We start from the raw sequence: 72,089 nt of genomic DNA, 5'->3' as shown, positions 1-72,089 counted from the left end.
GCATGTCTTGTCCCTTGATTTAGTGATAGGGATTGGACCCCTTTGGTTTGTTGGTTTGCATTACACTTAACATCAAAATGTGCACACTTGGTCACTTGGACCATCACGCATGGAAATGCGCGATTGATGGTCCGAGAACCAAGGAGTATGTCCCTTTGAGTCACAAACATGATAAGGGACATGATTAGTGCATATATGCCTTGAATTGTGCTGCCATGCTCTGCCTTGCCCTCTGTTGCTGTCAATTGCAGATACTGCAGGAACACTCTGCCGACCAGCAGTGCCAAGTGCCGACCGGCACTCCTATCTCTACCGATGGCTTCACCAATGGCCGGTAGCTATATATCACTGCCGGTGGTAATCCCACTCGGCCGGTGATGTCTTCCAGTATCCAGAGAAGCAATCTAGAGGTTTTGGCAGCCTCCAAAGGAGTAAAAGAAGGAAAACAGAGGCAGCCTATGCATGGTGGTGTATTTCCGAGCAGGATCGAGCATGCATTGCATCGAGCTCTTCCCCCGGGGCGGTTTATCTGTTTTCCTAGCTTAATTAGTTTGTTAGCTGATTAAGAAATTTGTAATATTTAATTAGCTTGCGTAGTTAATTAATTTGTATTATTTATTTGGTCCCTCCGAGCGAGGGCAAATCTGTAATAAGTGTGCGTGAGTGTGTGTATGTCTTCCAACCTCACGTCTTTCTTCCCTTTTATTTACCGGCTTATGATGGTAGATTAGGGCACGTTTAAATTAGCATACCTTATGTAATGCATGCGTGCATTCATCCATTTGTTCTACATGCACCGGGCTCGGCGCATCATTCTAACCACATCTGTATTTCAAATTCCAAACTGAATACATGTTGGTTGTGCATTTTCACATGCCATGTTTAGGTTAGCCGAGCCTATCTAATTGCATCTCGTATGTGCTGCATTAGTCAATTCAACATGAACTAGGACACGCATGTTTGCTAACTAGTTTATTGTTTTGGCACGGAGTACAATGTAAGTATTTATGTTTTAGCATCTCGCATGCATGTGAATACTATCATGACAGTATGCTTACCATGTGGCTAGATGCTTATATGAGATAAACTGTTTGGATGCCTGCGGGTGAAGGTTGGATTGCTTGAGTTGGAAAAACTCGTTGAAATCCGTGTTTTAGCCTACTCGCGAGTAGCAAATTCCAAAGCGCTTTTCAAAACAAACGGATATGCAATGCTTGTTTCCAAATTAGGCAATCTAGTCTATACTTGTTTGCTGTGCGCATAACATAGTAATTCTAGGCTAATAAATGGAATAAGAACACATAAAGTTTTCAAAAATGGATATCACGGTTAGTAGAGGCCGATCTTTAGATCGGGCGAGAGGGGGTGCTCATAGCTGACCTTCCCCAATCGTACCCTAGCTCCCGAGCCGAGACAACTCCTGTGATGACGGACATGTGGCCTTCGGCACCGAGTCAGGGTTTCCTAAATTCCCCATAAAAAATATTTAGGTGGCGACTCTGTATCTGGCAAAGCAGTCCATGTTTGGCACTTCTTTTCAAAAATCTGTTTCTCAAAACGATTTGCCAGATTTGGACTCTTTGGTTCAGATTAAGAACCGCAAACAAAGATCGAGTTCGAACTGTGGTGAGGGCCCCACGCGGGCGCGTCTACAGTTTCTGGCGACTCCGCTGGGGATTTAGAGAGCTTGACTCGAACTTGTGATATCCTGTTTTGATTTCATTTATGTGTTTCTTTGCATTGCATGTGCATTGGTGCGCCTAGGACACCGTGTTTGCCATCTGCCATTCCTGAACGGTTTGCCGGAGGCTTGTCTTGTCAAGGCATGACCATAAGGCTGACCGGTTATGGGCTCTGACAGTATGGGAACGCAAACCCCGGTTTTACCGGGGCACCCTTTTCGACCATTCGACCTAGTGCATATTCGGATCCATAGTGACCATTCCAAGTTAAGACAGGTTGCTTACCCAATTGTAGGTTGTTTGAAACTGCTGTGTGCATAATGAAACCCTAGCTCCTGACAAAATAGGACAGGGAAACCCTACCCCTCTATAGGGGTGTTTTGGATCTCTTTACTTGCTATGTGCTTTAGAGTGTATCTCTACAGGAACGTACATACCAGTTTGCAAGTCTGGGTATCAGGCCTATAGGCATCAGCATCAGTATTTGGGGAATCAGTTTTACCCGAGGGTATCAGTTTACAGTCAGATATTTGGGAAACAGTGATCAGTGTTGAGTACATTCATCCTAGTATGCTCAAATCCGTTCCAGTGAAATTGTGCTGAGATGCTGTCTATTTTCTTTTTTGCTAGGTAGTCCTGGAACTATAGCTTCAGAAGGCTCCGATATCCCCGAGGTACATTGGACTAGTGTTGATAGACTTTGTTAGGTCAGAAATTCAATTCAAGGGCAACCAGTTTTCTTTCGCTGAGGCAAGGCAAAGAAAGGCCAGTCAGGGCTCACCGGTTCATCTGATCCGTCAGTCGCCAGTCACATCACCTTTGTTCAGACTCAGCAGACCATGATGGCCCAGGGTTCGGAAGAATTTGTGGCTGTGATAGCAGCGTTAAATCAGGGAACTACCATGCAGGCTGAGACCAGTATTGAAATGCAGCATCCATCTGGGGCATCTGCCTCACATCCAGCTTTGGGACCCCAGCCAAACTTTGACCCACTTCCGCCAGTTGAAGAGTTGTAGTGTCCGAATCCTCGAGAAAGGTTGACTCAAGCTCAGGTGCTCAGACCCCTGGTGCAGCCTAATGAGAGGCTTGATTCCCTTGATGTTAATGAGCTCAATCCGACTGCAGTGAAGATTGCGAACCTTGAGAAGCAATTCAAAAAGGCACAGGGCCTTAACTCCATTCCCGACATTGAGGATGGGCACACCGAGGCTGCCGTACGGCTCCCAGACAGATTCAAAATGCCATATATTGACCGTTTCGACGGGTCTGGAGATCCAATGGTACATATCTGACTTTTCTTGGATGTCTTAAAGCCGATGGGACTGACTAAGCCACAGAAACTCTCTCTGTATGGAAGAACCCTATCGAGTGTAGCAGCCACTTGGTATGCTAAGTTGGAAGATAAAGTGAAGCAAGACTGGGAACAATTGGCTGAGGCCTTTGTTGATCAGTATTCCTACAATACCCAAGTTGAAATGACCATGCAAGAGCTTGAAACAACCCACCAGAACCCAACAGAGCCTTTTGTGGAATTTGTAGCAAGGTGGAGGGCAAAGGCAGCACAGATGATAGATTTCCCTTCTGAGAGGGATCAAGTGCAAATGATGGTGCGAAACCTCGAGCATGATATGTTGCAAAAGTTAACAGTCGCTCCACTATTCACTTTCAAAAGTTTGCATGAACAGGGAGTTCAGGTCGAGAATGCGGTCAACAATGGGATCATTCCCAGAACAAGTGAACCGACAAGGAGGGCGATTGCAGGGAGTACCAATACTGGTAGTAGCGTCATTCCCAAACCCACCGAGATCAATGCAGTCGACACAGCCAACCCTTTTGCCAAACCAAGCCTACAAACAGCCGGCCCAGCCCGAGCTCAGGGCAGAACTTTCACTCCCCTCTATATGAGCCTGACTAGCGCACTAAAAGCCTTGATGGAAAGAGGGCATCTCAAACCCCTCGATCCTCAACCTCTGCCTGACCCACTTCCAGCCAGACATAATCCCTCCAAGTACTATATGTACCATCAGCAGCGCGGTCATGGCACCGACCGTTGCTACCGCCTTCGTCATGAGGTCCAAAATCTTATCGACAGCCGGACGATAGCTCCACCTTCAGCCCCCGATGACCAAGTACCTCATCCACATCTTAACCTAATCCACACACTGGCCGTCCCTTACGACCCCAGCGTATACATCACCCCAGTCCATCTACCCAAGCCTAATGTGTTTATCCCAGAGAGCTTGGACTTATGCATGATGGGTGCATCTGAACCCCAATCATCTCAAACCCATGAACCCACTACTTCTGAGTTGATGAGGATGATCGAAGATCTTTAGAGAACTATGGAAGATCTGGCCTTTGGGGTTTTGGCCCCATCATCAACCACATCACGTACCAGGGAGTTCATATCTAAAGGCTCCCTAACTTTGGGATGGGTTGCATTGGAAGAAGGCCAATCTCTTGACAAAGTGGAAGCGACTGGTAAGAACAAGGTAGGGGCAGGCAATGGTCCCCATGAACACCTTCGGTGGGATATTGAGGCTTTGAAAGATGAGGGACTGAACAAAGAGCAAGTCCTCGCCGTTGTCACAAAAACTGTGGATGACACTTTTGCCACTCAGAATGAGAGCAGTCTGAATCAAGGGGCAAGCTGGGAGAAGGGCCGCTGTACCAGGAATGTTCCCTTCAGCCCTAATCCCGTGCTCGGAAGAGATCAGCAAACCCAGTCAACGCCTGCCAATCCCTTTGCTGGTGCATCCAGCAAAACTCCACAAACCTCAAAATACCCACCTCGAGGCCAGAGGGTGTTCGCACCACTGTACATGTCTCTATCAGCGGCCTTTAGGTTCCTGATTAGAGAGGGGGATTTGAAACCCTTGGAGCCGCGACCACTGCCAGATAGACTTCCTCACTCCCATGATCCGACCAAGTACTGTGCCTTTCATCAGCAAGTCGGCCATGTCACTGATGGTTGTTTCCGTCTTCGCCACAAAATACAAGATCTGATTGACAATAAGGTCATCGTCGCACCAACTCAACAAAGTCTATCATTATTGGATCAGTGAACCTGGGGGATAATGCGGTACGATCGGGGGATGAACCACCTGCGGGCGACACTCAGTTTACTTCAGATGTGGCGTTTGACACGCACAGTTTTGAGCAATGTGCGAACACTAGTTTTGTACTTTTTGACTTGGGTATTGGGTCAGTTTTGTTGTTTTGTATATGGTCAGTCTTTTTGTACTAAGTCGGTCAGGTCTGTCTTGTTGTATCGAGTCAGTCCTGTTTTGTTAGAGTCAGGTGATTCCGGGGTGTTACCTCGGGCAACACTATTTTGTTTTGTGTTTGTCTTTTCGCTTTCTTTTGAGTCTGTTTCTGCCATGGAGCCAGTGTAGACACCCCATTTTTGACCGTCCTCAAGACTTGGACGTCACCGTTTGAACACTCGGTGATTATCCATGTTTGTGTTCGTTTGGAGTTCCCAGAGGTCTTGGCCCGCGCGCCTTGCCTCAGGATCCCCGAACTCGACCGTTAAGTGTCTGGTTTTGCACCAAACACTTACATCTTGCCTTTGAGAGGCAGGGTAGGGCTTGTAGACCATCCCCACCCACCACCGGCATTGGCTAGAGGCCACCGGCTGGTTTTTGTGGCCATCGGCAATATAGTTTGCCGGCCGGCACTCTTTGTTGCCGGTCAGCACTATTTGTTGCCGACCAGCACTCTTTTTGGCCAAGATGGCATTTTTGGCCGGCCGATTACTGTTCATCTGCTTTTGCAGATATTTTAGGACAGCTGTCTTACTTTTGCTCCCCTCCATACACGTGTATGGAGGGATCTCCCTCTTGTAAAGCTTGTCTTGTAAGCTTTACAAGACAATATAGAGAGGAGCTCTCTCTAAGGCAAAAAAGGGGAGACAAGGTTAGAGACTTAGGATATTTTGAGAGCAAGAACAGCCATTGTTAGGGTTTGAGTTCTAGGGTTTGAGTTAGATACATTTTCTATCTCTCTTTCCCTCTCTTTTGTTCACTAGGTGCTTTGTGTCTTACTATTGCACACAAACACCTAGTGTTTCACCTTCCCCTTGGAGCTGAGGTTCTAAAGAGTTTGTTTTGAAGTTTTGGTGTTGGATTCAAGCTCAAGGAGGCCATTGGAGCACCATTTGTGAAGGGGTCTTCAAGGGTGAGATTCTAGTCCTTTTTTTCCCCATTTTTTCTTTGATTTTATACCTATCTTAGAGCTATTTTTGTGATTATTGTATAACATAAAAAAGTTCTGTTTTTAGACCCTCTTTATTGTTTATTAAGAGTGTTTTGTTGTTTGAGGATTGTTGACCACTCTTAGGCCTTGAAAGGCCTCATTTTGAGCCATTTTGTGCTAGCTCCGGGATTTTGGTGTTGGGGTCTCTTCACCACTGAAATCTTGAGGGATTTCAGTGGTGAAGATGATGCCTTAAAGTCCCAAGAAGGAGAGGGCCACCCCCTCTCCTTGTTGTCCTTGAAAAGGGCATGTTTTGGCCTCTTAAGGAAGCCTATGCTTGAGTGTGTGTTGAGCATATTTAGGTTGTTTTTCATGCTTATATATCCATAATATAACATGATTTCAAGTTGGTTTTTGTACTCCATGCATGCTTAGCATAGTTGCCATGTAATGCCTTATTTATGCCTTAACATGTCTTAGGTTGTTAGCCTTTGTTGGAGCATGTTTTTGGCTTAGTCTTGTGAAGATTATGTGCTTATCTTGACATGTTTTAGCTCTGTCCATAGTCGTTTGGGTTGATCTTTGCATGCTTGACATAGCTCCTTTGTATTTGGGCTTGTTGGCCTTGAGTATGTGCATGTGTAGCATGATATTTTTGCATTGTTTTGGTAATTTGGGGTCACTTTATATGTTATTTCAGTCCCATTTCCATGCTTGCTTGATTGCCTTGCATGCATCTTTAATGCCTCATAAGCATGTGTTGCATGCCCCATGTTTTGGCTATTGTGTATGCCTTTGTATTTGAGCCACTTAGATGCCATCTAAGGAGTCCTTTGGCCTTGTTTTAACATGCTAAAAATCTGTTTTTAGTTGTTTAATGCATGCCATGTTTGGTCTTGCTAAGTGTAGTTCAATCCCCCATTGGTTTGCTTTGAACACTTGGACTATTTGTTGCATGTTTTGGCTTGATTTTGTTGCTTGGTTTGGAACCATCCTAACATGATTTCAATACTTATGTTGCATGCTAATTATTTCATGTTTCCTCCTTTCAAGTGTGCTTGAATGTTGTTTGTTTTGTGCTTAACTGTTGGCCTTAACATGTGTATGTGTGCATATGTGTTTAGCCTCTACTTTTGGACACTTTGGCCACTGTTTTAGGCCTTATTAGAGCTGCCTAATTCATGTATAAGACCATCTTTCCATCTATTTGCATTGCCATATGTATGCTTGCATGATTGCATAAGTCCATTGCCATGCCATGTTGCATCCTTAGCTTGTATGCCTAAGTTGCATTACATCTTGCATGCATTCCTTGTCCCTTGACTTGGGTGATAGGGATTGGGAGTTTTGTTTGATTGGTTTGCATACATTTGAAATCAAAATGGCATACTTGGTTCTTTGGGCCATCATGCATGGAAATGCGTGATTGGTGGTCCGAGAACCGAGGCACATGTCCCTTTGAGTCTCAAACATGATAAGGGACATGATTATTGCATACATGCCTTGAATAGTGCTTCCATGCTTTGCCTTGCCCTCTGTTGCTGTCAGTTGCAGGTTCTGCAGGAACACTCTGCCGACCGGCAATGTAAGGTGCCGGCCGGCAACAAATTCTCTGCCGACGGATTCATTTGGTGCCGATGGTCATACAACACTGCCGGTGGAAATTTCACTTGGCCGGTGATGATCCCCTCTGTCCAAGAGAGCATCCCTGAGGTTTTGACAGCCTCCAGAGGAGTGAAGGAAGGAAAACAGAGGCAGCCCAAGCATGGTGGCGCGCTTCCCGAGGCATTTTCCTGTTTTAATTAATTTATTTAATTCATTAAATTAATTTGTAATATTAATTAGCTTGCGTAGTTAATTAATTTGTAATATTTATTTGGTCCCTCCGAGTGAGGGCAAATCTGTAATAAGCGTGTGTGGGTGTGTGCATGTCTTCCAACCCCCACTTCTTTCTTCCCTTTTATTTACCTGCTTACGATGGTAGATTAGGGCACGTTTAATTTAGCATACCTTATGCTATGCATGTGTGCATTCATGCATTTGTATTGCATGCATTAGGCTCGGTACATCATGCTAACTACATATGTATTTCAAATTCCAAACTGAATATGTGATAATTGTGCATTTTCACATGACATGTCTAGGTTAGCCGAGCCTATCTTAGCGACATTTTGTATGCGATGCATTAGGCACTTAACATGAACTTGGATCATGCATGTTTGCTAACAAGTTCTTTATTTTGGCATGGAGTACTATGTAAGTATTTTAATGCTTTAGCATGTCACATGTGTGTGAATGCTACCATGACAGTATGTTTACCATGTGGCTAGATGCTTATGTGTTAAACTGTTTGAATGCCTGTGGGTGGAGGTTGGATTGTTTGAGTTGGAAAGACTCGTTGAAATCCGAATTTTAGCCTACTTGTGAGTAGCAAATTCCAAAGCATTTTCAAACCGAACGGATATGCAATGTTTATTTCCAAATTAGGCAATCTAGTCTATACTTGTTTGCTGCGCGCATAACATAGTAATTCTAGGCTAATAAATGGGATAAGAACACATAACGTTTTCAAAATCGGATATCACGGTTAGTAGAGGCCGGTCTTCGGACCGGGCGAAAGGGGGTGCTCATAGCTGACCTTCCCCGATCGTACCTAAGCTCCCGAGCCGAGACAACTCCGGTGATGACGGACGTGTGGCCTTCGGCACCGAGTCAGGGTTTCCTAAATTTCTCCATTTTAAAATATTTAGGTGGCGACTCTGTATCTGGCAAAGCAGTCCATGTTTGGCACTACTTTTTCAAAAATCAGTTTCTCAAAACGATTTGCCAGATTTGGACTCTTTGGTTCAGATTAAGAACCGTGACACAAGTCGAGTCCGAACTGTAGTAACCCCAAATGAACAGAACGGGACTCATCCTCCCGGGGCGTTCGGGGGACGTCTACAGCCAGTTACACCAATAGTTATGAATGAAACACCAGTGGTTTTTCATGCTTTTGTGCTTACTTCTGCCTTGTGTCAGTTGTACCAGAAAGTCGAATGGAACGACAGTGCATCTCACCTGCTTCTCTGTGCTTTTAAGTCATTGCGTTGACCTAAGTTTTTCAAAACCTTTTGAACATTGTGATGAAAACGAAGAGGAAGGACTTCCTCGGGTTTTGTAAAAATTTGATCAATTGAGAGAAAGAGAGGCATGCTAAGCCTTTAATGATCGAGATCATGCTTGTTAATGTGAGTACTGAGAAGGATCCTGGCTTGATCCAGATTGGTCTCACACTGTCTTCAGCGCGAGCGACTAGTCGCTTTCTTAAAAGATTTCAAAAAAAAATGTTTTGCGCGATCCTGCGAAGACCTGTGTGGAATCACTTTTGAGATTGTGCAGCCTAGGATCACTCTCAGCCTCGAGACTCGACCCCTCATTTTCAAGCCTTGAACTTGGATTCAGAAGGTTCAACGATCAACCACAATGTGATGCCTGTGTGGCCTGATTTGAAGCAACCCATGAATTAGGGGCAGGGAAGTCAGATCAAGAAGATCAGATGTCATCAAAAGAAGCTTGCAAAACTAGATCAGAAGCACCCCTCGAACTAGGGGCAAAAGATGCCCGATTGTGCTCGAAGAGCCGAAGATGGATCATTCCACAAATCAATGAAGATCAGCAAGAATGCCAAATCCCAGAGGGAGGAAAGAGAAAGTATTGCTAAAGAAAAACTGAGTTCCGATCTACAACAATAGGGGCAAATCCAGCCCCCATGGGATGGACTCCTGCATTGTCAGCGAACAACAGTCACTCTCCTAGATTCAGACGGATTCGAGATCTCAGAACCATTTGATATGGACAAAGCTACACTTTTACCCTTGAGAGGCTCGCTGGGTCAAAAACCCAGAAAGGCGACCCAAGCAAAAGTTAGAGCAAGAAAAAAAGGAAAAGAATAAAAAAAAAAAAAGAAGAACAAAAATGCGAAGAACAAAAAAGAAATGAAGAAAAGATGAAAAAAAAGAAAAGGAAAAAAAAGAAAGAAAAGAAAAGATGAAAAAAAAAATGAAAAGAATTGAAAAGAAAAGAAAAACAGAGCTCGCAAGGTTGAAAACCAGGAAGGGCGGCCTTGGCAAAAGTTAGAGCGCAAAAGGAGAGGTTAAATACCCGAGTGTACCTTAACCCCGAACTACGTAAGGTTTGATTCCCATCTTTGGGATACATAGGCAACTTCATTCCGAAGTCCAGCCGTAAAACACTCCAAGATCAACTGTGTCCATGTAATGGTTTTGATCATCTTTGCCTTCTCTGTATCCGAGAGTTCGGTTGTCATCGTCACTCTGAGGACTGATTGCAATGCGCTGCGATGCTATCTAAACAAGGGGCAACTTTCCGTTGCCATACAGTGTGCCGCGGTGCCATTCAAACAAGGGGCAACATTCCGTTGCCGTGCAGCTCTTTTCGAGCAAGGGGCAATTTTCCTTCGGATCTGAAGTTGCGCACCTCAAGAGTAGGTTTCGTGCTTGTTGAGCATTGGCCGTTCGCAAAAATAGTTTTTGAGAATTTTTACTGAGGTTGACTATTCTCTCGAAAATTATTCCATTTTTCCAAAAAACTGGACTATTTCTTGGACCCAAAAAAGGAAAATTTTCAGTGCTCATAGCCTGACTTGCATGATTTTCAAATCAAAAATCGAACAAGTATGTTAATCTAACTCTCATATTGGTCAAAATTGTTTTAGTAGAAAACCAAAACAAAAAATGGTCAAAATAATGAACTAGGGGCACAGTTGAGTCAGGCGTTCTGTCTTTCCCCCGTCATCGATGTACTTGCCAGAAGAGCGCTCTACCCGCCAGAAGAAATAGCCGTGAGCTAACGGTGTTGAGCATGAACCCACACCTTTCTATTTATCCATCAATCACCCCAGGGAGGAATGAAAAATGAGAGAATGAAGAATAGAGAGGTGTAAGTTGAGAGAAAAGTGAGAATAGGGTTTTGAGAGAAAATCCGAGCTTGAGGGCCGAGTGATGTGAGAATCACAAATGAGAAAGGGTGGGAAACAATACCCGGGGAAACAGGCTCCATGTGCACATTTGAGTCTTGTGTTTTATTTTTTCTGTCTCGATTCTTGTTTTGAGTCGCTTCGAGTGTTACTCGATGTGTTTAGGTTGTTTACCTTTGTTTTTCCCTTGTCGAGTCGTTTTGGTTATGGCCAGTCGTCGGCTCAATACCCGGTTAAGAACTCATTTCTCGATTTCCAAAAATCATCTTGTGCTCAGAGTGCTGTGCCATTCTCCACATTTGTGCAAAACAATATTTGTTTTTTTATAAAACTGCAGGGTCCACCCCCGATAAGTGTGAACAGTAGAACAAGGACCTATCTGAAGCTATGTAGGTTCCAGACTGCAAAGCAAAAGAAAAAGGAAAATTTGGAGCATCTTAGGGTGTTCTAGCTTTGGCAAGATCCGAGACTGCATTTCAGGTGCACCTTCCCAGACCTCGCCATTTCTCTGGAGTACGAGTGTATCTCGACCCCAAGTGTAAGCCTGCTTCAAGTCAGAATGGCAATTAAAGCAGCAACAGATGTTATCTCTTGCCAACATAAACAAGGTGTGCCCTTTTTGAGCTGAGTGTGTTGCCAAGTCCTCCGAAAGGTAAATCGGAGGCACCAGAGTACATGTTTGATGCCTTTCCATTGCATAGAATGTGCACTTCCATATACACTTCTGTGACATGCGTGCCGCGCATCGTTATGATTCATGCATAGAATATGCTTGCTTTCGATTCTGCATAGAATTTGCTTTCAATATTGCATAGAATATGCTCCTGTTTCTTGCATAGAAAATGCTCGTTTCTTTTGCATAGAAAATGCACTCTTCCATACTTGCATAGAAAATGCACCTCATTTGCATAGAACATGCATTCACTCGCACTGTCTTGTGCACTTACACTTTGTACCTCACTAGCACTGTCTTGTGCATCTTGTGGTTGTATCTCACTCGCACTATTTTGTGCATTGCATTTCAATCGCGTTGTTTAGCGTATCGCACTGTCTTGTGCATTTCAAAATCAATCGCGCTGTTTAGCGTATCGCACTGTTTAGTGCATTTCAAATCACTCGCACTGTTTAGCTTATCGCACTGTTTAGTGCATTTCAATCGCGCTGTTTAGCGTATCGCACTATCTTGTGCATTTCAAAATCTATCGCGTTGTTTAGCGTATCGCACTTTCTTGTGCATTTCAAAATCACTCGTGCTGTTTAGCGTATCGCACTGTTTAGTGCACTTTAAATCATTCGCGCTATTTTGCGCATCGCACTGTTTTGTGCAGTTTATCATTCGTGCTATTTTGCGCATCGCACTGTTTTGTGCAGTTTACATTCGCGCTATTTTGCGCACCACAATCGCACTGTTTTGTGCAGTTCATCATTCGCGCTATTTTGCGCATCGCACTATTTTGTGCAGTTCATCATTCGCGCTATTTTGCACATCGCACTGTTTTGTGCAATTTATCATTCGCGCTATTTTGCGCATTGCACTGTTTTGTGCAGTTTACATTCGTGCTATTTTGTGCATCGCACTGTTTTGTGTAGCGACATTCACGCTATTTTGCGCACCTCAATCGCACTGTTTTGTGCAGTTTATCATTCGCGCTATTTTGCGCATTGCACTGTTTTGTGCAGTTTACATTCGTGCTATTTTGCGCATCGTACTGTTTTGTGCAGTTTACATTTTGTGCTATTTTACGCACCTCAATCGCACTGTCTTGTGCATTTCAAATCACTCGCGCTTTCTTGCGCATCGCACTATTTTGTGCAGTTTAATCACTCGTGCTGTTTAGCGTATCGCACTGTCTTGTGCATTTCAAATCACTCGCGCTTTCTTGCGCATCACACTATTTTGTGCAGTTTATCACTCGCGCTCTCTTGCGCACCGCACTATCTTGTGCATTTCATTACATGCTCTCTCTCATCTTGCATAGAAAATGATTGTAGCATTTGTCAGTTCATTGCGTCGCACTGTTTCGTGCACCTTACTTGCATTTTGCATGCATCCTATCGCACTATCTTACGCACCTCACTTGTACTTGTTAGTACATTGTATTGTTTTGAATACAAACCGGCTTCGCGTAGCGTATAAGTCCAATTGTCAAAATTTTGCATTCCGTGTGGCATGCGTGTCACACTTGTATCATTTTGCATCTTATGAGGCACGCGTGTCTCATTTGTTTCATTTTACATTCCGTGTGGCATGCGTGTCGCACTTGCATCATTTTGCATCTTATGAGGCACGCGTGTCTCATTTGTTTCATTTTACATTCCGTGTGGCATGCGTGTCACACTTGCATCATTTTGCATCTTATGAAGCACGCGTGTCTCATTTGTTTCATTTTACATTCCGTGTGGCATGCGTGTCACACTTGCATCATTTTGCATCTTATGAGGCACGCGTGTCTCATTTGTATCATCTTGTATCATGCTTCATTTGCATCGGCATGCGCGTCACATTTTCGCTGGCATGTGTGTCGTCATTAGCATTGGCAAGCGTGCCTCATTCTTGCATTGTCATGCACATTGCAATTGGTCTGGCGAGACCTTAAACACGCACGGTCTAGGAGACCTTAAATCCTTTGGAGGTGCGAAACCTTTGGTGCATTCCTCGTGCAGCATCACGGTCTAGGAGACCTTAAATCCTTGGGAGGTGCAAAACCTTTGGCACATTGATGTGTACAGTTCGGTTGCATTGTCATGCATATTGCTAACGACATTGTACCTGTTAAAGTTTGTTTTCTTTTTAGGCACGATATTGTATGTACGGTTCATTTGAGGCTGGAGCGACCAGACGAACCACGCAGGTATCTACAAGGTCTAGGAGACCTTAAACCCTTGGAAGGTGCGAAACCTTCAGCATACTGACGTGTGCAGTTTGCATACATTTTGCATCCCGGTCTAGGAGACCCTAAATCCTCTAAAGGTGCAATTCCTTTGGTGTTTGTCGTGCTCGAACGACTTTAGATGGTCTGGTAAAGCCACTTGCCTATGTTTGCGGTGAGTTCCTAGAAGACCAACTGGGGCGGTGGAAACTAGAGTTCGAACGGCTTATGCCTAGAACGCAAAGGTTCGGGAGTTCTGAGACTAAAGTCTGGTTTAAATACCCAGGGGTGTATCCTCGGCTTGAAATCTGTATGGAAGCCCCATAGATTGAGGCGGCATGTCGGCGCCTCAGTTCTGGATACTGAACCAACCTAGTATATCGCCCTGTTGGTAAGATAGGGAAAGTTGCAATCATAGCCGTTGCATCATAGTGCATTGTCATGCATTTCCATTGTAGCTTGCATGCATCCATTGCATTTTCCCCAGTAGATCGCATCATACTGCATTGTCATGCATTTTGTAAATATCCATTCCATTGCATATTTGTAGATATTGCATTATAGTTTGCATGCATTCATTTCATTACATCCACCTATGGCTCGCGCCTTTCCATGATTGAGCTTGGTTTGGTATGTGCCCATACTTCTCATGTCAAAGCATAGTTCAGTGGACCGTTCTATGTTAGCCGCGGCTTGTTTGTGTACATGCCTTTCCTAGGCAAGATTCGGTTTGGCCCGCGTGCCATATCCATTGCATTGTAGTTTGCATGCATCCACCGCATTACTTCCATCTATGGCTTGCGCCTTTCCATGTTGAGTTTGGTTTGGTATGTGCCCTTACTTTTCACGTTAAAGCACAGTTCTGCATGTGTACGCGCCTATTCCACGCTGGTATGTTGGTTTGAGGGTTGCGGCACCTTTTCTGTGTTAGACATGGCTCGTATGCTTACATGCCTTTCCTAGGCAAGATTTGGTTTGGTTTGCGTGCCATATCCATTGTAAATACCCATTTCCATTGCATTTTAGATTGCATGCATTCACTGCATCACCTTCCATCTATGGCTTGCGCCTTTCCATGTTGAGCTTGGTCTGGTATGTGCCCATACTTCTCGTGTCGAAGCATAGTTCAGTGGACCGTTCTATGTTAGACGTGGCTTGTATGCGTACATGCCTTACCTAGGCAAGATTTGGTTTGGCCCGCGTGCCATATCCATTGCCATCTCCCCTGCATTTTCATTTATATATTACATTGTAGTGTAATTTTTGCATTCGGCATTAGGATCATTGTCCTTTCTCCAGCGGGTCGTTTCCCCACTTATGTCAATCCCCCCCAATACTTGTTCTTGTGTCTGTCTACAATGCTCATAGTTCAGTTGACCATTCTATGGTAGACAGACTTGTTACCTCCATCAATCTATTTGACATAGGTGTGGTTTCGAACCACTCGTGATTGGATCGTGATTCAATTGCTTCGCATATAGCTTGCATTGTTTCAGTTGCATTGCATCTTCATTTGCATTGTTTATACATTGTTTTGTATATATTGCATATCATTTTGCATCCATTCTTGCATTGTCATGCATGTTGCTAACAATATTGTATCTGTTAAGTTTGTTTTCTTTTCAGGCACGATATTGTATGTACAGTTCATTTGAGGCTGGTGCAACCAGACGAGCCACACAGGTATTGTATCCTCCGAGTGAGACGTATTGAGAATTGCATAATTCTTTTACATCCCTTCTGCATTGTAGTGTAGTTCGGTGTATGCTAGCTTAAAATTGTCGCATGCGTGCTTCGTTACAGCTTTCTTTGCATGATCATAAGTTATGTCCGGCTCTGTGCGTTGTCTTGCATTTTGCCCCTGCCTTCGGGCGCATATCTTGTTTGTCTTGCATGTTTGTCTGAGTCTTCGGCCTTGTCAAAAATGGGTCGTCTCTGGGCTTTGACAATCACTCCCGTCATTGTTATGACTTTCGAGTTCTGTCAAAGAGGGGCAACTGTAGACATCCCATTTTTTACCGTCCTCAAGAATTGGACGTCACCATTGGAACACTTGGTGATTATCCATGTTTGTGTTCGTTTGGAGTTCCCGGAAGTCTCGGCTACGCGCCTTGCCTCAGGATCTCCGAACTCAACCGTTTAGTGTCTGGTTTTGCACCAAACACTTGTGTTTTGCCTTGGAAGGGCAGGGAATGCCTTGTGATGCATCCCCACACACCACCGGCTATGGCCAGAGGCCACCGGCTGGTTTTTGCTCCCACCGGCAATGTATATTGCCGATCGGCACTATTTAGTGCCGATCGGCACTATTTTTTGCCAAAATGGCATCTTTGGCCGGCCGACTACTGTGCATCTGCTTTTGCAGATATTTTAAGACAGCTGTCTTACTTTTGGCTCCCCTCCATACACGTCTCCCTCTTTAGAAGCTTGTCTTGTAAGCTTTACAAGACAAAAGTCTCTATAAAGAGAGGCCTTCTCTCTTGTTGCAAGGGTTAGACATTTTAGACATTTAGGGAGAGAGAACACAGAGAGAAGCTCTGGTTTGAGGGTTAGGGTTAGATACACACTCTATCTCTCTTTTACTCTCTTTGTGTTCTAGGTGTTTTAGTCCATACTATTGCACACAAACACCTAGTGTTTCACCTTCCTTTGGCTCCTGAGGTTCTAAGGGGCTGATTTTGGTGTTTTGGTGTTAGATTCAAGCCAAGGAGGGCTGTTGGAGCATCATTTGTGAAGGTGGTCTACAAGGGTGAGAAACTTCCCTTTTATTCCCCATTTTTGCATTACATTTTTACCTGTCTTAAAATCATTTTTGAGCTTAGTGTATAATACAAAAAAGTTCTGTTTTTTAGTCCTCATGATTGTTTATTAAGAGTGTTTTTTGGTTTGGAGGTGTTTGACCCCTCTTAGGCCTTGAAAGGCCCTATTTTGAGCCATTTTAAGCAAGTTTCGAGACTTTGGTGTTTGGGCCTCTTCACCACTGAAATCTTGAGGGATTTCAGTGGTGGAGATGGTTCCTTGAAGTCTCCAAAAGGGGAGGGCCACCCCCTCTCCTTGTTGTCCTTGAAATGGACCCATTTTGGCCTCTTGAGAGAGCATCATGTTAGCATGTGTATTGATCATGTCTTGATTGTTTTCCATGCTTATTATGCCATGATATAACCTTGTTGTGTGTTGGTTTTGGTACACCATGCATGCTTAGCATACCTACCATGTAATGCCATGTTATTGCCTTAATATGCCTTAGGTTGTTAGCCCTTGTTCAAGCATGTTTTAGGCTTAGTTTTGTGAAGATTTTGTGCATATTTTGCCATGTCTTAGGTCTATCCATAGTTGTTTGGGTCGGATTTGGCATGCTTAGTATAGCCCCTTTGCATTCCGGCTTGTTGGCCTTAAGTATGCGAATGTATAGCATGACATTTTTGCATTGATTTGGTGATTTGGAACCATCCACCATGTCATTTCAGTCCCATTTTCATGCCTATATGTTTACCTTGGACGCATCTTTAATGCTTTGGAAGCTTGTGTAGTATGCTCCATGTTTTGGCCATTACACATGCCTTTGAATTTGAGCCACTTAGATGCCATCTAAGAGTCCATTTTGCATGGTCTAGGTCCGTCTTGAACCTATTTTAAGTCCTCTTAGCCTTGTGAGGCTTGGTTGGCTTAGCTATGGTTTAAGCCCCTTTGACTTGCTTCAAGCACTTGAGCCATTTGTTGCATGCTTAGCTTGACTTGTTGCTTGGTTTGGCACCATGTTTTAACATGATTTTCAGAGCTTATGTTGCATGCTAATTGTCCATGATATCCTTCTTTCAAATGTGTTTGAGAGTTGCCTCACTTGTGCCTAAGTGTTGGCCCTTCAACATGTGCATGTGTGTATGTGCTTGGTCCCTTATTTTGGTCATTTTGGCCACTGTTTTGGCCCCTTTTAGAGCTGCCCAAATTATGTTTAAGTCCAATCTTTACATGTTGTTACATGTCTCACACTTCGCATGCTTTGATTACACCGTGTCTTGCATGACCATTAGCTTGTATGTTTGTTCATTGCTTGCTTGCTTGCATTGCCATGTTGCATCCCTAGCTAACATGCCTAGGTTGCATCGAACATGCATGTCTTGTCCCTTGATTTAGTGATAGGGATTGGACCCCTTTGGTTTGTTGGTTTGCATTACACTTAACATCAAAATGTGCACACTTGGTCACTTGGACCATCACGCATGGAAATGCGCGATTGATGGTCCGAGAACCAAGGAGTATGTCCCTTTGAGTCACAAACATGATAAGGGACATGATTAGTGCATATATGCCTTGAATTGTGCTGCCATGCTCTGCCTTGCCCTCTGTTGCTGTCAATTGCAGATTCTACAGGAACACTCTGCCGACCGGCAGTGCCAAGTGCCGACCGGCACTCCTATCTCTGCCGATGGCTTCACCAATGGCCGGTAGCTATATATCACTGCCGGTGGTAATCCCACTCGGCCAGTGATGTCTTCCAGTATCCAGAGAAGCAATCCAGAGGTTTTGGCAGCCTCCAGAGGAGTAAAAGAAGGAAAACAGAGGCAGCCTATGCATGGCGGTGTATTTCCGAGCAGGATCGAGCATGCATTGCATCGAGCTCTTCCCCCGGGGCGGTTTATCTGTTTTCCTAGCTTAATTAGTTTGTTAGCTGATTAAGAAATTTGTAATATTTAATTAGCTTGCGTAGTTAATTAATTTGTATTATTTATTTGGTCCCTCCGAGCGAGGGCAAATCTGTAATAAGTATGCGTGAGTGTGTATATGTCTTCCAACCTCACGTCTTTCTTCCCTTTTATTTACCTGCTTATGATGGTAGATTAGGGCACGTTTAAATTAGCATACCTCATGTAATGCATGCGTGCATTCATCCATTTGTTCTACATGCACCGGGCTCGGCGCATCATTCTAACCACATCAGTATTTCAAATTCCAAACTGAATACATGTTGGTTGTGCATTTTCACATGCCATGTTTAGGTTAGCCGAGCCTATCTAATTGCATCCCGTATGTGCTGCATTAGTCAATTCAACATGAACTAGGACACGCATGTTTGCTAACTAGTTTATTGTTTTGGCACGGAGTACAATGTAAGTATTTATGTTTTAGCATCTCGCATGCGTGTGAATACTATCATGACAGTATGTTTACCATGTGGCTAGATGCTTATATGAGATAAACTGTTTGGATGCCTGCGGGTGAAGGTTGGATTGCTTGAGTTGGAAAAACTCGTTGAAATCCGTGTTTTAGCCTACTCGCGAGTAGAAAATTCCAAAGCGCTTTTCAAAACAAACGGATATGCAATGCTTGTTTCCAAATTAGGCAATCTAGTCTATACTTGTTTGCTGTGCGCATAACATAGTAATTCTAGGCTAATAAATGGAATAAGAACACATAAAGTTTTCAAAAATGGATATCACGGTTAGTAGAGGCCGATCTTTAGATCGGGCGAGAGGGGGTGCTCATAGCTGACCTTCCCCAATCGTACCCTAGCTCCCGAGCCGAGACAACTCCGGTGATGACGGACATGTGGCCTTCGGCACCGAGTCAGGGTTTCCTAAATTCCCCATAAAAAAATATTTAGGTGGCGACTCTGTATCTGGCAAAGCAGTCCATGTTTGGCACTTCTTTTCAAAAATCTGTTTCTCAAAACGATTTGCCGGATTTGGACTCTTTGGTTCAGATTAAGAACCGCAAACAAAGATCGAGTCCGAACTGTGGCGAGGGCCCCACGCGGGCGCGTCTACACTATGATATTTATTCTAGCTTCTTGGGTTTGATCTTTTTTTTTTGGATGAATATCTTGGGTTTGATCTACACCAACGAAACTGAGCAACTTGTGTGAAACATACTTATGTTTGTTTTTATATTGTGAATTGGATTACATTTTGAATTTATTTACCTATTCTAAGATAATCAAATGCAAATTGTTGTATAATTGCCATATGTATGCCATTTCTTTGTTTTTGTTTGTTTCTCTTTTGTGAAATACAAAATATTTAAGGGGATATAGAAGTCCTCATGGAAATGAAAATATTCTATCTGTTTCATATAGCATTCTAGATGACTTCTCTTTCTTGTATTATTTAGATGGATTCTCTATTTATGCAGTTTGTGGGATCCTTTCGGGAATTATCTTGAAATAACATTTCAGTTCTGTTGTCATTTGTGATGATTTCTTAATCTCTCCTTATGAGCTTATGTTTTCATTTTGTTCTGTTTTGCCTTTGGTATTATTTGTCGTAGTCTTCTTTTTTTTTAAATCTTTCCTTGGGTACAATTTGTTACAAATGGTGGCTTAATCTTATTGTTGCCTCATTGATGAGTGTTCATGTGACCATGCATCATTTTCATCAGCAATCACTCATCTATAGCTTGAATATGTAACTGTCAATTTTTCTTCTTTGATTAGATTTTATTATTTCAAAAATGTGTTCGTGTGGGATGTCTACAACCAAGATTGTGTGCCTAGGATTATCATTTATCCCTTTTAAAATTATCATTTTGCTTTATTTTCCTTAGAATTGCATGCCCATATCGTTCCTGCTTGAAGGTTGAACTTGGATTGACAACCCCAGCTTAAGTAAATGAAGTCCACAGGTGAGCAGTGTACCATACCCCCCATCTTTGACCTATGCATATTTCATACCATATTAGACCTTTCCCACTTCTAAAGCTCTAAATTTCATGAAGAACACAAGATTTACATAGTTTATCCTAAAATGTAGGATTATATTTCAAAGTTGCAAGAGATTACCTGAGATAGTCATTTTTTCTCCAACTATTAAATACATAGAAATTTGGGCAACATGTCACAATTGTTGAAATGCAACAAATACCCTTACTTTAAAATTTAGTCGAGTGGTTAGTGTCTAGTACTTATTAAGATCCACACTAGTTATAGTATTTTCAAAAGTTGAAAATATTTTCTACCTAATAAGGTTGTTTTCCATACAAAATGGAAAAGCAACGCCCAATTCATTTTTATTAAATGAGTGTTTGAGAGGATTTAGATTAGATATATACTCATATTACAGTTTTCTGTTGATATTTCTTTTCTATCATACCAAATGTCAAAAAATGAATATATATATATATATATATATATTTTAGAAACTACGGTAACAAAGACTCGTACAATAGGGGCTGGATCTTCTGTCCCAATATTGTGTCCCATCTCTCAGTGTTGTTCCTCTTATACTGCCGCGTGGTTATCAATAAAAAGCAAATCACTCGGAGTCAATATTTTCGTCTCTCTCTCCCTCCAATGGATCACATGACTGGTTCATCTCAGATCTGGAATCTCTGAGACCGAGGCTCATTACCAGCGATCTCACATCTTCACCGTCGATTGCTTCCTGCCTGATGCAGGATGTGGTGCTCAGACTACTGTTGCTTCTCTGAAACTAGCTCACCTGCCGAAACGACCTTGTAAAAATAGTATTAGATTGTCAAAAAAATTTCTTCTAGATCTCAATGATGAGTTTTATGTTGTGGATTTTCATCATTGCCTTTGTAAAAGTAGTCCTCTGAAACTCGTTCACCTATCGAGCCTTGCACAGAATTTGACATCAAAACTATTATTGGACCAGATCTCTGAAATTGCACCGAACAGAGAGTGCGAGAGTGATAGATATGTAGTCATATATATGTATATTTAGATACAATACTCCAGTCAAGTTTTTCTCTTTTCTTTTTATCCTATTCGTAGACCCCCTATTTACTCACAAACATAACTTGCTAATTTTATTTATTGAGTTTGATTTGTTATATTTGAAAATTTTGGATTATTGTTACAGAATTCTTGTGCGGCTGAAATTTGTGTTTGGTGATTGTTATCTAATTTATCTATCTAAAGAGGATTAGATGATGACAAAGGAGACGACTTGATTCAGGTTACAAAGAACGGACTATCATGACTCGAGAGAGAGAGAGAAGGATAGGAGAGAATTAACGGAGTTAGGAATTAGTTTTAGTGATGGACACGTGTAAGCACCGAAGTAAGGGGACAGGGAGTTGGGACACACAACTGGAACAGACGATCTGAAGCCGTACAATTGACCCATTGGTGGTCCATAGCAATTATCTTAGAAGATGGGGACGCACTTGTATTTTGGTCTACTATCAACATTAATTTCCATCCTAATGCTGTGTTGTAAAATTCACCCAATTTTTTCACTGTCACTGTTTCAGGTAACATTTTATTTATTTATTTATATTTTTAATTGTTCACATTTTAAGATGAACAGCTTTCACAAGCATCTTTTTAGTGTAATTTTATATATAGGCAGGAAACATTTTATTTAAAATATATATAAAAAAAAGTGTGGGGGTCATGTTAGCAAATTTGTCTTATTGTAAACGACAAGTGATAATAGAAGTTTAATAGATCACATTACACTTCTAGGGACTAAATAAATTTGTCTATAAAAAGTTGATTTGTTGTAAGAAAGTCTTGATGAGAAACTCGTTTATGTACAACATTACTATGTAACAATACATTTGTTTCTCTTTAAGCATCTCAATTTCATTTTCTCATTTTCTTTTCTCTTCGATCGGCTCTCATTTGAACTAAAGCATGTTTATTTTATTGGTGATCAAGGTTACTTCCAAGGTCCTCCAAGTGGTGGCGTCATGTTACTTATGGTTGCCTCATCGATAGAGTGTTCATGTGATCGTTGAGAAAGAGTGTTCATCTAAACACATCTAATAGTTGTTTTGGAGATTGTGGCACTAATAACTGTTTTGCAGATCATGACCTTGAGAAAGAAGTCGGCTTTTGTTGGCTGTAATGGGTTGGGGTGTTTAGGATTTTACATGTTAGGTGTGTTTTGTCACGGCATTGCCAAAGGGGGAGATTGTTAGGTTTTATTCTTGGCAATCCCGTTTGACAAAACTCCTTTCAGTTGTATTTATTTTCGCACTTTTTATTTCAGTGAGGTTATGAGTGTTTAGATGCGAATCCAACCCGAATTGTGCTTTTCAGAGAAGTTTGTGATGCTAATGCTTTCAAGATTGCCACTTCGCTGATTATGATGGGGGTCCGGGGCAGTGCCACGGCGGGGTCGAGGGGCAGCGCCCCCGAAGCAAAATGCAAAAATGCATTCCAAGTTGCTTGTCCGCTCGAGCGGACATTACCCCGCTCGAGCGGAGAATCCCTGGTTCCAGCAGTTTTGGTCGCCTGCAAAAGTATTGAGATGTGTAATTTCGCGCTCGAACGGGTTCTCTAGCACTCGAGCGGACCTCTGTTATATCACGCGCATATTTTGCTGAAGACGCTCGAGCGGGCTGTTGGGCGCTCGAGCGAAGATCGCGAGACAGATTCTATAAATTCGCGTGTTGGGTCAGATTTTAGGATTACGACTCCAGATCTTCTTTTTGGGTTTTAGGGTTTATATCTGGGGATACTTTGCGAGTTTTCTTTGATGTTTTGATTGAGTATTCAACTCATGTTTTAAAGAGTATACATCAAAGGTTTTGTTTGTTCTACAAAAGAGAGAGTTGTTCTTCGGTGGATTCTGAAGAATTCGAGCCTGAAGCTTTGGTGGATTCCAGGGTGGCTTATCGTAAAGACAATTCTGAGGTGAAGACGGGTTGGAAGAGACACATAGAGGTTGATTCAATTAGGCGTGGATTCGCTAGGTAATTGAGAGTATACTTGTGTAATTCCTTTAAATCTTCTTAGTGGATTGTTTTGTGGCTGTTGCCCGTGGTTTTTTTATCACAGTTGGAGGTGTCCAATTGTGATTTTTTCCACGTAAAATCGTTGTGTCTCTTTGTCTTGTTTGTTTGATTGGGATTGTTATATTCTGCTAAAAATTGATACATAATCACAAATCAACATCTAGGGGATTTCTAGATTTTTCAATCTTCATCAGCAACTTTTAATCTATTGCTTACATAAATATTTCTCCTTTGCTTTGACTATATTATATATCAACAATGTGTTCATGTGAGATGTTCCAACTAAGATTGTGTGGTTGTGGGAGAATATACCATTGTTACACTTTTGTATTTACTAACCTATTTTGTTGGCGGTCCTTGTTTAAGATTTTATTATGTTTGACTATATATTACTGTGGGGATGTATTTTCTGAATACCAACACGTGGCATGGTGACGCCGACGTGTCAGCCGAGGTGCCACGTGTCCTGGTAGTTAAGCCGAGATAATCTCGGAGAAGCCGAGGTTATCTCCGAAGATATCGGAATCCGAGATAAGGGACAAGAGTCCTAAGATGAAGAGGGGACTTAACCAAGATAAGATAAGGCTCTTAGAGAGTTTATCTTTATCTCTTAGAGAGTCCGAAGTAAACACTGAATTGGAATTATTAGAAGTCACACTTCTAATAGGACTTGGATTGAGTATATTATAAAAGAGAGGCACCCCCATGGGTCTATGGTATGCAATTTATGTTTTGAGTATTACGTTTAGCACTTGATTATCTTTGAGAGATATACTGACTTGATCGTCGGAGTGCCCCTGGGTGGAAGAACCACCGCCGGAGCTTTTTCTTTCTGTTACAGGTTACCGAAGCCATCTATTCTGCCTGTGCTCTCCAGTTGATCACTAAACGGGCAGTGTGGTCAGATTTTCACTCACACAATTTGGCGCCGTCTGTGGGAACGAAGGAAGAATAGATGGCCAGTAACGGACAGCAGGAAAAAAGTGGGGATGACGTTCCCACTGGGAGTGGCAGACCAATTGATCTTGACATTGAAGGAGATAACCACAATACAGAAGCCCGTGATCAGGGTCACAGAGAGAACGACATCATCCCAGAAGGTGACACGTCAAAAAAGACAGACCAAGGAAAGTACTACAATGAAGATAACCTCCAGGTATGGAGGGATAGGTGCCTACGGAGGGATGAGGAAGTGAAAGAACTGGCGAACAAGTTGGCAGACCTTCAGTCAGTCGTCAACTTCATGATGCGGAATAATGTTATGCAGCCACCATACCCGCTGCAAGATACGCCGATGCCAGCAACCAACACCCAGAAGGGTGGAAGAAAAACAATCCCCGAGGTCCCTCAGCATAACAGGAGCGGAAGGCATTCTCACCGGCCTTCCAGGGAAGTCGGACGAGAAAAGCCGAGGCAAGAAGAGTCCCGAAGGACGCACCACACGAAGAATCCAGACCCCAAAGAACATCGACATGTTCAGGGGCAAGTTCTCCACTTTGACACAACCCATGAAGAAAGATCCAAACGGACCCACCACGAGGCCGAAAGCAGTGTACCAAAAAGATTAAAATCCAAAGACAGCCGAGCTCCAGGGAGGAGCAAAGAAGACCTAAGGGACTACCTCAAGAGGAGGCAGCAAAATGCAGAAGCCGAGGTCAACTCCCCAGTAAAACCGAAGACAGCCTTCTCGGTGGAACTGGACAAATTCGAACCACCCAAGAGATTCAGTATGCCGAGGTTTCAAATCTATGATGGTAAGTCAGATCCAAACTTTCATGTTGGGCTATACCTGAATTCAATGGCATTATATAGCGGAAACGAGCCATTGCTCTGCAAAGTATTCCCCTCATCCTTTGGGGAAATTGCATCTGATTGGTTCCATAAATTACCAAAAGGAAGCATAAAGACGTGGGAAGGCCTGGCCGAGATGTTTGTGGCCAGGTTCGTGACCAACAAGCTGCAACCCCTGAGGGTTGATGCTTTGATGGCTCTAAGAATCACCAAGGAAGAAGGCCTTAGGGCCTATGCGAAGAGATACTACGAGGTTTTCAACCGAATACCCGAATGCAACCAGGAGGTAGCAGTCGTGTCTTTCAAGAACGGCCTGAAAGATGACTGCCCACTACGGAAGTCTTTGGCAAAAACATTGCCAAAAAGCATAGAGGAACTCATGGCAAGAATTGAGAAATACGCCAGGGCCGAAGAAGATACATCGGGAAACAAAGAGGTAAAGCAAGAAAAGGGAAACGGCTCGCCGAAGCGAGGCCGAGGCAACAATGGGCCGACCAAACAAGAAACAGAATTGAGAAGTAAACAGGCGGTAACAACGGTATTCCGAATCCCAATCCATAAAGTCTTAGATCAGATTCGAAACCAACCATATTTCAGGACTCCGGCAAGAGCACCAGGGGAATTCATGGGAAGAAACGTTGGCAAGCGTTGTGCCTACCACAATGAAGAAGGGCACCCAACTCAAGGTTGCAGAGCCCTGAAAGCACACTTGGAGGACCTAGTGAGACAAGGCCTTCTGAGGGACCTGGTCGATGAAGCCAGGACAAGGGAAGAACAAGCAAGGTTGCCTCAAGCACCAGCAGCACCCCCTCCCCCAGCACAACTACCACAAGCAGGAGGACCAAGGGTGGTTAATGTGATCCACTCAAGGGTCAACGAAAACGAAGTCAGAGGGGAGACCCAGAGGGTAAGACATTTACAGCATGTCTGCCAAGTCGGGGAGAAGCGACATCGGCCAGAAGAACACCAAGGGCCGATAATAGCCTTTACCGAAGCCGACCTGGAATTGATCCAACATCCCCATAATGATGCTTTGGTAGTATCCCTCCAGGTAGGGGAGTGCCAAGTGAAACACATCCTAATAGATCAAGGCAGCTCTTGTGACATCATGTATGTCAGATGTTACAAGGAGCTGGGCCTTCACCCAGATGACTTAGAACAATCCAGCGGCCCAATGGTCGGCTTTAATGGAACGCCGACATGGCCACTGGGCGCAACAAGCCAGGAAGTACAAGCCGGCACTAAGAAGATCAAGACGGAATTTCTGGTAATTGACACGCCCTCACCATACAACATCATCTTGGGAAGGCCGTGGTTGCATGCAATGGGGGCAGTTCCCTCAACGTTGCATCAACTACTACGGTTCCCAACAGAGCATGGGATTGAAGAAGTCAGAGGAGATCAACTACAAGCAAAAAATTGCTCCATGGCAGCAATGAAGTCCACCTGTAGTATACGGGAGCCAAGGACAGCAGAAGTTGAAGATGAGAACATGGAGGTCCTAGAGGACGTCGGGAAAGAACCAGCCGAGAAAAGCGAAGAGGCGCTAAAGAAAATCCTCGTCCAGGAGGGCGACGAAGAACGTTTCTTTCTTCTCGGCTCAGGCTTAGCTAGAGAAGAAGAAAAAGAATTGGAAGATTTTTTAAAGGCAAACATAGAGGCGTTCGCCTGGACACCTTATGAAATGCCTGGCATTGACCCCGAGGTCACTTGCCACAAACTGAATGTCGACAGATCGGCAAAACCTATGATTCAACGAGCCAGAAGGCCGACGTTGATGCACGTCGAAGCAGTAGAAGAAGAGGTAGATAGACTCCTTGAAGCCAGGGCCATCCGAGAAGTTCAGTACCCAACATGGTTGTCCAACACAGTAGTAGTAAAAAAGAAGAATCGCAAGTGGAGGGTTTGTGTAGACTTTACCAGCCTCAACAAAGCTTGCCCCAAAGACAGCTTTCCTCTGCCCAAAATCGACCAACTGGTAGACGCCACTTCGGGACATGAAAGGATGAGTTTTTTGGATGCATACAGAGGGTACCACCAGATTGCCATGTACCCTCCAGATGAGGAGAAGACCGCGTTCATCACCCCGAAAGGCCTGTACTGTTATAAGGTAATGCCTTTTGGGTTGAAAAACGCAGGAGCAACCTATCAGAGGTTAGTAACAAAGATGTTTAAACACCTTATTGGCAAAACAGTAGAAGTTTACATCGATGACATGGTCGTAAAGACCAAGGAGTCAAAAGGTCATCTTGCCGACCTAAAAGAAGTCTTTGACATACTCAAAAGATATCGGCTCCGACTCAACGCCTCAAAGTGTGCCTTTGGAGTTGGGTCAGGTAAATTTCTAGGATATCTGGTAACAAGGAAGGGCATTGAGGCCAGCCCAGACCAAATCAAGGCCATCCTAGAACTACAAAGCCCGACATCGGCAAAGCAAGTTCAAATACTTACTGGAAGGGCCGCAGCCCTAAACAGATTCATTAGCAGAAGCTCAGACAAGTGCAGACCCTTCTTCAACCTGGTGAAAAAAGCCACAGACTTCCTATGGACAGAAGAATGTGAAGCTGCCTTAGCCGACCTAAAAAAGTACTTGACCACAACTCCGGTTCTGTCCAACCCAGTACCAGGAGAAGAGCTATTTTTGTACTTGGCAGTCTCCGAACACGCAGTCAGTGCAGTGCTAATCCGAGAGGAAAAAGGGGAACAAAAGGCTGTCTATTATGTAAGTAAAACTTTGGCTGACGCAGAAACAAGATACCTACCACTGGAAAAATTAATGTTGGCCTTAGTAATAGCCTCAAAGAAATTGAGCCATTACTTTCAGGCACACAAGATTGTAGTCCTAACAGAGCACCCACTAAAGTCCTTGTTGCAACAAGGAGACTTAACAGGAAGGATAGCAAGATGGGCAGTCACCCTAGGCCAGTTCGACCTGGAATTCAGGCCGAGAACAGTAATTAAGGGCCAAGTTTTGGCCGACTTCGTCGCAGAACTCACACCTGAAGCCATCACACATCGGGCTCCGTCGAGCCAAGATGAGCATTGTCCCAACAAGCAAAAAGAATCCCAGCCAAAAACAAAAAAGCAAGAGAAGGAGAAGCTGAGACCCTGCAGCATCTACATCGGCGATTCATTCAGACTATTTGTCAATGGCAGTTCAAACCGCCAGGGAGCAGGGGCAGGAGTGCTGCTAATATCTCCAGATGGAGAAATAGTAGAACAGTCCATCCGTTTGGGGTTCAAAGCCTCAAACAATGAAGCAGAATATGAAGCTTTAATTGCAGGGCTAAAGCTAGCAGCGGCAGCAGAAGGAGATGAGGTAATTGTTTTTTGTGATTCACAACTCATTGTTAACCAGTCAACAGGAGAATTTGCAGCCAGGGACGAAAGAATGTCGGCATACGCAAAGGAAGTCATCAGATTGGCCGCCCTATTTCAGAACTGCAGATTACTCCAAGTTAGCCGAGATGACAACACCCACGCCGACGCGTTGGCTAACCTGGCCAGTTCAATTCAGACTGGAAAAACAAGGACAATTATGATCGACTACATGTCGGCCCCGAGCATAGATCAACAGAGCACAGAGCAGCAAACAATGTGTGTGGACATGGGGCCAAGCTGGATGGATACAATTATCGCATTCCTTAAAGAAGGAAAATTGCCAGAAGATCGTAAGGAAGCACACAAAATCAGATTGAAATTTGCAAGATTCTGTCTAACAGTAGATGGACATCTTTACAGAAGATCCTTCGCTGGACCCCTTTTAAGGTGTGTACACCCTTTGCAGGTTGAAGATTTTCTCTACGAAATTCACGAAGGAATTTGTGGAAGCCATACTGGGGGCAGATCACTTGCCCACAGGGCAATTACCCAGGGGTATTGGTGGCCCTACATGCAAAAGGATGCCGAAGCCTATGTGAAGAAGTGCGAACAATGCCAAAGGTTTGCACCTTTGATACATCAGCCAGCTGCTGACCTGAATCCAGTATCCAGCCCTTGGCCGTTTGCCCAATGGGGCATGGATCTGGTCGGACAACTTCCACAGGCAACTGGGCAGAGAAAATACTTGCTGGTAGCAACTGACTACTTTACAAAATGGATAGAGGCAGAACCTCCTGCCAAAATCCGAGATGTAGACGTAAAGAATTTCATATGGAGAAACATCATCACCAGATTTGGGATTCCAAGAGCAATAGTTGCCGACAACGGAACACAGTTTGACAGCAAACTCATCAAGAACTTTTGTGCAAAATTCAAAATCAAGAATTATTTCTCGACACCAAGCTTCCCTCAAAGCAATGGGCAAGCAGAGGCATCCAACAAAGTAATCCTGGATGGAATAAAGAAGAGGCTGCAGGCAGCAAAAGGAAAGTGGGTAGACGAGTTGCCCAACGTACTTTGGGCATATCGGACTACGCCAAGAATATCAACAGGAGAATCCCCCTTTGCCATGGCTTATGGCACAGAAGCAGTCATCCCATTGGAGATCGGCATCCCAGGGATCAGAACCCAGGGAGTAGAGAATGGCACCAATGACATACTCTTAGCCCGAGATCTAGATTTGTTGGAAGAACGAAGAGAGAAAGCTGCAATTCAGCTCGCAGTATACCAGCAACAGCTTACCAAATCTTACAACAAGAAGGTCAATCCAAGAGATTTTCAAGTCGGCGACCTAGTCCTGAGAAAAGTCGTCGAGAACAAGAAGGATCCCAGGGAAGGCAAGCTTGGCCCAAACTGGGAAGGACCCTACAAAATTACTTCAGTATTAGGCAATGGAGCTTATCGACTTGAGGACAATGAGGGCAAAGCACTGCCCAGACCTTGGAATACTTGTAACTTGAAATTTTTCTATCATTAGATATGCATCGTTTTTTGGCCAGTATCATCAATAAAGTCTCTTCAGAATTCTTTCAACACATATAATTAATAAAGTTATGCATTGTTGTCTGTTGAAGATATAATTAATGTGAACCCAAGTCAAACCCATGTTCACATTGGGGACAAAGAATAAGCCGAGATTATTCCTTAATTCACTTGTTGAAATTTGTAGCAATTTACAAGTTGGAATTAAGCTGATTCCTTATCTTCACTTGTTGAAATTTGTAGCAATTTACAAGTTGAAGTTAAGCCGAGATTATTCCTTAATTCACTTGTTGAAATTTGTAGCAATTTACAAGTTGGAATTAAGCTGATTCCTTATCTTCACTTGTTGAAATTTGTAGCAATTTACAAGTTGAAGTTAAGCCGAGATTATTCCTTAATTCACTTGTTGAAATTTGTAGCAATTTACAAGTTGGAATTAAGCTGATTCCTTATCTTCACTTGTTGAAATTTGTAGCAATTTACAAGTTAAAGTTAAGCCGAGGTTATTACTTAAGTTCTCATATCAATATGTGGGTTGCTTAAAACCCTATGGAAGATGCCTAAACACTTGTTGAAATTTGTAGCAATTTACAAGTTTATGTCAAGCCGACATATGATCACCCGCTGAGGAATACAGAGAGTTACAGGTTAAAGTAAAGGCTAAGTATATTGTTCACTACTTGTTGAAATTTGTAGCAATTTACAAGTAGGTTAGACTAAGATTACCATTTAATACTTGTTGAAATTTATGAAAAGTTTGCAGGTTAGTATCTTGCCGAAGTAAAAGTTTTGTAACTATACCCGAGGTATGTAACCCCGAGAAGATTGCACAAAAGAAGCAACATGAAGAAGCATACAAAAAATTTCTAAGTACAAGACTATGCAGAAGCAGTCAACAAAACATCACAAGATTAAAACATCCATAAAAAGAACAGTTGCAGTTACATATTGAAAAAACCACGTCGGCCATGAGAAGAAGTTGTGCATTGTCCAAAAATTAAAAGAGTACAAAAGTGCAAAGTACAGAAAAAGCAGGAAAAAGTACAAAAGACAATTTTCTCAAGATTCTTCAGTGTTAGCCGCTGCAGGAACAGGGACCTCGGACGATTCTGGTGGAACCTCGTCGGCCACTTTTTCCGCTTGTATCTCGGCATCGATCTTTGCTAATGATTCCTCAACACTTCTTTATATCAAGAGAAGATTGGACGATAGCTGCCCAGTGACAGTTTCCTTGGTTGCCTCCTCGGCCTCATCACCCTCCTCATCCAAGGTTAAGTCCATAACCTGCTCAGTTGGAGGAGGGGACTTGGCTTCAACGGCATCCTTAGATTTTCTCACCAAGGCTTCTTCATTGATCTCCGTATCTTCGTCTTCGGCATCAGCCTCAGACTCTGATTCGCCTTCAGGTGGAGGTGGGGGAAATGGTAAAGGAATAGCGTCGGCGTGGCGCAATGGCGAGTCAGCAGGAAGATCAAGCTTCCTTATCAGGGATATCCAACCAAGAGAAAATCCCCTGTTGCATGCCTGCCTGACTTGAAGCTTATAATCCTCTGCGACGTCGGCCATGCCCTGGGCATAGGCCTTTTCGTCGGCCTCTTTGACCTCGGCCTCTTTGGTGGCCAAGGCTTGCTGAAGCTCTTTCTCTGCTTGGGCCTTCTTAGCTTCAGCCTCTTTTTTCTCGGCTTCAGTAACTTTTTTAACAGCCTCAGCGGATTCGGCTTTCTCCTCGGCCATTTGTTGGGCCTTGGTGGCAGCTTCGGCCTGGTCTTCCAACCTTTTCATCTTTAATTCAAGAGATTTAATCTCTTTCTTCATGGAAGAAACCTCCCTCTTCATATCAACCAACCTTTGACGATTTTCAAAGGATTGCATTGAAAATGAATGGGCATGTTGGATAGCCTAAAAAAAAAAAAAAAAAAAGTATTAAAGAATATTCTCAGTCAGAAACAGAAGGAACAATCACAAGTATAAACAGGAACACTTACTTGAACAGAGTGTTGTAGCATGAGAGCATAATTCTCATACTCGCTGAGGTCGGCATTGCGCTCCAGGTCATTCGGGAGGAGGAGAGCAGTACTAAGAGCGACACCAACGTTGATGTCGTCAGCACTTTCACTGGCCATGATGGGCCTATCCTCCAGAGTAAGTTGGGGAGCCCAGGGGACGTCGGGCTTCTTCGACGTCGAGGTCGTCGCAGACGATGACCTTGGCCTCTTTGATTGCGTAGATCTTGAAGGTTGGCCCTCAGTAGACCTCTTGATGGAAGTAGAGGCTGATTTTTTGCTCTCTGCCAGTTTAGAGATCGGCAAAGCGTCCTCAGCTTCGGCATCAGTAGCCTTGGCCTTGGGCTGAGCCTTTTTAACTCTCTTTGGCTTTGGTGGGGGCATTGATTACGTTGGTACAGCTTCGGCGTCAGTTGGAAGGTCGGAAAGAAAATCTTGAACAACAGGCCTTGGACGAACCATCTCGGCAGTCTTTACCAGTTTTCGTCGACGTTTACGTTCTGGAATTGGTATTAAGTAGGGGGCCGAAGTGGATGGAAGATCGGCTGGGTCAGATGTGGACTCTTGGTCTGTTCGGGATATAGAGGCAGTTAAAGTTGTAGCAGTAGGGGGAGAAAGGCTCTTCTTCCTTTTTCTTGGAACGTCGGGCAAAGTGGATTTATATGTAGGGATGAAGTTTAGTAACAGTGGGGCTTTTCGTTTATGGATTGGAAGGTTAAAGAGTTTTTTCAGATCTGTTCCTAGGAAGAAGGATTGGCGAAAATTCTTCGGTGGCTGATGAAGATCTGCAGAACAAAGAAACAGACGTCAGGAACAGAAAGTATTAAGGACTTAAATAAAAACAGCTAAGTGTTGACTCAGGGCTCTTACTCTTGCCCTCTGTAACTGTTCGAGGCAAAGGATAGAGGTGGACATCTTCGTCAGGGCCAAATTCCCAATTTCCAGAAGCAATGAGAAAATCATCTCCAGCCCCCTTGTTGGAGTCTGGGAGGTCGGCTATAATTTTGTACTGAGTAGATCTCGGCTTAAGGTAATACACGAAACCCCTATCCTTCAGGTCAAGAGGGCACATGGTATAGCAATATTGAAGGTCGGCCAGGGTAATTCTAAGGTTCTCTTGCCTAGCTAAAGCTATAATCCCGTTAATCACCCTATAGGAATTGATAGTAAGTTGCATGGGGTTCAGCTTATAGAAATGGAGAACTTGACGAAAAAGGGGATCAAGTGGAAGCCGAAGTCCACATTCAGTAAAAGCAACTACAGGAAAAGGCATTGTATGGTCTGTGGGCACGATGGTATCATTATCCCCAGCTAGTTTAAGATGAACATCGGCTGGGATAGAGAATTCTTGCCTAAAGTATTCTAGTTTTGTTGGGGTATTTACCCTATGCCTCCACATACCCATTATGTCGGCTTAAGCTAAATGTGTTTCAGAAGATGGGCGTTTTTCAGGTTTCCCTAAAGATTAAAGGTTCTACAGACAAATCCCAAAACTATGAGCTATGAAGATAAAGATCGAAGGCACAGATCTGGGACAGATACGAAAAACAGAAAACAAAGACGAAGTTTCAGATTCAAGAACAGAGGTATAGCTCTCAGAAACAATAGAAATACAGAAGTAAAAAAAAAAATCAAGAACAGTGGCAAGAAGAATGGTGAAAAAAGTATAGAAGTTCAAGATATAGCCACAATTCAAGGTACAAATAAATCCAAGGCTTCGAACAAGATCAGTAATGGCAACAGGCAGACAAAAGCACATAAAGAGAAATTGACATTGAAGGGAATGAATCTTACCGGAACAAATGAAGCCGGAGCAATGTTCGCCGAAATCAGGAATCGGTTCTAACAGTGAAGAAGGCTTCGCAAGAGTAAGGGATTAAGAGCAGTTCCAGAAGAGAGATCGAAGCAATGGCAGATTCGAAGAAGAAGGAGCTTTCAGAGAGAGAAAGAGCAAGAAGACAGAATGGAAAAGTGAAGGAAAAATAGAAGCAAAGGAAAAGTTTTGTCAAAAACGTGAAACGGCGGCAAAAATAGGGCAATTATTACGCTTAGAGCAACGCACGCGTCAGAACGGCGCAGACGAATGAAAGACAGCTTTCAGGCGCGTCACCGACACGCTCCAATGAAGACAAAACACGTGAAAGGAACGGTTAGATATGCATGACAGCTCATGCGCGTGGGAGAGTACGATCGAAGCCTTGTTCTCCGAAGAGAACACATCGACTGAAAGTGGATAATCTTGGCTAAGCAGTTTTTAAGCCATTACTCAGAAAAGAAGTGACAAAATAATGATATAGGTTCCATCACCTCAGAATGCCGAGGTAATAGAACCTAGGGGGCAGTTGTGGGGATGTATTTTCTGAATACCAACACGTGGCATGGTGACGCCGACGTGTCAGCCGAGGTGCCACGTGTCCTGGTAGTTAAGCCGAGATAATCTCGGAGAAGCCGAGGTTATCTCCGAAGATATCGGAATCCGAGATAAGGGACAAGAGTCCTAAGACGAAGAGGGGACTTAACCAAGATAAGGATAAGGCTCTTAGAGAGTTTATCTTTATCTCTTAGAGAGTCCGAAGTAAACACTGAATTGGAATTATTAGAAGTCACACTTCTAATAGGACTTGGATTGAGTATATTATAAAAGAGAGGCACCCCCATGGGTCTATGGTATGCAATTTATGTTTTGAGTATTACGTTTAGCACTTGATTATCTTTGAGAGATATACTGACTTGATCGTCGGAGTGCCCCCGGGTGGAAGAACCACCGCCGGAGCTTTTTCTTTCTGTTACAGGTTACCGAAGCCATCTATTCTGCCTGTGCTCTCCAGTTGATCACTAAACGGGCAGTGTGGTCAGATTTTCACTCACACTAAGATTGTGTGGTAGTTGGAGAATATATACCATTGTGGCAATTTTGTATTTACTAACCCCTATTTTGTTGGCAGTCCTTATTTAAGATTTTATTATGAGTATATATGGTGTGCCAAAACATTTGTGGAAGTCAAAATTTAGTATTAGACTAGTCTCACATCCTCGTCATAAGCCACCCAAGCTTGATCTAAATACTTCAAGGGCTACTACATCATTCAACATCAATTGATTTCAATTGATTTTGAGTTAGATGTTTTAACATAGTATCAAAATTGAATCTTGAGTTGTCTCTTTAAGCTTCCGATCAAGTCTAGTCTCTCACCTCTCATTTCTCAATCACTTACACATCTTCACAATCAACTTGGTTTAAATGCTCTAGAGGCTATTTCACTCATTTTCAATTGATTTGAGTTAGATGCTTGAAGATTTAGAAAGCCATCATCAAAACCCATTTCTAATTCAAAATATATTTTTAGAAATTACGATAATCAACTGGACGAATCTTTATATCTCATAAGGAGAGGATATTCGTTTGAATCTTTCCATCGGTATATGAGTGATATTTTATGTATATTTATTGAGACTTTCTTATCCTACTTAGAGAGTTCTTTGTACTTACTATATGTTGTATTTAATAGACTTCCTTGTAATGATAATTTATTGAATTGAATTTTATTGTAATATCATATGAATAAAATAATGGAGCCTAAATTAGGACCCGAAAGACAAATACAATTGAGCCATTGATGATACTGGTCTTTCTTTAGCCACTCTGAACATTAATCACCATTCTATTGCCGTCTTTTGACCTTAACCCAAGTCTTCGATTTGGTGGGTCTCGATATGGGTTTATTTCGGTCATTAATTTTTTGTATTTAATAGACTTTCTTGTAATGATAATTGAATTGAATTTTATTGTAATATCATATGAATAAAATAAGTGTGGTACTACATGCACTAATTAGTGTACTAACTAGTGTACCAATACTAGTTATGACATTATTATTGACCTCACTTTTTATATAAATTACAAATACTAAAAACATCTTAAATTATGTCACATCATTAATTGATATACTAGTTAGTATACTAATTGGTGCATAATATTATTCATAAAATAATGAATAATGCCATATGTATCAATTATTGTGTTAACTAATATACTAACTGATGTGACATAATTTTAAATATTTATAATTTGTATAATAGGTGGGATTAGTAATAATGACATAATACTAATTAATATATTAATATATACATTAATTGATATATGTAGCACCACCGTAAAAAGAATAATGTTATATGTATCAATTAATATACTAACTAGTGTACCAATTGATGATGTAAAATAATTTAAGAAGTTTTTAAAATTTGTAAGGTAAATAATGAGTGGAGTCAATAATAATATCATAACTAATGTTAGTATATTAATTAATACACTAATTAGTATATATAGTACCACTGTCATAAAAATAACAGTAATGTTAGAGATCATGAAAAATATATCATGAATATTATCATGAAAGATTCTCAACCTTTGGATTATCCATACAATAAAACACCACACACTAATCAAGATTAATCAAGGGATGAAAAATTTTCATGATATATTTCATGATATATTTTTCATGATCCCTAACATTACTCTAAAAATAATGGAGCCCAAATTAGGACCCGAAAGACATGTACAATTGAGCCATCGATGATACTGGTCTTTCTTAGGCCACCCTGAACATTAATTACCTTACCATCGCCGTCTTTTGACCTTCACCCAAGTCTTTGATTGGTGGGTCTTGATTTGGGTTTATTTCGGTCATTAATTTTTTGTATTTAATAGACTTCCTTGTGATAATTTATTGAATTGAATTTTATTGTAATATCATATGAGTAAAATAATGGAGCCTAAATTAGGACCCGAGAAACATGTACAATTGAGCCATTGATGATACTGGTCTTTCTTGGGCCACTCTAAACATTAATTACCATCCTATTGCCGTCTTTTGACCTTCGCCCAATTCTTCGATTGGTGGGTCTCAATCGGAAGTGGAGATGTTGCTGTGCAGTCTACGTAGCAGTGGCTGTTGTATGGTAAAATAGACTCATTTTGAAATTCATTTTGATAATTTTAACTGTTCATATTTTAGAATATATCTAGTAGAAGATGCTTGTAAAAAATCAAATTAATCGAATGTCATTTACACATTCATCCGCTTACATTTTTATCTACAAAAATAAATAATAATTGTGATTTAAAGTATTAAAATGAATACAAATGTTAGTAAACGATATCCGATTAACCTGATTTTTTGCAAACATCTTCTACTTGAAATTTTTTAAAATGTGAACAGTTCGGATTATCAAAATGGGCCCTAAAATGGGCCCATTTCGTCACACAGCAGCTGCTGCTGCGCAGGCCCCGCAGCAGCATCCAAAATTCCGTCTCGATATGGGTTTATTTCGGTCATTAATTTTTAGGCTCCGTTTATTTTAATGTAAAATATTTTATATATAAAAAATATTTTTTGTAAATTAATTTTACATAAAAAATATTTTTATTTTTATTTTTCAGCATTTAGTTAACATTTGAAACAAAAATATGCTATTACTTAAAAAAGAAATTTTGGTTCAATAAAGTGCGATTTATGATTTTTTAGTGAGCCAAGATATTTATTTGAAAAGGGTAAATGTGTTGGAAAGGTAGAGAGTGAAAGCCAACTTTATAAAAATTGACTTACAAAATTTTAGAAGGTAAGTCATTTTTGAGAAAATGATGCAAACCTTCTTAAAAAAAATGTTTTACTTGTTTTTTGTTCAACTAAACAACGGAAAATGAATAAAATATTTTTGACAAAAATATTTTACGTCAAAACAAACGGAGCCTTATTGTCTTTTAATGGATTATTAGAAAAATTATTTAAAAAAAAAAAAAGGATTGCCCTTATAATAAAATAAATTTTTAATTTTATCAATTTAAATTTAAATTTTTAATTTTTTTTTCAATCTAAATCATATGTTAATTTTTGTTATGTAAATATGATGAAAAATAATATTTTAATTATTAAACTTAACAAAAAAAAATATTTTAGGCATTTTATGTACACCTATATTAAATTTAATTATTAAAATACTCTTTTTTCATCAGTTTTTACTCAACGAAAATAAGAAAATGATTGAAAACAAATCAAAATATCAAGATTTAAATTGACAAATATTAAAAATTCATAATTTATTTTGTTATAATAGTTAAACTTTTTTAATAATTCCTTCTACATTATTTATATAAAAATTCAAGTTAATCAAATTGATCATAATTCAAATAATGTTGAGTATAAAATTAATATAATTAAAAGGATATAAGTGAATTTTTAAACAATAATTTGCTGCAAATCGGACTCAAAGTCACGCTACAATTAATGGTACATTGGAATTATTTCTATGAGAGGGATGTGGTGCTCTTTCTAGGTCCACCACCACCACAGTCAACATTCCATTCCATCCTATTGCCCGAGTCTTTCAGCTGCCGTTTGGCAAGTGGGTTGGGTTTGGATGAAGATTAAAAAAAGTATAAAAATATAAGGGGAATTTATCAGAAAGTCCCATACGGTGAAATTATATTTCATTTGGTCCCATGAATAATTTGTTTGATTGGGCAGCCCATAATAGTAGAGATATCTTATTGATAACTCATTTTTTAAATTATATTGTTATGTGGGGGACAAATATGCCCTCACATTATATGCTTCTTCTTCTTCATGCTTTACTTCGTTTAAGCCTACCGATTCTGCCGAGACTCGATCGCTGTTCATCTCCAAGCACTGAACTTCGATAGTCGTGATCTCTGATATGTCCATTGTTTTTTCCCCAACAATCTCAGTTTCTTCTCCATTTTCAATCTCAACAACATTAGTTCCGAACATTTTTGTAGTTTCTTTCAGATCACATTCGCCGACTGAGAGAACCGGCGAATCAATCTCAGCAACTTCTTCGACGATGCCTGCCAAAGATTCGGACTTTTCGACTTCCAATAGGGGAGGAAGCGGAGAATCTAACCCTAGGTTCAAGTCAATGTCGAACAAAGCCCTATTATCTTCTTCGCCTCTCAAATCTACAATATTCGATTCCAATAAATCAAACACAGGGCTCGAAATGGAGATGGATCTTTGGGGGTTTCAGAGGGTGGAAAAGAAGAGATTGTGTGCAGAACTGTGGAACCAGTGTGGAACCACAACTGCGGAACCAAAACTGAGATTGAGATTGAGAACCAAAACTGTGAATCGGTGAGGAACCACAGTACCAGAATCGGTGAGATTGAGAATGAGAATCGGTGGAATCGGTGGAATCACGTCGATTCGTCACAAATGGAAATTGGAAAACAAAGGGTCAAACTGATGGGAAGCTGAAACGTGACACAATCCACGTCAAAAAAAAAAAAATGTCAAATTACTTGTGTTCACGTCACAACCCACGTCTCATGTTTTGAGTCTTACCCACTTACTAAATTAAAAATAGTATTAGTGTGTTTTTTCGATCAGCGTGACACAAACACCCATTCACCTTATCCCATACAAACCCACACCAAATGTCAATCAATAATACTAGTAGTGGCAAAACTGTCAACAAACAAATTAAGGGACCATCCAGTCACTAAGAAAACATTTAGGACCTTATGGATTATAAATCCATAAAATGGGATTTACAGGTCAATTCCCCAAAATATAAATAGATTAAATAATGTCATATTTAAATTATAATTATTTTTTTTAAAAAAAATAAAATAAAAAATAAAAATTCTTTTCAAATGAAACTAATTTAGTCAGGTTAAATTTGTCAAAAAATTAAAAAATCAAACAAAAAAAGTTCTTTTCAAACGAAAATGCCACTGTATCAACAAACTTTTATCTTTTAACGGTTGACATTTTAAAAAAATAAATAACATTAAATAACAAATTTTTTTTTTTTTGGGGAAAAAAGTCTAGGAAATTTCATTTTATAATGTTATATACTACCTTGATGAAATAATCAATTCATCCATTACCAAAAAAATCATGTCAAAGTGGCTTACTATCCTCTGCACTGCCCTTGTGTGGTGTTGCTATTTCTGCAGTATCCCTGCTGCCACTTCTACGGCACATAACGAGACAGATAGAGTTGCATTGCTTGCCTTCAAGGCTGCAATTGTTGAAGACCCATTTGGTGCCCTTTCTTCCTGGAATCATTCACTCCACTACTCACTACAAGAAATGTCACTTTTGGCTACCAAAACATTGGTCGCCAAAAGTTCAATATTTGGTCGCTGAAACGATTTAGCGACTAAAATATTTTTTCGCCAAGCTTGTCGCCTTTACCCTGTCGGCGATAGTATTGGTGACTAAACTTTGTTTGGTCGCCGAAAGTGACTACATTTAGCTACTAAATTTAGTTTAGTCGGCAAATGTTATGTTTCCGCCACTAAAACTTTTAGTCGCCGAATGAGGCTTTTTCGCTACGAAGTTGGTTTGGTCGGGGAAAGTTCACTTTTAGCTACTAAATAATTGGTCCTCGAAAGTAATCATTTGGCTACGAAACATTATTTAGTCGGCAAAAGGTGTTTTCGGCGACTAAAGTTTAGTCACTAAAAGTGCTACCATAAAATGAGAATGACTATTATAGACCAAACATTTTGGTCACCACTAGAATACATATTTTTAGCGACTAAGTAATTTTGGTCGTTGTTACTTTTGTCCACTAAACGTTTCGTAGCCAAATGCCTCTTAACATCACTTTTTGCCACCAAATGTTTTAGTGGCCAAATGTTACCATTTTTTTTTTCTGTGACTAAAAAATTTAGTGGCCAATAGTTTCTTTCGAATCATTCTCAATTGTTTTAGCTACTAATTATTTGGTCGCTAAACTTTTTGGGTTATGTTTTTGCTACTAAATTCTTATTCACCAAAACATTTGATTACGTATTTAGCTACCAAAATATTTGGTACGTGTTTTTTTTTTTTTTTCTAAAAAAAAATTTCTAAACAACCTTTATACATTATTAATACAACTTGTACCCTGTATGAACAATATAATCCATCAACACTAAATATGTTATCAAACATTCAACCACGTGCACACATTTTAGTTCCAACCATCCAAATAATTAATATTAAACGTCCAATTATATATATTACAAATTCCATAAGAACCAAGTCTAATCCAATGTCAATAATTTAATTCCATACATAATACAGGAATAACCAAATTAATTGTACACCTACAACTTCTATACCACAACAAAAATTATATTCTGTACTGCCCCAAAACTATTTTTCACCATGCCAACTTAGCTGATATTTACCACACAAAAAAAGTATTTTGTACAAACCACTATCTATACGGATAGAGATATAAAAACAATGCTCTCCCGTACTTGTCAAAAAAAACATATCCACATTTGTATGTCCAAAAACATCTGCAAAAAAACAAAAACATCATTAGTTTGGTGCGTATAGAGGCACTTCTGGACGACATATATATATTGTAATAATTTCAAACATTAAAAGACAAGGACAGTAATAGCTATTAACTAATGAAAGACATCCAGACATGGACCCATCATGAGTTCTTGTTTTAGCTTTTTAATCTCTAAATCTAAGTAAAAAATAGTAGTTAAATGTGAAAGTAAACTTAGTAGGTATTACCATATTACAGAAATTATGTTTGTACTTACCATTTCATCCAAAAATTATTTGTTATAAAAATGTAAGAGGACCCATCATTACAGTTTGTCTGATATCCATAAAACTCAATACTGGCGCTACAATAAAGAAACCTGAATTAAGCAAATTGTAAAGGCAAGAAGATTGTGTTGGTTAGCATGAAGATGGTGTTTTCCCTATGCTTATGCTTTTGTGACCTCCATGAAGCTTCCCGTTACATTAAAACAGTGCTTTTGTGACCTCCATGGATGGAAATTGGCGTGTACTTTGCCTTCATAAAAGATTCTAATTTATTCGATATAATCATAGAACGTTTGGAAACGCTTTCCTTGAAGAAGAAACTAAGTCAACAATGTAATGAAATCATAATACTGTTCATTTCTATTTGAGTAGTTAGTGGGTTTATAGAGGTTACGTATTCTTCTATTTGTGAATGAGTAATGCCTTGGGTTCTTTACAGGCTTATGGGGACAAGAGCTGAAAAAGATTATGCTTAACTATTCTTCCATAACACCATCTAATTTTGAATAATTATCTTCAATACTTAGCTTCTTTAGTCCTAAGTTCCCTGAACTATTGCTGAGGAATTATCCTCCTATCAGCCAAATCTTGAGGCCATGTTATATGAACTGTCTACTATTCTCAACTGTTGTTGCACATTTTGTAGTGGTGATAGTTAAACTCATCAAATACACAATTGCGCCTAAACCTTAGCTGAACTTTACAAATTCATTTTTTGAATTTCCAACCGATTAGGTCAACAGGATATATCCTTCGTCACATTTAGTTCTTGCAAAATGGTGCCCCCCGAACCCCTTTTTTCGACTAAGTATATGACATTTTCAACCCTAACTCCCAACATACGTGTCCTACTTACATACCGTCTGTCCATACATGTGACATTTATCACCAAGAAGCTTTCCGTTACGAAAAAATAGTGGCTCGGGGGCTGTTTTGCACTATCGCCCCTCGAACCCCTTTTTTCGACTAAGTTTATGACATTTTCAATCCTAACTCCCAACGTACGTGTCCCTAAAAATGTACCGTCTGTCCCTACATGTCACATTTATCACCGGAAAGCTTCCCGTTATGAAAAAACAGTGGTTCGGGGGCTGTTTTGCATTTTCGGCCCCGAACCTCTTTTTTCGACTAAGTATATGACATTTTCAACCCTAACTCCCAACGTACGTGTCCTACTTACATACCGTCTATCCCTACATGTCACATTTATCACCAGGAAGCTTCCCGTTACGAAAAAATAGTGGCTCGGGGGCTGTTTTGCATTTTCGCCCCTGAACCCCTTTTTTTCGACTATGTGTATAACATTTTCGACTAAGTTTTTGCATTTCAGTCATACAGAACTTTGACCTTCATCTTTAGAGCTCTCTATACAAATTGGTAGCTACAATTATCATCCTGAAAACGTTACTATCTTTGCTTCTAATTATAGCTCCTAGAAGGAACCCCCTTTGATAGGTCGGTAGTCTGTAAAGTAAAATGTTGGACAAAATCTGCCATTACTTAGTTGTTACTTCGGTATAGCAGCTATTATTAAAATATAGGCAACATATTCACAATCAAAATAAACAAAATAAAAATGAATATGCACATATTTAACACCCAAAAAAAAAAATACAAAATTATTAAAATATAGGCAACATATTCACAATCAAAATGAAAAACACGACAAGAATAGCAAGTAAATAATTGTATATCATTGCATTCTAATGGGTATACATTCTTTAAACAAAAAGAACTAAGATTGTTCCAGCTATTTGAATGTCATAATGTGCAGAGCAATTTTCTAGGAATTTACAATCACAAATACACCATGACAAGGAGTTTCACTCTACAATTTATTATAGAATTATAAGTTACATTCACATCTACTTATCACTGCATTGCCCACCCATTTTTTTTGTAAAATAATCTCTATAATATTGTAGTCTATACACCAAAACTAATGAGTTGCCAAATTCAGTTGCAAGAAAATAAATATAATGCTTCAAAAGAAAACAAATTATAAAATTGTGACTTTCACACCAAAACAAATTATAAGATTATATATAAACAAATCCAGATGACAGTGTTACTCAAATTTGTTGAAAAGAATGTGAGATTAATTAAATTTACAACAACAAATGCCCTGTAAATTCACACAGCCTGACAACAAACTCTTAAAATTTATCAAGTAACAGAAACAGAACTAATCGTGGCCAACGTTCAGGGAAATAGATTTTTTTTTTTTAAATTCAATTTGAACATCACACTTAAATATATGAGGTATAAAACAGATCCAACAATCACAACATACCAAAATGTTAGCACCAATACTAGTTCCAACAGCAAATAGAGGAGCCTTGGCATATTCATGATGAAGATAATGAATAACTTCACTTTTGTGAATCCATTAAAGTTGAGTTTTTGCCCTTTAAAATAATCCCACAAGATGTGTAAATAGGTCCCTTACTAATCCTAGTTTAATCCTTAAAGTGAACCTTCGATTCAAATTCAACAAAAAATAAGACAAACAATCCCAACCAGTTTCATTACAATTTTTGATTCACAAATTGAATGTTGCATATTTATATTCTCAACTTCATCCTTAAGTCATTGAATAGGGTACTCTGAAAAATGGAAATATAATTGCAGTGAAGAAACTAGCAATATAATTCAGCAATATTCTACTAGATGATGATTTCCAACCCAAAATAGCTGATTTTGGATTGGCAAGGCTTCCACCTGAGGAACAAAGTCATCTTAGCACCAGATTTGCCGGGACCTTGTAAGCATGAAACCAACCATTTCTCAGCTTATTAATCCCTATGTTCAATGCTGAGTTTCAAATCTTTTAATGGTTTGCATATCTGATATTCCATATCTTTGAAAAGATACCTAAAAGAACAATGTTGAGGCTATTTTGTGAGTGACATACATCCGTAATTTTTGTGAGTGACATAATGGATTGTATTAGAGGCTATTTTGATTCCTAATTGAAATTAAACCAGTGATATGTTTTCATGTAACAAATCTAGTACTTCTAGTAAAATATTTGAAACCATTGAATGATAACTAACTACTTTCTCATGCAACAGGGGTTATACAGCACCAGAATATGCCATCCATGGACAGTTGTCTGAGAAGGTTGATACGTTTAGCTTCGGTGTCGTTGTCCTTGAAATCATAAGTGGCCAAAAGTGTAATGAAATGAAGGTCGAATCTGCTGAATTGTTCAACAAAAATAGAACTTTTCATCTTAAAACACAAACAACTTAAAAGTACAGAACTTGTTCATCTTAAAAAAAATCCTATGCATCACAAAAATTCAGCAGATTACTATGCATCACAAACCAATTTTCAAACAGAGCATTAGTATCAATAGATTGCTCCAACAGATTACTATCAAGCAGATTAAAATTGCCAGCAAAAAATTGCTCAACCATCTACATCAATCTTGCCAGAAGAAAATTGCTCCAACAGATTACTATCGAGTACATTAGTATCAATAAAAACAATTAACAAAAATCCACAAAAGTACACAATTAAAATTGCTCCAGCAGATCATTCTTATGTATCACAAATCAATTGTGAAACAGTTGGTGAGCAAACTAGAGATGCTTTGGGGTCCAGACCAAATGTCGAACAGTTGGTGAGCAAAATAAATATAGATGTGAACAAAAAACAACTTGAAGAAATCTGGCCTGGCAAGATTGAACAATCCAATTCAAAATCAACATAAACAACAAATTTGAGCAGATTTTTTTGAAAACAATTAAAAACATGTTTTTCTATTTAAAAATGTTGCCAAATAAAAATAAAAACAAACACAAACTTTGCCATCAAAATCTTGCAAGGACCAAAGAAGATTACCTGCAATTTATGTTGAATTTTTGTTTGGAGAACAAACTGATGAGGAGAATAAAGAGAGAGAGAGAGAGAGAGCCATTGTATTGAAGAAGAAAAAATAGTTTTTTAATATCTAGACAGACTTCAACCCTCGCTAGATGCAACGAGGCTTCCGTACTGCTGCTATTCTGTATAACTGGGGCAATGCTCCAATGGTGGATTGACGGTGGTGCTCGTGTGCGATGGCGGTGATGCTCTCGTACCCGACGATGATGGAGACAAAGGCGAGTGAGAGAGCTGGAGGAGGGCAAAGGCGTGAGAGAGTGAGAATGAGAAAGAGAGAGAGTCACAGAGTGAGAGACAGATCTGTATTTTTAAAACCTTATTTTCTTTGCCGACCAAGTTTTGTAGTCGCCAATAATAAATAAAGACGTTTTTCCCTCCGAAATCTGAAGTCTAATTTTTAAATTTTTTGATTATATTCGCCGACTAAAATTTAGTCGGTAAAAGTAAATTAATATCGACTAAATTAATTTTAGTAGCCAAAGATCATACATTTAGGGACCAAGATTTTTTTAGTCGCCTTTTTTAGCGACTAAGTCATTTTTAGTCGCCTATTGAGTAACGTTTTGGCTACTAATTGTATTTTAGTAGCCTATTGGGCTATTTTTAGCGACTAACTATTTTTTAGTCGCTGATTGGGTCATTGTTTAGCTACTAAGTCATTTTTAGTCACCTATTGAGTAAATTTTTAGCTACTAATTGTATTTTAGTCGCCTATTGGGCTATTTTTAGTGACTAACTATTTTTTAGTCGTTGATTGGGTCATTTTTTAGCTACTAATTATGTTTTAGTCGCCAATAAATGATATACGGCTACTAAAAAATTTTAGTAGCTAAAATATGGAACATTGCCGACCAATTCAAATTTTAGTCACCAAAGGGCTGACTTTTGGCGACTAAATTAATTTTTGTAGCTAAATTTGGTCGCCAAAAATGTAATTTCTTGTAGTGCCAAAGTACTGCCACTGGGACGGCAAAGTACTGCCACTGGGACGGCATTTTGTGTAGTCGTTTGCATCCTGATAGAGTTATTGGGCTAACTCTAATGTCCCAAGGCCTGGTTGGATCGCTCTCACCTCATATAGGAAACCTTTCCTTCCTCAAAAGTATCGTTCTTCAAAAACAATAGCTTCCACGGCCCAATCCCACAAGAGATGGGTCGCTTGTTTCGGCTACAAAAATTAGAATTCAGCAACAATTCGTTTGGCGGTGGAATACCCAGCAAGCTTTCTCGCTGCTCAAAACTTGAATGGCTGAACTTGGTCGACAACAACCTAGCCGGAATCATCCCAGCCGAGTTGGGCTCTTTGTCATGGCTTGGAACTTTAGCCTTGAGTAAAAACAAGCTTTCAGGAACCATCCCTCCTTTCATTGGAAACCTCTCATCTCTTTCCATTCTCTCTTTATCAGAATGTAATTTGCATGGGAAGATTCCGGCGGAACTTACTAGGCTTCAAGGCCTGATACGTGTCTGGTTAAGGGGGAATAACCTATCTGGCAAAGTTCCAGCTGGCCTTTACAATATTTCCACCATCATTTTGTTATCAGTAAGTGTTAACCTACTTGAAGGAAATATTCCTCCTGATATAGGCTCCACACTTCCTTATCTCAAGTTTCTTTATTTTTTGCAAAATTTGTTTACTGGAACACTTCCTACTTCACTGTCAAACGCTTCAGAACTTGAAAATATATTCTTCCCTGCAAATGATTTCAGCGGGACAATGCCGAGAGATCTTGGAAAACTTCTGGGTCTTCGATGGATAGGTGTTTTCCAAAATCGGTTGCAGGATGACCTCACTTTTATTTCATCTCTAACAAATTGCACCAGTTTACAATTTATTGGTGCGGGTTACAATCTTTTTAGAGGTTCATTGCCTGACTCCATAGCTAATCTCTCCATATATCTTAGCTGGATACACTGCTGGAAAATCGACTTTTAGCGGCGTTTTAAAAACGCCGCTATAGGTACTGAAAACGTCGCTAATTATTTTTGTGACGTTTTGTACCAAACGCCGAAGACGCGGCCGTCGCTATAGCTTTATGGCGTTTGGAAAACGTCGGTATATTAGTATAGGCGGCGTTTTTAAAAACGCCGCCAAATGTCCTACCCTAACTGTACTGTGACGTCAGTATGACATTTAGCGACGTTTTGAAAACGCCGTCAAAGATATTTATACATTTTAAAAATCTAACCGTTGGAATAGGGATATAGTGACGTTCAAAAAACGCCTCCATAGCCTTTATTTTTATTTTTTTTTATTTTTGAAGTTGTGCTAATTTTATATGGTTGAAAAAAATACCTGTCATAAACAATTATTAAGAACTAATAATTGATGTTTATTAAAATAATAAAAAACAAAATTAAAAATAAAAAACAATGCAATAAGATGAAAAATTATAAACAAAATTAAAATAAAAATAATCAATTTAACAGAAACATATAACTCATTTAGGTGCTAACCAAAATTGAGTGGATGCATCAAGAATTCACATCCTGTTAACAAATACAAACCACTTTGATATATATATATACATACACATTTAAAGAGGTCCACGTACTCCATGAAATCTGAAATGTGCATCTCTGTTGAGTTGAGACAGCATGTACCGACTACATAGTGCTTACAATATAGTGCTTGAGAAATTTGCATGGATCTATTTGCTGCAGCAACAAGTGTGGCTTCATTTAACCGAAGATTGGAACTTCGACATCACCGGTTGAGCTTCTTGTGTGGTGATGCCAATGAGGTTGTTGTGGCTGATTCAAGCTGTAGTTGCACTGCTTGGTTGTTCCCTTAGCTTCCTCTTTGGATGACACTGCAGCGAGGAGATCTATTCCACCCGAATCCACCTTACTAAACATGAGGTTAGCAACAGCCCTGTCAATGGAATTCGTCTTTGATTCCATAGTTTTCGTGTCCTCCAACCTGAGAGAATAGAATTAGCCTTGTGAATATCTGTCATTGCAACAAGAACACCAACACCATTGTTCTCATGACAAAATGAAACTTCATCATTTGACATGTATAAAAATGCAAAACCCTACACGCACAGAAAGTTTGTGTGCACAAAATGCAGCGATTTGTACATTTTGTGAGACATTGGTGGATACTGTGTGCGTAAACTTTTATGCACATATCATTGCTGATGCAATTGCATTTAACATGAAGGAAAATAATAAATGATGCAGTAGAAAATTTTAAGAGAAGTAAAGATGACAACATGAGCTTCAGGAAGAGGAGAATAAAACAGGTTATCCTGATTACCAAATTATGACTATTTTCATAGATCAAGGCATTTATGCTATTAGTAAATGAAATTGTAGCAGAGTTTCAGAGTACATTGAATAAGAAACTCCAAAACATTAGATTAGAGAAATGTGTGTATGTTGAAATATACCAAAAAGAAAAGACAATAAAATATGATTTCCACGATTCTTTAAGAACATTAACTACACTGCAAATGTTGGCTATCGCTACATTGCAGATATGCTCTCATATCATGTCAAGCTATCATTCCATCCAAAAACATAAATGATAGATCACATTGTGCACTCTGTTAGAAACTCTACCACATACTACCTAAACTAATCATGACAGGTAATAAAACACTATGAGTCTATGAGCGTCATGTTCAGCATAATCTATACTACTTATTTACCCTTAATAAGAGGAATTTTGCACATAATATCACAAAGAAAATACAAAGAATTTCAATGACGAGTACGGAATTAAATGTTTACTTCACAAATCCCAAAACCCATAAATTCATATATAAGGGCATATTTTATACTATTATTAGAAGGTAACACCTTAATTGATGTCCTGACAGATTTTTAGCATGCCTGAATTACCCCATGCTCAAACATCTTTGCATAATTCTAGAATGCAATAATTCCAGCCTTTACCATATCTAAAACTACTTTCAATGGGTCAATAATTCCAGCCTTTACCATATCTACATATTCACCTGATCGTGCAACAGAAACAGAAGCTAATCATTTTAGTACAAGCTGAAAATAACATTCGCAGTCATGTGGTGAAACAAGATGATATGCAAGGTGGTCTACGGACCTTTGGCTGCATCATACCCAAGATGAGGGTTGTCTTGCTCCAATAGCTTCCTGACAACAACAGACCCCTCAACTCCAGCATTCGAAGCTATTGTATGCACAGGCATCTGCAATGGAATTGAACCGTTTGTATGGAAAATTGGTTAGTATTCAAAGCTGCTATCTTTTGATTACAGGTTTGAAGCAAGAAGAGGCTCATTAGTTTGCGATAATACAAAATGAGTGATCTAGAAATGGCTGCTTTCGAGTATTTTAATGAGACCCACAACACATGGAAAAATAAATAAATGAATAAATAAAAAATAATTCTAAAAGACCTTTTCGGTTTATTAATGGTTATAAACGAAAACTTTCAGACCTTAGTGCATTCTGAATAATTTGAACACCAATCTTCTGATCAAAGTTGGCTGTTGGCAGTTTGTCCAACTCTTTTGATGCGTAAAGAAGAGCGACTCCGCCACCTGCAAAGAAAGTGTTTTTTGTCAATCTTTTTATCCATTTACGATAAACTAGAGATTCAGAGAAAGCCAATTAAAATGAAGCTCCCTACCCGGTACAATTCCTTCCTCTAGTGCTGCCTTTGTGGCAGTTAGAGCATCTGTTACTCTGTCTTTCTTCTCACCAACTTCAGCTTCACTTGCTCCTCCAATCTGTGCAATCAAACAAACAAGTTTCATAATTGTGTTTATCAGGGGTACTGCTTCACTTGCAATGATAACAGCATATGAGAATTAGAAACTTGATTGGTTGTGTTTTTGTTTTCATATTGTGTTTTCTGAAAAAACTGCTTTCAGGAATTTTTTTGAAAACAACCCATTTTTACAGAAACACCAAAAAGATGTTCTCGAAATTTTTTTAAAATGGTCTTCGCATAAAAATGAAAACAATGGAGGTTTTTGAACTTTTCATTGTTTTTGTTTCTGAAAACACAAAATCAAAGCAAAAAACAAAAGCAAAAGCAAAAACAAAACCAAACAAGCAGGCACTTAGCTAGCCTGAGAAGTTTGCATTGTAGTGAGGCAGACCTTCAATACAGCAACACCACCAGAAAGCTTAGCTAATCTCTCTTGCAACTTCTCCTTGTCATAATCAGAAGTGCTCAAATCAATTGCCGACCTAATCTGTAATTACAAATGATAGGTAGCATAATGAAGTTAGGATCAGAAGAAATTTTTTATTTTTTACTTTTTTGCTATTGCTTTTCAATTAACTAATGGTCAATCAATCACCAACAGTTCAAGAATAAACTCAACAGGCAAATAGGGCTTCACATTTCGAAGAATGAAGCAACATATACCTGTTCACATCTCTCTTCCAAGGCCTCTTTGTCACCAGCACCGTCAATAACAACTGTGTCACCCCATGCTCAAACATCTTTGCATAATTCTAAAATGATTAGCTTGTACTAAAATTATTGTACTCAATCAGAATTATGATCAAAACACAAACAAACAAAAAAAAATCAGAATTACTCATGTCAGAAATCCTACTTCTCATCCTTTTACGTCTGCAACCAGCTTCATTATTGGTTTTTTTGGTCTTCAGTTGTCTTTTTTCAATTTTTATTTTATTTTTACTTATTAGGGACTTGTAGTCTAAAAGCACCTAAAAACTTAATAAACAAAGGAATGAAAATTGGAAGAGTCAACTAAAGATTAAAATTTAAAAAAAAAAAATTGATTTAATTGAAAAGCAGTTTTTAAAAGTCAAATGGACCAAAAATCAATCATGCTGAATTCCATTAATCACAATGCAACAAGGCACAAGAACTTATGGAGAGAGAGAGAGAGAGCTGACCAACAGAAATGGCATTTTGAATCTCAGCACACATGGCAACAGCCTCTTCAGAGTCAATACCCTTCTCTGGTTCATCTTCTTCGATCAACCTGTCCTTATATCCATCCAAACCAGACCCAATTACCCTCACCTTTGACACCAAAAACCACTGAAACAAAGCAAACACAATCCCTACTAAAGCAGCCACAGGTATCACAATCTGTGTTAGGTTCTCACCCATCAAACCCATTTCAAAAACACTCCCAAATGTGTTCTGTTTTTGGAAACTACGAGTCTATGGTGGCTTGTTTTGAAGAACATACAAAAATTTTGAAACTAGAACAAGAGAAGATAACCTATATATCTATTATCCAAAGGGTATAATAAAATTAGTGGCTTTGCTTTGCATTGGGTCCCTATTTAGGAATTTGATAAACAAAAACAAAAACAAGGTTGGTTTGATTGACAGGTAGGCCAGTGGTGGTTTTATTCCATGGAAGCTGCTTGAAAAAAAAAGGTAGGTTTGATTATCAGGTAGCCATTTCACATTTGGTGGTATTTACCAATTTTACTTTGAATTGAATAGATACTTCTACCCAAATTCCACCTTCCTTGTTAAGACCTCATTATCATTTAATTATGCAAAGTTTGAAAATTCCATATCTCCAGATGAGAGGAGGTTCCATTTGTTTGACAAATAACAGATGCAAATCAGCCTTAAACTTTATTAACTTGCGCCTCTGAAATGCATTAAGCCACTGCTAACATATCAAATCGCAAAATCAGTGTGTCATCCTACCAGTAAATATGACAAATATTCTGGATATCTAGTTACGACCATAGGCTCATATCCCATATATAGAAGGTGATACTTTAATTACAACAAAGGTAGAATACATTATCTCAGGTCGAGCTCAGTACTTTGAGCTCTCCACTGCCTCTCTCTCTCTCTCTCTCTCTTGGCTGGACTGCTCTATGTCTCTTCCAGTCATCGCCTTTGTCTCCGATGCCTCTAACATGTTTTGCCACTCTTTGGTGAACTTCTGACCACCCGGTCTACCCCTATCCACATAAAAGTCCAAGTACATGCCCAAGCATAACAAATTATGACTATTGAAGCATGAAACAATGCTTCAACTACATGTACAAGCTTGAATTTGTATTTTAACATATTTTCATAATTAACACAAAATTCCAATATCCAGATTCCAGAAACACAAAAGTCCAACATAAGATCAATAGACAAAACTTCTTATGATGTTCATAAGAGTCTATTTATTCACTTCCACAAATTAGTCCCCTCAATCCAAGACTCAAATTTTATAAACAACATACATATTGCTCAAGAATATCATATTGTTTTAAGGTTGTTCATACCTCATGTGCCTAAAAAGAAATAAAGACTTTGTCATGCAAAAGGTTCCAACATGAACAAGCTAGAGTATGTATTATGACTATAAATGCACCAACTTGCATCCAACTCACTACCCAAGGCAACTTTCAAGAAAAAATTTCAACATCTAGACATACCTCCGAAAGCCACACTAATTGGATCATTATGCCCTACACCAAAATTTTCTAGGGCACTGGCAAAAGCAATGTCCCCATCATATCCCCCGCCAAGTCCTTCACTGCAAGTTAAAGAACAAACAGAAACACCAGCATCACTTACCATAAAATACACTAACTTGATAATATTTTACCAACATAATGGGCAAAAAGGATTCATGTAACCGACCATACTTGATTGGGACATAAGGCTTAGTTTGAATTGGTATCTGTATGATGGTCATAAACGACCCAAATCAACAACCTATCAATAACTCTTCACTTTCTTTGGAAGGCAAAGGAGCCAAACTCATCCAACTAACAAAAGTTTGTGCAGAATCAATATATCTTTCCCTTGAAAATCAATAACAACATAATGCAGAATTTCTAGCCAAGGACAAGATCACAGGGATAACAAGAAAATTAGATTTTTGCTAATGTAAACTTTGTTCATTCTCTCAATTTCATTCTGAGAGGGTGATTTATGATCCGGTGTTGGGCCGGGGTATCGACCGGGCAAGCTGAGGGCCCAGCAGTGCATTGGGCCGAGATGATCAACTGTTCACCCGGAGATGGGCTACCAGAACTTGGGCCGGGCAAGGTTTGGACTGTGTGCCGCCCCGGACCGTGCAGAAGTTGCTCGGTCGGGAAGTGACCGGTCAGACCAGGATGCTTGGTCCGAGGATGATCGAAACCAGACAGACCGAGAGACCGGCGCTCGGAAAGGCGCGGTCAGTCGAGGTAATTGATTGACCGGCGAGAAGGCCGATCAAAGTGAGCATCCGGGCTAGGCTCGGCCGGGATGCCGCTTAGCCCAGTCCACCGTTTGTTTATCCGGTTAGGCGCTTAAGGTATGAAGCATGGTACGACCGGGGTAGGGCAGCTCGGCTGCCGAGCACCAACTGTGTGGCAGGCAGTTGAGAGCAGGTGATGAATGGCATGGTTTATGCTGACAGATGGGATAGCAGAGCCACATGTCAGGAGATGACAGGGAGTGGATATGGGGCTCAGAAGGTATATAAGCATGTCTGCGCCCCCCCATACGGGACAGACGAACACTCTGTAAGGAATTTCTTACACTAAAACACTCTCTCCCTTCTCTCTATTCCCTCTAAGGTGTGTGCTAACTTGACCGTCGGAGGGTTTTTCGGGCCACACACCGCCGGGTAGCTCACCATTACTTGCTCGCAGGTGATCGGACATCGACGGAACTCGGAAGAAAGGAATACGGGCACGCCGGAATATTTGCTCCCCGTACAATTGGCGCCGTCTGTGGGAAACTTGACAGAAAAAACCTTGTCTTCCAGGTTCATCTGATCGCCGTCCATGGCGAACAACGACGAGTTCCCGTTGTCCGCCATCGACGGAGCCACCCCGGAGTATACCCGAAGGAGAGAGGGACCACCTGCCGTCCATCCAATGGCTGACTTGGGGACGCCCACTGGAGGACAGTCAGGAGACGCGCGGGATAAGCGCGGAAGGAGTCATGGGCATTCACGGAGTCCAGACGGTCACCGGCGGAGAGACTCACACGCCAGGCGACTGGAAAGCAAGTTAAGGGACCAAGACGCTGTCATCAGGCGGATGGCGGCGGAGATGGAGGATCTTAAGCGGCATGTCAAAGGGAAAGGTGTAGCTGGAGTGGGAGACCACAGTGAGCACACCCCATCCCGCCGGTCAGGCGATCAGAGTCAGCGACGTACTCAGTCCATTTCCATCACCAGGAGTTACCAGGTTGGTGATTCCGATATGCGTGCAGAAAAGTCTAGCGCGCAAGACAGCACTTACAAACCCTCACGTCCGGCGACGATGTCGAGGTACTCTTATTCCGCTCAGTCAGAGGACCTACGGGCAGTGTTAAGGGAGCGGGCTCGCCGGCGCGAAGCTCAGAGAATACCAGCTTTCCAGCGGCTCTCCTACGGGGTTCATGCCAGCGAGGAGGTCGGAATGCCTCCACCCCGCCAAACAGTGCCAGCATTTGAAGATACAGACCTGGCCAGGCTGAGTGCCACCCCTTTTTCCCTGGAAATAGAAACAACGCCGCTTCTGGCAGGCTTCCACCAGCCTAAGTTCACACTCTACGACGGCAAAACCGATCCTTACATGCATGTGAGCCACTTCCGTCAGGTCATGGCCGGACATAGGCGAAATGACGGACTTATGTGCCTAATCTTCCCGTCCAGTTTAGGTGAGCTGGGCTTAAAGTGGTTTGAGAGGTTGCCGGAAGGGAGCATACAACGGTGGCATCAGTTGGCCGAAGCGTTTGTTACGCGCTTCAAAACCAACACAAAAACACCAAAGGAAGTTGATCACTTGCTGAGTGTCAAGATGGAACCGTGCGACACACTGAAGGCGTACAATTCAAGGTATTGGGAAACCTTCAACGAGATCTTAGACTGCCCGGTCAACCTTGCTATCACGCAATATAAGCGCGGTCTCCCGGTCGGACATAGACTGCGGGACTCGCTTACCATGCACCAATCGACCTCCATGGGCCAGCTCATGCAGCGCATCAATGAGCACATCAGAGTAGAGGATGATGCGTCGGCTTCCACCGTGAAGGCCACTCCGGTCGGAACAGACAAGAAGACAGCAGGCAAGGTGCACGCAGTTGGGCAGGAGTCCAACCGCTCAAATGACCGAGCAGAGGAATCAGACCGAGGTTCAAATCGAAAAAACCGGGGTAGAGGACGTCGGAATGACCGGGATGATTATCCCCGAGATGACGTTGAGGACGCAAACAGAAGAATGAAGGCAAGGACTGGCATAACCACGGTCTTCAAGATTCCAATCTATCGCATACTTAGTGAAATCCGAGACGAGGAGTATGTCCGGTTTCCTGCTAAATTGGGCGATGGACAAAAGGGCTACAATCCGCGGTATCGTTGTACGTTTCACCGGGAGAGGGGCCACCGGACTGAGGATTGTTTGCCTCTGCGACAACACTTGGAAGAACTGGTTGTGGCCGGGCATCTGGACCTTTACATTGATGGCGGAGTGAAACCGAATCAGGCTCCGGTCGATCCCAGGGGACAGGACGACCGAGATGCACCACCACAGGGAGTTATTAATGTCATCCACGGAATCGTGGAACCGGAGCGTGTCTGCGAACTCAGGGGCATGATCAAGAAGGCCGAGCATATGAGGGAAGTGTTGTCAGTGCAACCTGCCATCAAGAGGGGGAAGACAGAAGAGAAAGACGTGATAAGTTTCACCTCAAGAGATTTAGAGCGTATCCAGACGCCGCACAACGATGCTCTTGTAGTAACATTACGCGTCAAAGAATTTGATGTTAGACGGATCTTGATCGATCAGGGAAGCTCGGTCGAGATCATGTATTATGATGCGTTCAAACAGCTCAAACTCCGTGAGACAGACTTGGCTCCGGCCACTTCGCCACTGGTTGGATTTAACTCGCAGCCGGAGTGGCCATTGGGAAAGATTATCCTGCTGGTCAAAGCGGGATCCGTGGTCAAGCAAGTGGAGTTTTGGGTACTACAAGTCCCTTCAACGTACAACCTTATCCTTGGAAGAGGATGGCTTCACGCCATGCAAGCCGTAGCATCGACCTACCACCAGGTGATGAGATTCCCCTCGGCTATGGGGGCAATCGAGGAGATTTGGGGTGATCAGGTCATGTCCAAGCAATGCTTCGTGGCGGTCAACGGGAGCCGGGCTGCCAAAGGATTCGTTCAAATGATCGAGGGACCGGAGGATCAGAGTGTCCTGGATGATGTTGGCACCAAAGCCGAGGACAAGGCTGTTGAAGAATTGGTTGAGGTGCGGATTGATGCCGAGCAGCCGGACAGATTCTTCTTGCTCGGTTCAAGTCTCTCGGCCATGGAGAGAACCGAGATGATTGAGTTTATGGTGGCAAATATCGAAGTCTTTGCATGGTCTCCCTACGACATGCCCGGCCTTGACCCAAGTTTTATCTGCCATCACCTCAATGTCTTCCCTGGCGCAAAACCAGTCATCCAGCGAGCAAGGAGGTCGGCGCTGCATCACGCCGAGGTAGTAGCAGAGGAGGTAAAAAACTTGCTTGAAGCACGAGCAATACAGGAAGTGCACTACCCTCGGTGGATTTCCAACACGGTAGTGGTGCCTAAAAAGAATGGAAAGTGGCGAGTTTGTGTTGACTACAAGACAGTCAACCGAGCTTGTCCAAAAGACAGCTTCCCTTTGCCGCGCATTGACCAGCTAGTGGATTTGACGGCTGGACACAATCGGCTCAGTTTCTTGGATGCATACCGCGGCTATCACCAGATTGCCATGCATGGGCCTGACCAAGAGATCACCTCTTTCACGACTCCAAGGGGACTCTTCTGCTATCGAGTTATGCCCTTTGGTTTGAAAAACGCCGGGGCAACCTTTCAGAGGATGGTGACCAAAATGTTTGCTCCTTTGCTCGGCCGGACGATGGAGGCTTACATCGATGATATGGTGGTAAAGAGCCGACATGAGGCAAACCATTTGACCGACCTAACCGAGATGTTCGCCATTCTAAAGAAGCACAAGCTGCGCTTGAACGCCTCGAAGTGTGCCTTTGGCGTGGGGTCCGGGAAATTTTTGGGATTCTTAGTCACGAACCGAGGCATCGAAGCAGACCCTACTCAGATCAGAGCCGTGCAAGAATTGAAGCAGCCCAGCTCGGCTAAGGACGTGCAGCATCTGGCCGGGATGGCCGCCGCGCTCAATCGATTTATAAGCCGGTCATCAGATCGCTGCCGCCCTTTCTTTCTAGCCTTGAAGTCAAAGTTCTCATGGGATGACGAGTGTGACCGAGCTTTGGCCGAGCTCAAGAATTATTTGTCTTCTCCGCCGCTGTTGGTTACACCAGAGCCCGGTGAGGAACTCTACCTTTACCTCGCCGTCTCCCAGCACGCAGTAAGTGCGGTGTTAGTCCGGGCTGAAGGAATCAAGCACCTCCCAATTTTTTACGTAAGTAAGACCTTGCTGCCGGCTGAGACGAGGTACTTGCCGCTAGAAAGGCTTGCGTTGGCACTAATGATGGCTTCGAGGAAATTGGCACATTATTTTCACGCCCATCCCATCGTCGTACTGACCGAGTTTCCCCTCAAGGCCTTGTTTGAGCGCGCAGACTTTTCAGGCCGAATTTTAAAGTGGGCGGTCGAGTTGGGACAGTTCGAAGTGAAGTTCCAGCCGCGAACCGCAATCAAAGCGCAAACCTTGGCCGATTTTGTTGCCGAGTTCTCACCTGGCACTCATCCGGTATGCCCGGTCGACATTGCCGAGGCAGATGATGAGACGCACCCAATGCCAACCGAGGAACAACCAGCTGAAGAAGGTCGCGCCGCGGAGTTAGCGCGCACCATCGAAGTTCCCTCACTTTGCACGGTAATACCACCCGGCGATGCGATGACGGAGTTGTCTATCACCAATCCATCCACTCTGTCCGGTACGGCATCACCAAGGGGGGAAGGCATGGTTCCGCACAGCTCAGAACTTGATGATTCGCCTACGGACTTGGGCATTCTGAACCAACTTGCTGAGTCCGGTGCCGAATCCTCAAGGAGAGGAGTAATGGTTTCAGGCAGCTCAGACCTTGCGGCCGGCTTCACACCGCAACCTGGTGATTCGCCTACGGACTTGAGCATTTCAGGCATACTTGCTGAGTCCGGTGTCGAATCACAAAGGGGCACTGAATTTGAACCGGTCAACACCAAACTTGACACCGCACAGCCGAGCAGTTGTGATCCCGTTGCCCTTCGCAACTCTCAGGACCCATCTGACTGTTGGAAGCTTTTTGTGGGGGACATGTGGAAGCTTTTTGTTGATGGAGCATCCAACCGTCATGGTGCCGGCCTAGGTATCGTTCTTATATCCCCGGATGGCCTAACCATTGAGCATTCTATCACACTCGGCTTCCCGGTGTCTAACAACGAGGCTGAGTACGAGGCGCTTCTTGCTGGGCTCAAGAGCGCAATCCAAATGAAGGCTGCCGAGCTTCTGGTTTATAGTGATTCCCAGCTTGTGGTTAACCAAGTTTCAGGGATTTATGAAGCGAAGGACGACAGGATGGCGAAGTACCAAGCTCTGGTCAGAGACCATATCAAGCAGTTTGAGGCAATCAGAGTCCAGCAGATTGGCCGAGAAGAAAACAGCCGGGCTGATGAACTCGCCGGCCTCGCTTCCATGGTCGATAGTACGTCTCCAAACCCCCTGTTGATTGACTTTCTTCCGCGGCCGAGCATTGAAAACGCCGGGCAGACGGATGTACTCTGTGCCGAGCTAGGTCCTTCATGGATGGACCCCTTGATCTTGTTCCTCAGAGACCGGACTCTTCCAGCGGACAAGAAAGAAGCACACAAAATCCGGGTGAAGTCAGAGCGGTTTTGGCTCTCTCCATCAGGCGCGTTGTATAAGAAGTCCTTCACCGGTCCGTATCTCAAGTGCGTGCACCCGAACAGTGTGGAGTCCTTCTTGTTTGAAATTCATGAAGGCATTTGTGGCAGCCACATCGGGGGCAGGTCCTTGGCCTACCGAGCTGTTTCGCAGGGATACTGGTGGCCGTGCATGCAGGCCGACGCGCAAAGATATGTCCGCAAGTGCGAAAAATGCCAGAAATTCGCCCATCAGATCCACCAGCCCGCCAGGGAACTTCTTCCCCTCACCAGTCCTTGGCCTTTCGCCATGTGGGGGCTAGATATAGTGGGACCATTGCCAACAGCACCGGGCAATCGGAAATTCTTCATCGCGGCCACAGATTACTTCACAAAGTGGGTTGAAGCTGAGCGCTTGGCAACCATCAAAGAGAAAGACGTGAAGCAATTTGTCTGGCAGAACGTTGTCACGCGGTTTGGTGTCCCCAAGATTTTGATCTCTGACAACGGCACCCAGTTTGACGGTCGCCTATTCAGAGGATTTTGTGAAGATCTGAAGATAGAATTCTACAACTCCACCCCGGCCTACCCGCAGTCCAATGGTCAAGCCAAAGCATCAAACAAGACTATACTGGATGGGTTGAAGAAACGGTTGGAAAAGGCTAAGGGCAAGTGGGCTGAAGAATTACCGAGCGTTCTTTGGGCATACCGGACAACCCCGCGACGTTCGACCGGGGAAACTCCATTTGCTTTGGCTTATGGCATGGAGGCGGTCATACCCTTGGAAGTTGAAATGCCCACCCTCAGAACTGAGAGTTTTGAGCCCGAGCTAAATGCCGAGGCTATTGCCTTGGAGTTGGACCTAGCGGAAGAGCGCCGGGAGAAAGCCCTCATCCATGTGGCCGCCTACCAACAAGAGCTCTCCAAGAAGTATAACAAGACAGTGCACCCCAGACCGTTCAAAGTTGGGGATTGGGTTTTGAGGAAGATTATGGGCAACACCCTGGTACCAGGAGAAGGCAAACTAGGGGCAAATTGGGAAGGACCCTACAAGATCATTGGTCTGGCTGGCAAGGGGGCTTACCACTTGGAGGATCTAGAAGGAAGAGCCATACCCCGGCCATGGAATGCGGCCAACTTGAAACTGTACTATTTTTAAGCTTTTACTTTCCTCTTTTTGTAAAGAAATTTTTTGGCTTGCAAAGCAGAATGTAATTCTTTTTGTCAATTTATAGAAGTAATTTCGCCCAGCACTAGCACTTTTGTTCTTTTAATGCTTAAAACTGAGCTGATGTACTCCGGTTGGAAGAGTTGGTGTTTTGTCCAACTTCGGATCCCCAACCGAGATGATGTACTCCGGTCGGAAGAGTTGGTGTCTTGTCCAACTTAGGATTCCCAACCGAGATGATTTACTCCGGTTGGAAGAGTTGGTGTTTTGTCCAACTTCGGATTCCCAACCGAGATGATGTACTTCGGTTGGAAGAGTTGGTGTTTTGTCCAACTTCGGATTCCCAACCGAGATGATGTACTCCGGTTGGAAGAGTTGGTGTTTTGTCTAACTTCGGATTCCCAACCGAGATGATTTACTCCGGTTGGAAGAGTTGGTGTTTCGTCCAACTTAGGATTCCCAACCGAGATGATTTACTCCGGTTGGAAGAGTTGGTGTTTTGTCCAACTTCGGATTCCCAACCGAGATGATGTACTCCGGTTGGAAGAGTTGGTGTTTTGTCCAACTTCGGATTCCCAACAGAGATGATGTACTCCGGTTGGAAGAGTTGGGTTTTGCCCAACTTAGGACTCCCAACCGAGATGATGTACTCCGGTTGGAAGAGTTGGCGATTTGTCCAACTTAGGATCCCCCAACCGAGATGGTGTACTCCGGTTGGAAGGGTTGGCGATTTGTCCAACTTAGGATCCCCCAACCGAGATGGTGTATTCCGGTTGGAAGAATTGGCGATTTGTCCAACTTAGGATCCCAACCGAGATGGTGTACTCCGGTTGGGAGAGTTGGTGTTTTGTCCAACTTAGGATCCTCAACCGAGATGATGTACTCCGGTTGGAAGTGTTGATTTGTTCAACTTAGTTACAGCCGAAGTGGCTATTTCGGTTCATGAATTTGTCTTGTTCTGCTGAAGTACTTAGACCGTGTTATGTATTCCGGTTCGATGAGTTATACCGAGATATTTTGCTGAAGACAGAACTGATTACAACTGTGCATACACTTGCAAAAATTTGAATTTTCATTGATAAGAAATTCATTACAAAAAGTGGGGACCAAGCCCGGTTACATCAGCATTGTGGAAAGCAAAAATGCAAAAAAGAAAAAAAAAAAAAAAAAAAAAACTAAACCAGGGGGGATAGATTGGTGAATTCATCCTCGGCAGTCTCGAGGTTGGTGGTTGGGCTCGCTTCTTGGGCACCGGGCTCAACTTGACCGGGCTGCACTTCCACTACGGCGTCTTCAGCCTCCGAATCTGTCTCATCACTTCCTTCTTCAAGCCCCTCCTCGGCCTCCGCTTGAAGCGCACTAAATACATCATTTGCATATGGCACGAGGTAGACCGGTAGTGAAGCTTTGGGAGGATTGGCAAAAACGTCGGTGTCAGAGCCTTGACCGAGCTGTTCGCAAGCGAATTTCCAGCCAGCCTGGAAGTATATGTCTTGTGTTGCAAAGACTTGCTTCTTATAATTCATCTCGGCCTCGTTGAAACCCGCGTTGTTGGCAGTCCGGCAAGCCTTTTTCTTTGCCTTCTTCAAAGTGTCAACCTCGGCCTGGAGCTCGTTTTGTTTTTTCTCGGCTGCGTTCAGTTGACCGAGCAGCCTGTTATTATCATGGTTGGCCATCTCGAGAGAAGCTTTAGCCCGGCCGAGCTCGGCTTGAAGGCTTTCGACATGGCTGGCAGTGTCGTTGGCTTTCTGCCTAAGCCGGTGGATGCGCTCCAAGACCAAATGTTGTTTCTGAATGGCCTGCACAAAGAAGCAAAGTACATCAGAAAGGGGACCGAGCAAGAAGGACCGAGCAAACACTTGTGCAATATTAAAAAGAACGCCGACTTACCCTGGCCATGGACTTCACAGAGGATTTTACCAGCCGGGTGTCAGGGACGTGGTCACTGCCTACCACGTCGCCCGGTAGGAGAAATGCTTTGGAGAGATCGAAGGCGAGCAAATGTTCTTTGTCAGCCTTGATCGAAGCAGTCGCCGGGATGTCCTGTCCCCGGTGCTTCAGCTGAGGACGCCAAGCGGGCACGGGAGCAGGAGTTTCAGCAGGATGTTCGGTTGTCAGCTCGGCGACGAGCTCGGCGGAGGGATCTGCTCTTGGTCTTTTTCCAGCCCGGCGCGCTTCTCTGGCAGATTGCACGGCAGCTGGAGCTGGAGAAGCAAGGGCTACGACGGCTGCGCTCGATTGACCGGCAGCCGGGGAGCGGGTGGTGACGCTCGGTATCTCGGCTGAGGTCGCGGTTAGAAGGTTTTTGATCCGAGATCTTTTGGCCATTTCTTGCTCGTCGGTTAACCGGATTAATGGGACGTCTGGTAGGGTTGGATCTGGAGGTGGCGAAGGAGCTCTGAGGAAGTCAGTTACTCTACTCCGGCGCGGAGCAGAATATCTGTAAGTCGGTGTGTAGCCGAGCAATTCGTTGCAGTCTCGGTGACGGTACCTAAGCACGGCCCGAATTGCCTCGACGTTGGGGAATTGGTAGTTGGCCTGCAAGGCTTGGATAGCTGCAAAAGAAACAGGGAAACCGATTAGTAAAACTAAAGAATAAAGTTCACCGAGCAAGTTTGAGTGGCTTACATGAAGAACCGAAGTCCTTGCTTATGAACCAGCCCGGCACCTCGGCTGTTTCGTAATTGCCGGACACCCAGAAGAAATCATCGTCGTGCATATCTTTATCCGGGGTGCCGGTTACGATTTTTTCCTTGCCCGGTCTTATTTTCAAGTAGTAAGCCAGGCCGTCACCGGTGTGGCCCATTGTGTATTGCCTCAATATCTCGGCTAGGCCTAAGTTGGTGCCTAGCCGTTGGTTCAATTCGTGTACGCCGTTGATTATTCTATATGTGTTGGTGGACACTTGGGTTGGCGCTAGCCCGGTTCGGCGTAAGAACTCGGTAATCAGCGGGTTAAGAGGGAAACGAAGGCCCCCTTCGACAATGGACAGCACGGTGAAGGGGCATTCCTCCTTACCCCAAGGCGTGGTTTCTTCTTCGGCCAGCTCGAGATGGACGTCGGCCGGGACGCCGTAATCCTCTCTGAAAGCGGCTAGCGCGGCCGGAGTGTCCACTAGGAAGCGGAATTTCCCCATTCGTGGCCGACTTACTATAGCCCGGTTGATGGGTTGGGCACGGTGGTAATTGGCTGCAGCTCGGTCCTGAGAGGTTCAGGAATGGCAGTGGTCCCCTTGGACTCTGCAGGAAAAGGATGGCAAGTGTAAGTGAGCGCGGTTTCGCATTAGGAGCTAGACTTCAGCTCGGTCGGTAAGGGTGCCAAACCACCTCGGTTGACTAATTAAGGAGCTCGGTCGCCCAAGCAGACCTAATTTTAGCCCGGTTAGGCGATCGAGTAATTGGGTTATCTCGGTTTGTGCCGTGGTTATTACAAACATGTTGTTTGCCCGGTTTGGTTGGTTTTTTGGATCAAAAGAAGGCCCAGAGCCCGGTTCACCCCAGTTCTTCAGCGTTCTTCAGGAAGACGAAGAACGCCAAGAACAGTGGGAGGTTTGTGACGTATTCAATGGTCAATGCCCTAAAAGCTACGTTTTTGTGCCCTAATGTGTGTAAAATAAAAGAAAATAGCAACATAAAAGGGATTGAGTATCTTACCTGTGAAGGGCTGAGGGTGTTCTTCCTAAACACGAAGAATGGCAGAATGGCAGTCGAGCTTGAGCTTCAGAACCGTCAGAGATGGAGGCAGCAGTAGGAAAAAATGGAACGATGGGGGGGGAGTTTGTATAGGCGAAAGAGACCGCCCAAATTCAAAATCTGACAATAACGGCGGGTTGGCTTCTCGATGACCAATGGGAGCTCGCCACGTGTCCCCATTTATGGCTACGTCAGGATTGAAGCGACGGGATGAAGAGACGAAGAGCCAGCCGAGTTACTTTCGACGAAAAGGCCGTAAGCCGAGGAACATGACCGGGTAAGGATAGCAGATTAGCTCGGCAAAGGCTTGGCGTCTTGACGACCGGAGAAATGTTATCTCGGTCGAAGTGAGTAATCCCAGTCACGCTTTCGCGGACGGGATTAAGGGGCAATTGAGAGGGTGATTTATGATCCGGTGTTGGGCCGGGGTATCGACCGGGCAAGCTGAGGGCCCAGCAGTGCATTGGGCCGAGATGATCAACTGTTCACCCGGAGATGGGCTACCAGAACTTGGGCCGGGCAAGGTTTGGACTGTGTGCCGCCCCGGACCGTGCAGAAGTTGCTCGGTCGGGAAGTGACCGGTCAGACCAGGATGCTTGGTCCGAGGATGATCGAAACCAGACAGACCGAGAGACCGGCGCTCGGAAAGGCGCGGTCAGCCGAGGTAATTGATTGACCGGCGAGAAGGCCGATCAAAGTGAGCATCCGGGCTAGGCTCGGCCGGGATGCCGCTTAGCCCGGTCCACCGTTTGTTTATCCGGTTAGGCGCTTAAGGTATGAAGCATGGTACGACCGGGGTAGGGCAGCTCGGCTGCCGAGCACCAACTATGTGGCAGGCAGTTGAGAGCAGGTGATGAATGGCATGGTTTATGCTGACAGATGGGATAGCAGAGCCACATGTCAGGAGATGACAGGGAGTGGATATGGGGCTCAGAAGGTATATAAGCATGTCTGCGCCCCCCCATACGGGACAGACGAACACTCTGTAAGGAATTTCTTACACTAAAACACTCTCTCCCTTCTCTCTATTCCCTCTAAGGTGTGTGCTAACTTGACCGTCGGAGGGTTTTTCCGGCCACACACCGCCGGGTAGCTCACCATTACTTGCTCGCAGGTGATCGGACATCGACGGAACTCGGAAGAAAGGAATACGGGCACGCCGGAATATTTGCTCCCCGTACACATTCCTATCTAATATGTTTCACTTCTTTTTCAAACCAAAATTGTTCATCAAAACAAAGATATTAAAAAGTTTAGAACATCCGGGGAAAAAGAACACCAACTTATTGAAGCATATTATCCTGAAAACAGAGTTATGGTTGAAAATTAGATGACATTAACATCTTAACATAGGGAACAGCTATAAATTGAAGTTCAATTAATGGTGCCTAATCAAATTGAAGCAACAACATATCAAATTTATGCAAATGAATGATTGAATACATAAATAAAATCAAATATAATCGAAATTCAAAGATATACGGCAATTGCAAGAAAAAGTTAAAAAATATGAAAGAAAAGTTGAATTCGTAAATCAGGCAAAAGTTCAGAGACAAGATTAAAAATGTACTCACGTGTATTTCCGACATCCTTTGTAAAATTTTAAACTTCTTTCCCTCGGGGATTCAGCACTCTCCTCCAGGCATTGCATCTGTTTCACCAAAGAAGGCATCATCATGACATTTGGAGCACAAAACAAAGTCAAAATAGTTTTAAAATGAAGGCAAAAGAGATAGTGGACAGATGATATACCCCCCACAGGCCATCACAGCCAAGAATGATGAAGTGGTCTCGCTCTGTAAGCTTCAATGGAGCTTCGAAATCGGTTGGATCTGGAGCTTCGATGGAGCTTCGAAATTGCATCGATGGAGCTTCGAATATCTGAATCTTCGATGGAAATCACTGAATCTTCAACGGAGCTTCGAAATCGGTTGGATCTGGAGCTTCGATGGAGCTTCGAATATCTGAATCTTCGCTGGAAATCACTGAATCTTCAACAAAGCTTCGAAATCGGTTGGATCTGGAGCTTCGATGGAGCTTCGAAATTGCTTCGATGGAGCTTCGAATATCTGAATCTTCACTGGAAATCACTGAATCTTCAACAGAGCTTCGAAATCGGTTGGATCTGGAGCTTCGATGGAGCTTCGAAATTGCTTCGATGGAGTTTCGAATATCTGAATCTTCGCTGGAAATCACTGAATCTTCAACGGAGCTTCGAAATCGGTTCGATCTAGAGCTTCGATGGAGCTTCGAAATTACTTCGATGGAGCTTAGAGAGGGTTGAGAGAGAGAGAGAGAGAGAGAGAGAGGGCTCAGATAAAATGATGTATGCGTATGGGTTGAGAGAGGGCCAGATACAAAATAAGGGTTGAGAAGGGGCGTGCGGTACACCGCATTCGGAGGCGTTTTTCAACGCCTCCTGTTATAAAACGGCGCCGTTTTGGTTAAAAAGAATATGCGGCGTTTATAAAACGCCGTTAAATGTTAATAACAGTGACGTTTAAAAAAACGTCGTTAAAAAAACGCCACCGTAACCCTTTTTTCCTGTAGTGATAGATTTGAGGTTTAATCAAATACATGGAAGCATTCCTTCAGGCATCGGGAACCTCCTCAACCTCACTGTCTTATCTATGGCAGTGAACAATCTTGTTGGCCCTATTCCATCCTCCATCGGCAGACTTCATAAGCTGCAAGTTCTGATGTTAGACCAGAACAAATTCACAGAACTTCTATCTTCGATTGGTAATTTGACTTCGTTGATTACTCTTAACTTGGGAGAAAACAACATCCATGGAAGCATACCTCCCACTTTGGGCAACTGTCATAGCTTGTTGGAATTAGACCTTTATAAAAATAATTTCAATGGTTCAATACCCCCTGAAATTATGAGTCTCTCCTCCATTTCAACATCCCTCATATTAGATCACAATGCACTAACCGGTTTTCTTCCATCAGAAATCGGGTCTTTGAAAAACCTTGCAAACATGGATGTGTCCTATAATAAATTATCATGACCCATACCAAACACTCTAAGCAATTGTTTGAGTCTGGAATGGCTTCACTTGGAGGCTAATTCATTTGTGGGAGAGATACCTCAAGGTTTAAGATTGATGAGGGGTTTAAGAGTGTTGGATCTTTCACACAACAATTTGTCGGGCGTGATCCCAAGTTATCTAGGTGAGCTTCAACTAGATATGTTGAATTTGTCTTTTAATATGCTACATGGACAAGTTCCAATACAAGGAGTGTTTCAAAATGGGAGTACAGTTTCAATTGTTGGAAATAATGAGCTATGTGAAGGTATTGCAGAATTAGACCTTCCTCCTTGTCCATCCTCCAAATCAAGCAAGAATAAGCTATCTCACAGGATGAAAGTTATCCTAGTGGTGGTTGGTCTTGTGATATTTTTATCTTTGTATGTTAGTTTCTTTATATTTCTTCGATGGCATCATGTTTCAAAAAAGAAGACCTCTAGCATGCCATCAATCAAACAACAATTTTTGAGGGTGTCTTATGCAGAGCTTCTCAAAGCCACCAATGGATTCTCAGAGGCTAATCTAATTGGTGTTGGGAGCTATGCTTCAGTTTACAAAGGGATTCTTGATCACGTTCAGATGGTTGTTGCAGTGAAAGTGCTCAATCTTCAGACTAGAGGAGCTTCTAAGAGCTTCATGCCAGAATGCAAGGCACTAAGAGCCATAAGACATCGAAATCTATTGAAAATTTTGTGTGTTTGTTCCAGTGTGGATTTCCATGGTAATGAATTCAAAGCTCTGGTATATGAATTTATGGCCAATGGAAACTTGGGCAATTGGTTGCATCAAGTCGGTGTTGGAGACAATGAGCAACTAGAAGATCCTAGAAATCTTAAACTAATCCAGAAGATGGGCATTTCCATTGATATTGCCTCTACACTTGAGTATCTTCATTGTGGTTGTGAGTCAACAATTATTCATGGTGATCTAAAACCAAGCAATGTTTTTTGGATGATGAGATGATAGTCCATATTGGAGATTTCGGGTTAGCGAAAATTATTTCTACCGTTTCAAGTGATGTGGCACAAGGTCAAAGCAATTCAATTGCGATAAGGGGAACCATCGGCTATGTTGCTCCAGGTACAAAATCTTTTCTATTTCCTCGGGAGTAGAAAAATTGAGCTTGCAATAGGAAAAGTAATATATATATACACACACACATACTTATATATACACCTTGCATGGTAGAATAACTTCAGCATAAACAACCATACAAAAAACCATGGCTTCCTACAAAATAGTGGGCACCTGTAAGGATTTTTTTTTTATACATTTTCTATGTCATTTTTGAATGCTCCCAATGTGTGCTTCCACCTCCTCACTGTTAGCAAACTTGAGTTAATCCTCTATACCTCCTCCTCTGTTTTTCTTCTTCTTCTTATTTTAAATTTTTTTTAGAACAAAAAAAGGAAAAAGAAAAAGAAAATCTTCTTTATTTAATTCTAGTATGAAAGTTATCTACTAGTGGAAAGAATTATTATAGCACTTTGCAACCAAAGTATTTTCCAAAATCTTACTAAATTCTTGGAAGCTGTCATAGTTGATTTTGACATACCTTTCCAATGCAAGACTAATATCTGTTTGCTTTCAATGAAAAATATAATTAAACTATGTCATTCTTAACAATGATCTCACTCAGTCACATGCACGCACCAACCAGAAAACTTGAAATTAAGGCCATTATACAACATTAAAATTGCCTTAAGAAAATTATTAAATACATTTTTTATTGGGATTACAATTATGTCAACTAACCAGATTGACTTTCACACTAACATTAGAAACATTTTGCAGAGTATGGCATGGGTGACATGGCTTCCACACTAGGGGATGCATACAGTTTTGGAATTCTTTTGTTGGGGATGTTTACAGGTAAGAAACCAACTGACGATATGTTTAAGGATCATCTGAATCTACATAACTTCGTTAAGAATGCTTTGCCTGAACGAGTGATGGAGATTGTGGATCCCTACATCCTATTGGAGCATAAAACAACAAGGTAGATTAAAGACTGCATGGTTTCCATTCTAAGAATTGGAGTTGCATGTTCAATGGAATCACCAAGAGATCGAGTGGAAATGGGGAGTGTTATTAGTGAATTGCATAACATCAAAAATACTTACTTGAATGAAGGGTTGAACCAAGACTGGAAAGTGGGAAGAGATTTTGCAACATGAAAACCTTAAGGTGTGTATCATACCTCCCTGAGCTATGCATATGCATATCAAAATGGAAAATGCTATATAGAAATGGACTTTTATTACTAGACAAAAAACATAGATTCCATGTATATTTATTAATGTAGACTCCATTAACTTTGTGTCTAGTGGTAACAAAATTTACTGAAAAGTTTGTTTATATATACCATTACTGTACCAGATTACTTCGTTCCCTCAACTCCCTATTTTTTTTTTTTTGACACAAACCCCAATAGGTCCTACTTTTGGGACTGATTACCCATTAAATTTTATTGATAAATTTATCAGTCTCTCTTGTTTTTATGAATAAATTTACAGTGATAAATTTATTAGTCAAGATTTGTAGATAAATAAGTCTAGTTAATAGGACTTATTGGTATGTGTTTTTTTTCTTTTTCTTTTCTTTTTTCCTAAGTGAACTAAAGCATGTTTTTTCTTTTGCTGCTCAAGGTTACTTCCAAGGTCCTCCAATAATGGTTTCCTCTACAAGACTTCAAGTGGTGGCTTTAGTATCTTCATCAGCAATTTTAATCTATATTTAATCTAATGCTTGAATAAAAAAGCTGTCACTTTTCTCCTTTGGTTAGATTGTATTATACAAAAATGTGTTCATGTGAAATGTCCCCAACTAAGATTGTATGACTAGAATTACTGTCTGTATCCCTTTAAAATTATCAGTTTGTTGTATGTCTTTTTCTTGAAATTGCATGTCTTATATGGATCTTACTCTTTAGTCATTGTTAAATTGTTGTTCAAAATTGACATTTGGAGATCAACCTTCTTTGCTTTTTTAATATTCGAGTATTTACTCTATCTAAGGTTCTTCATCCATCCAAAAATAAAATAAAAACTTGGATAATTTACACTTTCCACCCTTCATTTTTTACCTTAATTTTATTTTGGTTCATCAACTTTTAATTGTAACAATTAAACTCCTAGATTTCAACCCGAGTTTTAACATAGTTTTTCCGTAATCTCATTGTTTAAAATTTGGGTGAAAATTGAAATATGAATAGCCAAGATGGAATTTGAGTCAAAGTAATAGATTTAATGTCTAATTTTTCTTTTTCATATTTGTTTTCTTTAATGCCCTAAAAATGTACTCATGTGACCAATGCTTGTGCACTTTTGCCTGTTTTTTAAACTATGAATGATGGAAGAATTACATTGAAACAATGGTTGAAGTTTAAAATCTTAATTAGTAAGTAAAAGATAAGAGACTAAAGTAAAATTCGAATGATAATTTGAAAGAAGAAAAATATAATTTACCCAAATAAATAAATTTAAGGGCACAATAATATCTAAGTCAAAAAGCATAATATAAATTCAAGTCCAAATCCTACCAACCATAAAATTATTCAAAAAGGATAATATAGTCTCACGTGATATTCAAGAAATTGTTCTAAAAACACTACATAGAATATAATAAGAAGAAAAAAATTAAATATATTTTTTTTTAATTTCAAAACTTAAAATACTTTAAAATTTTGAAAATTTTTATGGATTTGTATCATATGGACCTTTGGTTATGATTTTTATGTATTTAGTTATGACTTACTATGTTGTTAGTTCTGACACATAATAAGGTTAATTATGACATTATTTTGGTTATGATTTGTAATGTCGTTGGTTATGATATTTTTTTAGTTATGATTGAAAAATAATTTAATTATATATCTCATGTAATGTTTGGTTATAACTCTTTTTTTTTTTTTTTTAGTTATTACTATCGTAGTATAATTGATACACATTTGTGATACACGTGTCATGTTAATTGTTCAAGGAAAGTTTTTTAACGAATTTTTTTTTTTGTGAAACTGATTTAACCAACTTGACTCATAATATTGAATTTAAATTATATTTATCTTACTAAAATAGTAATAAATAAATTGGAGTCGATTCATACATGAATCCCAAAATGAATCGTGAAGTGAACTGTAAATAGTATAATTCTACAAATTAATTATACTAAGACCCTATTAATTATTATCAAATTATCATTTTATTCTTTTCATTTTTAAATCTGTACATATTAGCCATTGAATTATAAATATCATACGAATATATCCTTTACGAAGATATTCAAAGTAATATTTTTTATAGGGAGCTTTTTTGATAAGTCCTCTTTTTAAGAGTTTTATTCCATTCAACCCATATCCTTTTTGACTATTCCATTAGATCTTATTTGAGGTAAGAAGACCAAAACACCCCCAATCTCTCATGCCCTCTATTAATGTTGATTGTCTTTATGTTTTGATAGTTTCCATTCATCAGGATGTTGACTGTTATTGTATTCATATTAATTTAAAATGAATTTTTATCATTATGTTGTCAATTACATGATGTGAATATTCACATCACATGATGTGAATATTCATACTAAAACATACGAATGTGAACGTTCAAATCACTACATTAGATGAGAAAGAATGTTCACATATTGTGAACGTTCACATTATTACATGTTGTGAATAAGAATGTGTTGTCAATTGAAAATTTAATATGTTCTGAACGTTCACATCACTACATTAGATGAAAGAGAATTTTTCGAAAAGGTGTTGTGAACGTTCACATCAGATGAGAAAGAATATTCACATTATTTTTAATGTGTTGTCAATTAAAAATAAGAAGATTAACATGTTGTGAACGTTCATATCACCATATTAGATAAGATAGAATTTTTCAGAAAGGTGTTGTGAACG

General features: G+C 41.5%; 1 protein-coding gene, 1 long non-coding RNA gene and 1 pseudogene across 2 annotated transcripts; 1 reads left to right on the top strand and 2 right to left on the bottom strand.

The window, feature by feature from the left end:
• Nucleotides 1–41,063: 41,063 nt before the first annotated feature.
• Nucleotides 41,064–45,510, bottom strand: LOC145792909 (uncharacterized). Its single transcript, XR_014333082.1, has 2 exons — nucleotides 44,756–45,510; nucleotides 41,064–41,399 (listed from the first exon to the last, which is right to left on the bottom strand). It is a non-coding gene; the product is annotated as an uncharacterized LOC145792909 (long non-coding RNA).
• Nucleotides 45,511–47,949: 2,439 nt separating this feature from the next.
• Nucleotides 47,950–51,652, bottom strand: LOC145793588 (chaperonin CPN60-2, mitochondrial-like). The gene is made up of 7 exons (XM_082876456.1): nucleotides 51,424–51,652; nucleotides 50,924–50,976; nucleotides 50,652–50,747; nucleotides 50,177–50,276; nucleotides 49,986–50,087; nucleotides 49,628–49,735; nucleotides 47,950–48,481 (listed from the first exon to the last, which is right to left on the bottom strand). Exons 1-7 carry the CDS (start codon nucleotides 51,650–51,652, stop codon nucleotides 48,387–48,389), a joined length of 783 nt encoding a protein of 260 aa, XP_082732582.1. The 3' UTR covers nucleotides 47,950–48,386.
• A 15,612-nt stretch (nucleotides 51,653–67,264) lies between these two features.
• Nucleotides 67,265–68,152, top strand: LOC145793587 (putative LRR receptor-like serine/threonine-protein kinase At3g47570 pseudogene; annotated as a pseudogene).
• Nucleotides 68,153–72,089: the final 3,937 nt, after the last annotated feature.

Source organism: Camellia sinensis, chromosome 6, assembly GCF_055761805.1.
Source record: "Camellia sinensis isolate YWXY chromosome 6, ASM5576180v1, whole genome shotgun sequence".
Classification (NCBI taxonomy): domain Eukaryota; kingdom Viridiplantae; phylum Streptophyta; class Magnoliopsida; order Ericales; family Theaceae; genus Camellia; species Camellia sinensis.
This window is presented reverse-complemented; position numbering and strand designations above follow the sequence as displayed.

Coding starts and splice junctions, on each gene's coding strand:
- LOC145793588 (XM_082876456.1), bottom strand. CDS start 51,652: ATGGGTTTGATGGGTGAGAACCTAACACAGATTGTGATACCTGTGGCT. Junction 50,088..50,176: donor AGAGGAAGGAATTGTACCGG/GTAGGGAGCTTC, acceptor CTTTCTTTGCAG/GTGGCGGAGTCGCTCTTCTT. Junction 48,482..49,627: donor TGGGTATGATGCAGCCAAAG/GTCCGTAGACCA, acceptor CTATTCTCTCAG/GTTGGAGGACACGAAAACTA.